The following is a 72089-nucleotide window of genomic DNA, read 5'->3' as shown; positions in this document are numbered from 1 at the left end:
GAATAATTAGAAAAATGTTCCAGATTACATATGTTCTCAATTATTTGATCTGTCTCATATATCAAGAAGAAGAGAGATAAATGAATCACATATATCAAGAAGAGAGATAAATGAATCACAATTCTGTTGGACTCTTTAGATCTGTCTATTCACTCTTTCTTTTTGACTCTCTCTATCCACTGTCTCCCACTTATTCTCCCTTTCCATCTTCCCCACTCATTCTCTCTCTACCTATTATCTCTAACGTCTCTAACTATTCTGTCACGACCCAAATCTGCCCCTATGGGTTTAGCATCGTAACCTGCCATTAATCCTTGGATTAGTAAAGGTCTCTGAATAGATTATCGTATAATAAGGGGCTGCGGAAGCTAATATAGAAACATACATAGTCCATAGAGCTGTGCAGACATATATGGGACAAATAATCTCAAAACGTTATATACAAATTTGTGACATCAAAAGAAAGTGGTCTTACGTCACATACATTACAGATATAGCCAAAAAAGAACTTAGCCCGAAATACAAATACAATAGTCGAAAGAAACTTGTTCACAGGGTCCTATATAAACAAGATTGATCACAAAAGGGAACCTCCACTGGAGGCACAACAGCTGGCTGACAAAACAGAGACTCCAGGAAGCAACTTAGATCTGGTCACGCGTTTGCTTACCTACATACATAATATAAATAGTGAACGGAAGCCCAATGAATAATAACGGAGTAAAGAATTAATGAATGATGTCCCATAACATATTTCATATCAGATACAAATTTAGATTCGCAGACTTAACCAAAAACCATAGCAATAATATGTGGAATATCTATTTAGCTATTATATTATATCAATTCTTGCATAGTCGGCACCGACGACCACATAGCTCCACATCTTGTGCACAAGTAGCCATGGTATTGTTACCCTCAGGCGACGGCCACGTGAACATAAACCTCGGTATTGTTACCTCTAGGCAAGGGCCACATGAGTATAAGTCACAACACTGTTACCTAGGATGCAATGAGGATGCTAAATCATGTTGTTCAACACTTAGCCAAATTTGCTGAAAGCAGGGGCCTCGCTCGAGCGCAACTTCCTTCGCTCAAGCGAAGGTCCAAAAATGTGAGTGGTCGCTCGAGCACAACTTACTTTGCTCGAGCGGTTTGTAAACTATGCAAAAGTACTAGTTGTTTGATTTTTCTGTTCGGCGGTCGCTCGAGCACAACTCTTGTCACTCGAGCGCAACTCTTGTCGCTCGAGCGGTCTGCAAAAATTGTGAACTACTGGTAGCATGCATTTTATGCTCGAGCTAACTTTTGGTCACGCCAGCGGAGGTGCAAAAACAAAGGTGGTCGGTTGTCACGACCCAAACCCGGCCCTATGGGTTTAGCACCGTAACCGGCCAGTAATCCGAGATTACCGAAGGCCTGCAGAACAGTAATACAGTAAAACAGAGTCCAGGGCCTGGCGGAAGCCAATACAGTAAATAAACAATGCCCAATGAGCTGTGACAGTCTGTATGCAAAAAGACTTCTCATACATTTATACATAAACAGTATAGAACAGTATACACAATATTTACAAACATTTAGACTAGGGACTCAATCCCTGCATAACAGTACAGTAAACACTCGGTCTATATAGAACAGTAAGACAGTACAGAAGGGGGAATTGTAAAACACCCCTAAGCCTTAACATGATAGGCTCGGAACCTCGCAGTGAGGCACATAGGCTGGCTTGACAAAACTGGAGTAACCCTAACGCTCCTAGCCGCGGTCTGGTGCCTGTACACCTACATATATTTATGAGCAGTGAGCTAAAGCCCAGTGAATAACATAATGCGTAAAGAGGTTGAGAATGAATGTCCTTACAGTAATGAAAACAGTTCATTTAAACAGTAGTTCAGTTGTTCAGTCAGTACAGTCATATGCGGTACATCCATTAGCATAACAGTACAGTAAACAGTAGATCTTAAAAGACCGAGCAGTAATGATGGCCATCAGTCAGTAAACAGTAGTGGTTCCACGAGGGAACCGACAGAGAATTCTGTCACAGTAACAGTAAACAGTAGGTGCTAAGGATGCCACAATACAGTTCAGAATATAGGGCATGCATTCATTCAGTTAATAGTAATCAGTTCAGTAAACAGTACAGTTCATTTGTTCAGAAGATATTCATTTATGAACATATCTTTACACAATCGTTACTCACAGAGTTTGGGCTACAGTATGCTAGAGCGTGTCTCTCCAGTCGCCAACCCTACACAATTAACAGATTGAACACACACTAAGCTACACAGTTGAGAAATATCATAACTTAATCCCTAATTTGCCTCGGTGTGTTCTACATCTATATCCTCATTAAGATGTCTTAAACTAGGCCTAATAATGCCTAGAATGGGATGAGGAGGCAAGGATGCGATCAGAAAACAGTTTCAGAATTTTCAGAAAAACAGAGTCCCGCTCGAGTGCAGGTTTCCATGCTCGAGCGGTTATGCAACAAAGGTACACGCTCGAGCGTAAACTTTCCCGCTCGAGCGTACTGTAAAAGTACTGGATGGGTGAAATTTCCGCTCGACGCCCACTCGAGCTTGAGACATGACTCCGCTCGAGCGCCCAATCCTCCACTCGAGCGGACTGTAAAACAGTGCAGAGAGATGCTGGATGCTCGGGTTCTCTGCTCAAGCGCCAAGTTACTCGCTCGAGCGGGAGTGCAAAATCTGGAAAACCCAGATTGCACCTCCAAGCTAAAACTCAAGTTAAAATGCATCAAAACCGATCCTCTTGGGCTCATTTTCTGGAAAACATTTATAAACACATAGAATAACATGGTTCAAAGCTCAATTTTAAGAAATCAAAGCCCAAGGGTGTTTAATTCAAACTCAAATTCAAACCAATTTCAAGAACATGAAGAACATGCAAACATGCATGAATTCAAAATCATTTTGAAGCTCCAATTTGATGCTCTAAGGAGCCAATTCTTTCCAAAACATGGTGAAACCATGGACTTAACATAATCATGAACATGCATGTAACCTTTTTGCCATGAATTCAACTCAAACTCCAACAACACTAACATGCATGCAAGAAATGAGCTTCAATTCACCATTAATGTACCAATTCATGACTTAGCTCTACAATTTAACATGGACCATGCAAGAATTAGTTCAAATACAAGAATGAGAAGATGAAATCCTTACCTAGAGCTTGAATTAGAAGACTAGGAGCTCAAATATGCAATCTATACTTCAATTGGCAAGCAATTCTCCAAGTTGACTAAGCCAAACCCTCAGTTCTCTCCCTCTCTCCCTCAAGGTCGGTAAGAACAAGAAATAAGGCTGAGGAAGATGTGTTTAGATTCAAGTGTAACATTGTAACAACTCTCATCACTGATCATTGATTGACCATTGATTACTGATACTGTCACTGATTACTATTAAACTGAGACTGACTGAATTCTGAAACTGATCGATCGACGGTATCTGTTTAAATGCATGTCTATCTGTTTGACTGTTGAACTATCTGTTCATGTTTTAATGTTTAAATTGCGAATTGAAGGCCTTATCGGCGGCCGAACCAGAAATCGATTAGTGTTTCATGATCATCATAATTTATGTGATTTTATAGTGTAATTATCTGAAAACTGATTAGGTATGATTAAATTAGATTAAACATTGATAAATTACAATAGTTGCCGTAATTACCATTTTGCCACACTTAGTGGGCCACTACCTCACACACTTAGAGACTTGTATATGCTTGATCAAACCATTTCCTCAGCCCATTCCCTTTGTCCTTGCCGACCAAGAGAGGAGATAGGAGAGAATTGAGCTCATTTTGTTGAATTGCTTGGAATTGAAGTGTAAATTGTCAAATTGGACTCCTAAACCTTGAATACAAGACTAAGGTAGGAAACTCATCTTCTTCTTGTGGTTATTGAGCTAGTTCTTGCATGATTCATACTTCATTGTAGAACTAAGTCATGATTTGGTTCAAGAATGTGGAATTATAGCTTCATTTCATGCATGCATGTTTGAATTGTAGATGTTTGAGTTGTTTTCATAGCAAAAGGTTACATGCATGTTCATAATTATGTTTAAGTCCATGATTTCACCATGTTTTGAAAAGAATTGGCTCCTTAGAGCATCAAATTGGAGCTTCAAAATGATTTGAATTCGTGCATGTTTGCATGTTCATATTATTGTCAAAGTGCATGATTTCATCTTGTTTGAAGAAGAATTGGCTCATTGAGCAAGTGTTTGAAGTGTTGAGGTTGATTGAATTCATGGTTATTGCATGTTCATCATGTTCTTGAACCTTGGATTGAAATCATGTTTAATTGAACTACCTTTGGGATTTGATTTCTCAAATTGATCGTTGAAACATGTTGTATTATGAGTTTTGAAGTGTCTTCCAGAAAATTAGCCCAAAAGGATCGAATTTGATGCATTGAAACTTGATTTGAGCATTGGAGTTCAAATCTGGATTTTCCAGATTTTGGTCTCTCGCTCGAGCGGGGAAAGTGGCGCTCGAGCGGGGAATTCGAGCTCCCAGCATCTTGCACTGTTTTACAGTCCGCTCGAGCGGTGTAATGTACGCTCGAGCGGAGACCTTTGTCAGCATGTCCACTCGAGCGGGACCTCTAATTTTCTGAAAATGTTTTTTTGAGCGCATCTTTGTATCCTCATCCCATTCTAGGCATTCTTAGGCCTAGTTTAAGACATCTTAATGAGGATATAGATGTAGAACACACCGAGGCATTAGGGGTTAAGTTATTATCTTTCCCAACTGTGTAGCTTAGTGTGTGTTCGATCTGTTGACTGTGTAGGGTTGACTTCCGAGGAGACGCTCTAGCTTACTATAGCCCAGAACTCTGTGAGTAACATTTGTGTAAAGATATGTTCAAACTGATTATCTTCTGAACAATTAAACTGAACTGTTTCTGAACGGTATTGTTAACTGAATGAATGAATGTATGACCTATATTCTGAACTGTATTGTGGCATCCTTAACAACTACTGTTATTGACAACTACTGTTACAGAGATCTCTGTTGGTTCCCATGTTGGAACCACTACTGTTTACTGATATGATGGCCATCATTCACTGTTTGGTCTATTAAGACCCGGTCTATTAAGACCCGGTCTATTAAGACCTACTGTACTGTTTAGCTACTGGATGTACCACATATGACTGTTATAATCTGTGAAACTTGGAGCAAAGTGCTGCACGGAACTAAGTGCTACAAAGTGAGCCACCTCTAGAATCTGTGCGAGACACCTCTTGAGTCCATAAGAACTGTACTGTTACTGTTACTGCTACTGTACTGCTACTGTACTGTTACTGTTACTGCTACTGTACTGCCACTGTACTATTACTGTTACTGTTACTGCTACTGTACTGCTACTGTACTGTTACTGTTACTGCTACTGTACTGCCACTGTACTATTACTGTTACTGTTACTATATTGTTACCGCTACTGCTACTGTACTGACACTGCTACTAGTACTGCTAACGGATGTGCCACGTACGATTACTATGATTTCTAAATGACTGTTACGACATCAATATGAGCCACAAACTGACTGGCCGATATACTGAATCAATGAACTGTTTAAGTATTGAAAAGATATTCATCCTAAACCTCTTTACGTATTATGTTATTCACTGGGCTTTAGCTCACTGCTCATATATATATGTAGGTGTTCAGGCACTGGACCGCTGCTAGGAGCGTCAGACAAGTTTTTGTTTTGTCAGCCAACCACTGTGCCTCACTGTGAGGTTCTAAGCCGTTCAAGCTTCGGCTTTGGGGTGTTTTAATATTCCCTGTCCGTCCCTGTAACTGTTTTGTTTACTGTATAGACTGTATAGACTGTTACTGTACCGTTTAATAGGGATTAGATCCCTGTTCTGAATGATTGTGCATGTATGTGTAGACTGTCACAGCTCATTGGACATTGTTCATGTACTATATTGGCTTCCGCCAGGCCCTGTACTCTGTTTTACTGGTTTACTGTTAGGCAGGCCTTCGGTAATCTCGGATTACTGGCCGGTTACGGTGCTAAACCCATAGGGCCGGGTTTGGGTCGTGACTGAGTGGTATCAGAGCGATACTTAACCACGAGTTATACTGCACACACGTGTCCAAGTGAGCTATGGGATGTCCTAGAAAAGTAATTAGGGCATTGCATGAACATGAGAAGTGTGTGGCCATGATTTGAATAAATGTGTTAATGTGTTTAAGTATGCAACTGTCTATGCTTATGATTACCGTACTGTCTATGGTGAAATGAACGCAACCTACATGCATACTTAAAGAAGTTATGTGGTATAACATGTAATGTGAATGTTAATACCGAATATGGAATCTATGTGATTATGGACGTGTGGTAGTAAAGGGTCATGTGACCGTACCTGAGTTGAATTGAAAGCATACACACGTCTGATATGAAATAAAACGTGAAGTCAGTAAGAACCTCTCCTGGATTGATAATCACCCTGTTGTGTGTAAACAAGGGAAAGGGCGAGGATTGTGAACGAAACTGAATCTTCTGATCTGAGGATTAATAGGCTAGAATGAATGATTGAAGCCTTAATCGAAAATCTGAGATAATAAAGGCAGACATATGTGCCTGAACCAACTAAATGTGAACTGATGACACTGATAGAGAAACCCAACAAACTGAAACCACCGAAATTTCTGGGAAGTACCGAACCACTGAAAACTGAGGCTTGGGTTCAGAAACTGAGAAAATAGGTGAAGTGTTCTTCGAAAAAATACTTTCCCTCAATGCATCCAAGATAGGGAGGTATCCAAGTTTGAACAACTTGAGTAAGGTGATAAGACGCTGGTCGAATACGAGGTAAAATTTACCCAGCTAATTCGATAAGCACCCCACATGTTAGATACTGTCTACAAAAGAATAGAAAAGAATTGAAGGTGGGCGTGACCTAGATGTGTTTGACTGAATTGACGTGCTAAAACCCAACAAAGCATGTAGATGTCCTGGATAGAGTATTAATGCCTGAGACAACATAGCAGCATTGAAATATCCAAATCAACATCGTCAACCGAATCAGAAAGAATGAAACGGAAGTAACAGAAAGTGAAAATGACCACTGTGAATGGAAAACCTCGGGCAATAGCCTTGACCAATGATATACCTATCTGTACCGATTGTGGGAAATAACATTGGGGCGTTGCCACCGCCTGTCGAAAACTTGCTTTAGACGTGGACAGGAAGGACACTTGTCTAAATCTTGCCCACAAACTCAATCGAACGATATTGAGTCTAAATCTAGACCCTAGTTCCAGAGAATGCTCGGAACACTGAAATGATTGACGCGGGTATTACCTTAATTAGGTGTAATTGCCTATACGAACATTTGTGTGGGAATCGTACATTCCTTAATCCGATAAAGATTGTGAACATACTGACTGAACCAACTGAATTACTGAAATTATGAACCCTATACTATGAGAATTGTTAGGACTTGTGACCAACGAGAGTTTACTGAGCTAGGTCCTTGTATCATATTACAATAACTGAATGTGAACTATTAAGCGTGACCTTTTGAACTGTGCTAGAACTGTTGAACGTGGGAACACCTTATGACTGACTGTAATTCGAGAAATCTGTACAGCTATGATTCGGACTGAACTGTTATATATTGACGGACATCATTGAATGAACGGACCTTTGAACTCGAATTATATACGTGAACTGTTTGTGTATGAGACTTCTGAAATTAAGAACCCATATTAGTTGTAAAGATGAACTACTGCGTATGAAATTGCGAACGAATGCTCACAAGATAATTGATTTTAGACTCACACCTGTACATATGTTCCCATGCTTGTAATACTATTAGGACTGTCAGGAATGGACTGTGGTCAATGAATCTTTCGAGATTTACTATTTGATGCGGACTATGTACAATACCGTAACGCCTTATGTTAACAATTACCTACACTATGAAAACTGTTTGAACTCATGTACATGTTCGCATACCCGTGCTTAAGGATGTTACTAGACTGAGTAGACTTATGACTTTCTACCTTAACTATCGTATCTGGGGAAAACTATTGTGTATTGTACATTGAACTTGTGAATCCGTATTGGGAATATTAGTAGACTCTGAAAGTGCACATATATGACTGTACCTTTGCTCGGACTGATTGGTATATAATTTGTCGATAACTTAACCATTGGGACTATGACTCCAGAATTGTATGACTGAATAAAGACCCCAACTAATAAACTCTTGACTGTGAATCGTGATTGTGGAAAATTGACATGACTGTTTGAATAGACCTGCTAGCCTATGCTCTAGTGACTGTATGACTGATTTGGAACCCTCGTAGGGTAACTCCCTATTATGTGTCTGAGAATCTCGCGTAATGTATTACTGTATGCCATATGCCTTTATGAAAGATTTAGTTGGAAGTTGCTATACTGACTGTGATGTTTACCTCTCGATGTGAATAACTGCATTGCCTGTAAACTTAATGGGAGGAACACGTTGTATGATATGTACTGCTTCGATATGAATTATAATGATACCAGACCCTGATGTAAGTTTGACAATAAATGGACTCAGACTAATTGCGAAACTATTGACTATGTACTGAAATGACTGGAGTATGAACTTCTGTACCTCATCTGGAAATGATAAGAATGAAACTGCTACCTGATCTGATCTGATATAACCGTGGGTTGATGAAACCCTTTGTGTAACTAATAGAACTTCTGTTTGATGCTTGTGCTTCGAACTCTTACTTATTATGATTGGACAGAACTTGTATCTGAAATGACCTAGTCGAACTTTCATCGACTTGAGAAAACTCTTATTGAGTGCTATTACCTGATTTGTTTCCAATATGGGGAAAACTAGGTACATGCCATGTGATTAATCACCCGGTATTACCATATAACTATGAACTTGTTTGATTAGGGAATGATTGTTTTGGCGATTACCGTACTTCAGAACTGATGGGATTTGTTGACAGCAAACTAGTCTTGATTATAAACCCTCACTATCTGGAAGTATATGAAATCAGTATGGCTGCTTCCGTATTGATATGTAGTATGATCGAATCTGTAAGAACTAAAACTGATGAATAGTATGTGAATGATTACTTCAGAACCATGCCTACTGTAATGGGAGTAATGTACAAATTCGCTTTATGTTTCCAATAACTCCTGAATGAACTAGACTGACTGTGATGGATTACCGAATTGGGGACAAATTGAACAAAGACCAGATGAATGACTCAGAAGTGAATGAATTGAATCTCTGTAACTTAATGGGGGAAATTACTTATGAAATGAGGCCAGTGCAATCTATAACCCCAATAAGTACTTGATATAAGTAGTGTGATTACTACTACAGTAAAGTCGTGTGCAACTGTATCCATGTTCTGTGTCACGAAATAAGTTTTGTTTTCTGAAATGCTATATGCTGTATACTGATTAAGTGTTCAACCTCTGATATGTACTCGTGACTCTTAATATTATGTGGTATATGTTAGCTTCCCGGTATTGGAGGTTCCTTATGGAACTTATATTTGTCTGCACTCTGTTACCCGTACCGGAGGCCTCATCACGAGGGCTCAGCTTCTGTTCTGTATATGAATCTGTTCCTGACTCTAAAACCTGACTAGGTATAAGACTCCATTATAATTCTGACCCTAATCTCTGTGTGCGAATTATGATTCTGTTTCTGTGCACTGCTAAGATTGAGATTGGATCATGAAACTGTTACGAATATGATTATGCTCCTGTTAAAGAGTGAAAGCTACTGTTATGTTAGGCATTATCTCTGTTGCCGTATGTTAATTCGAGTTTGGATGACCAAACTCTTTTTAAGGAGGGGAGAATGTAACAACTCTCATCACTGATCACTGATTGACCATTGATTACTGATATTGTCACTGATTACTGTTAAACTGAGACTGACTGAATTCTGAAACTGATCGATCGACGGCATCTGTTTAAATGCATGTCTATCTGTTTGACTGTTGAACTATCTGTTAATGTTTTAATGTTTAAATTGCGAATTGAAGGCCTTATCGGCGGCCGAACCAGAAACCGATTAGTGTTTCATGATCATCATAATTTATGTGATTTTATAGTGTAATTATCTGAAAACTAATTAGGTATGATTAAATTAGATTAAACATTGATAAATTGCAATAGTTGCCGTAATTACCATTTTGCCACACTTAGTGGGCCACTACTTCACACACTTAGAGACTTGTATATGCTTGATCAAACCATTTCCTCAGCCCATTCCCTTTGTCCTTGCCGACCAAGAGAGGAGATAGGAGAGAATTGAGCTCATTTTGTTGAATTGCTTGGAATTGAAGTGTAAATTGTCAAATTGGACTCCTAAACCTTGAATACAAGACTAAGGTAGGAAACTCATCTTCTTCTTGTGGTTATTGAGCTAGTTCTTGCATGATTCATACTTCATTGTAGAACTAAGTCATGATTTGGTTCAAGAATGTGGAATTATAGCTTCATTTCATGCATGCATGTTTGAATTGTAGATGTTTGAGTTGTTTTCATGGCAAAAGGTTACATGCATGTTCATAATTATGTTTAAGTCCATGATTTCACCATGTTTTGAAAAGAATTGGCTCCTTAGAGCATCAAATTGGAGCTTCAAAATGATTTGAATTCGTGCATGTTTGCATGTTCATATTATTGTCAAAGTGCATGATTTCATCTTGTTTGAAGAAGAATTGGCTCATTGAGCAAGTGTTTGAAGTGTTGAGGTTGATTGAATTCATGGTTATTGCATGTTCATCATGTTCTTGAACCTTGGTTTGAAATCATGTTTAATTGAACTACCTTTGGGATTTGATTTCTCAAATTGATCTTTGAAACATGTTGTATTATGAGTTTTGAAGTGTTTTCCAGAAAATTAGCCCAAAAGGATCGAATATGATGCATTGAAACTTGATTTGAGCATTGGAGTTCAAATCTGGATTTTTCAGATTTTGGTCTCTCGCTCGAGCGGGGAAAGTGGCGCTCGAGCGGGGAATTCGAGCTCCCAGCATCTTGCACTGTTTTACAGTCCGCTCGAGCGGAGTAATGTACGCTCGAGCGCAGACCTTTGTCAGCATGTCCGCTCGAGCGGGACCTCTAATTTTCTGAAAATGTTTTTTTGAGCGCATCTTTGTATCCTCATCCCATTCTAGGCATTCTTAGGCCTAGTTTAAGACATCTTAATGAGGATATAGATGTAGAACACACCGAGGCATTAGGGGTTAAGTTATTATCTTTCCCAACTGTGTAGCTTAGTGTGTGTTCGATCTGTTGACTGTGTAGGGTTGACTTCCGAGGAGACGCTCTAGCTTACTATAGCCCAGAACTCTGTGAGTAACATTTGTGTAAGGATATGTTCAAACTGATTATCTTCTGAACAATTAAACTGAACTGTTTCTGAACGGTATTGTTAACTGAATGAATGAATGTATGACCTATATTCTGAACTGTATTGTGGCATCCTTAGCAACTACTGTTATTGACAACTACTGTTACAGAGATCTCTGTCGGTTCCCATGTTGGAACCACTACTGTTTACTGATATGATGGCCATCATTCACTGTTTGGTCCATTAAGACCCGGTCTATTAAGACCTACTGTACTGTTTAGCTACTGGATGTACCACATATGACTGTTATAATCTGTGAAACTTGGAGCAAAGTGCTGCACGGAACTAAGTGCTACAAAGTGAGCCACCTCTAGAATCTGTGCGAGACACCTCTTGAGTCCATAAGAACTGTACTGTTACTGTTACTGTTACTGCTACTGTACTGCTACTGTACTGTTACTGTTACTGCTACTGTACTGCCACTGTACTATTACTGTTACTGTTACTGCTACTGTACTGCTACTGTACTGTTACTATATTATTACCGCTACTGCTACTGTACTGACACTGCTACTAGTACTGCTAACGGATGTGCCACGTACGATTACTATGATTTCTAAATGACTGTTACGGCATCAATATGAGCCACAAACTGACTGGCCGATATACTGAATCAATGAACTGTTTAAGTATTGAAAAGACATTCATCCTAAACCTCTTTACATATTATGTTATTCACTGGGCTTTAGCTCACTGCTCATATATATATGTAGGTGTTCAGGCACTGGACCGCTGCTAGGAGCGTCAGGCAAGTTTTTGTTTTGTCAGCCAACCACTGTGCCTCACTGTGAGGTTCTAAGCCGTTCAAGCTTCGGCTTTGGGGTGTTTTAATATTCCCTGTCCGTCCCTGTAACTGTTTTGTTTACTGTATAGACTGTATAGACTGTTACTGTACCGTTTAATAGGGATTAGATCCCTGTTCTGAATGATTGTGCATGTATGTGTAGACTGTCACAGCTCATTGGACATTGTTCATGTACTATATTGGCTTCCGTCAGGCCTTGTACTCTGTTTTACTGGTTTACTGTTAGGCAGGCCTTCGGTAATCTCGGATTACTGGCCGGTTACGGTGCTAAACCCATAGGGCCGGGTTTGGGTCGTGACAAACATAAGGCTCAACATGTGTGTAGACAATGGCCACTAAGTGGTCTAATCGTAATTAAGTCAAACTTCAGCAATTAATCAACATTTAATCTAATTTAATGAAACCTAATCCGTTTTCAAATAATTATACCATAAAATCACATTAATTCTGAGGATCCTAGAACACTAATCAATTTCTAATTCGGCCGCCGATAAGGCCCTCAATTAGCAGTTTAAACATATAAGCATGAACAGATAATCATACAGTCAAACAGATAGAATGCAATTTAACTAACATATACTCAATCAATTCGGTTTCCAATTTCAGTCAGTCCGTTCAGTACTTTTAATTAGTCCAATTATTAATCATGATCAGTTCAGTTATCAGTCATAATCAATTCAGTTATCGGTAATCAATGTTTAACGGTAATCAGTGGTGAGGGTTGTTACAGTCTCCCCGCCTTATAAAGAGTTTAGTCCTCTAAACTCGAGTTACCTTCGTTCTGGAAGAAAACAGGATTCAGTGGAAACAGGTCAGGATATCTTCTGGCTATGTCATCTTCCCTTTCCCAAGTGGCATACACGCCGCCATGGTTCTGCCAATCAACTTTCACTAGCGGGATCTCTTTGTTCCTCAGTTTCTTGATCCGTCTGTTAACAATCTGGATAGGCCGTTCCTCATAAGTGTAGTTATCACTCAACACTACCCGAGTAGGCTCAATTATATGGAAGGGATCCCGGAGATAATCTCTTAACATCGAAATGTGGAAAACATTATGCATGTGCTCCATTTCAGGAGGAAGCGCAACTTGATACACCACCAGATTGATTTTCTCAATAATCTCATACGGTCCGACATATCTCGGCGCTAACTTGCCTTTGACTCCAAAACGAGTCTGGCCTTTCATCGGTGTCACTTTCACAAAAACGTGATCACCCACTTCATATTCTCGGTCTCGTCTTCTAACATCTGCATAACTCTTTTGTCTGCTCTGCGCAATTTTCAGTCTCTGTTGTATCAGTTTCACTTTTTCAGTTGTTTCATACACGATCTCGGGCCTAAGCAACGGCCCGTCTCCAACTTCTGCCCAGCAAATCGGAGATCTACATTTTCTGCCATACAATGCCTCAAAAGGCGCCATACCAATACTCGAATGGTAGCTGTTATTGTAGGCGAATTCAACTAATGGCAAATGACTTTCCCAATCTCCCTGAAAATCAAGGATACACATTCTCAGTAAATCCTCCAGAGTTTGGATGGTCCTTTCTGACTGTCCATCTGTCTAAGGATGATAGGCACTACTCAGCCTCAATTCAGTACCCAATGCAGTCTGTAGACTTTGCCAAAACCTCGATGTAAACTTCGAATCCCTGTCAGAAACAATAGACACAGGCACTCCATGCAGTCTCACAATTTCATCAATATAGATAACGGCCAATTTGTCCGCATTATAGATTGTCTTGACAGGTAAGAAGTGAGCAGATTTGGTTAGTCTATCAACAATAACCCAAATTGAATCCATACCTTTTCTGGAGTGAGGTAGTCCAACGATAAAATCCATCATGATATGCTCCCATTTCCACTCTGGCATGGGTAAGGGTTGCAATAACCCGGCGGGTCGTTGATGTTCCGCTTTAACTTGTTGACAATGAAGACATTTGGACACAAAGTCGGCAATTTCTTTCTTCATTCCCGGCCACCAGAAATTCAATTTCAGATCTTGATACATTTTCGTGTTCCCTGGATGGATAGACAGTTTTGAGTTGTGGCCCTCTTGCAGAACTCTTCTTTTCAGTTCAATATCATTCGGTACACACAGTCTTTCTTGAAACTTCAGTACATTATTCTCAAGTTTGAATCCCGGTCTTGGTTTGGATTCTATTTCTTCGATGATCTTTTTCAAGAAGTCATCCAGTTGCTGTTTCTCTTTAACCTCTTCAATCAGTGCCGGTTGGGCAGAAATAGCAGCTAAGGTTCCGCCTTGTTCTCGTAAAACAATTTCAATTTCAGATTTTTCAAGGTCACAAAGCAACTCTTTCTGTCCGGTAAGCAAACATGCCAAGTTTCCAATCGATTTCCGGCTCAGTGCATCGGCAACGGTATTGGCTTTTCCCAGGTGGTACAAGATCTGTAGGTCATAGTCCTTTATCAGTTCTAGCCATCTCTACTGTCTCATGTTCAATTCTTTCTGTGTGAAGAAATACTTCAAACTCTTGTGATCGGTATATACTTCACATGTTACCCCGTACAGGTAGTGACGCCAGATTTTTAGTGCAAATACTACTGCAGCAAGTTCCAGATCATGGGTCGAGTAGTTCTTTTCATGTGGTCTCAGTTGTCGGGAAGCATAAGCAATAACTCTCCCATTCTGCATTAAAACACACCCCAAACCCTTATGAGAAGCATCACTAAATACAGTATAACCATCCGTACCTGAAGGTAAAGTCAAAACTGGTGCAGTCACAAGTCGAGTTTTCAACTCTTGGAATGCTAATTCTCTTTGGTCAGTCTAGTCAAATGATGTCCCCTTCTGAGTTAACTGAGTCAACGGTAGGGCAATTTTGGAGAAATCTTTGACAAATCTTCTGTAGTATCCAGCCAATCCCAAGAAGCTTCAGACTTCAGTCACATTTGTTGGTCTAGGCCAGTTCACTACAGCTTCAATTTTCTGCGGATCAACAGAAATTCCATCTTTGCTAACAACATGCCCCCAAAAACATAACATGGTCAAGCCAAAATTCACATTTAGACAGTTTAGCATACAGTTTCTGTTCTCTTAAGGTTTGTAGGGCAAGTCTCAGATGATGTTCATGTTGTTCTACACTTTTGGAGTAAAGCAATATGTCATCAATAAATACAACAATAAAGTCGTCAAGGTACGGTTTAAAAATTCTGTTCATGAGGTCCATAAAGGCAGCAGGGGCATTCATGACTCCAAAAGGCATAACCAAAAATTCGTAGTGTCCATACCTCATTCTAAAAGCAGTTTTATCAATGTCTTCCGGTTTAACCTTCAGTTGATGGTATCCCGATCTGAGATCAATCTTGGAAAACACTTGTGCACCCTGTAACTGATCAAATAAATCATCAATACGTGGCAATGGGTATTTATTTTTCACAGTTACCTTGTTCAATTCACGGTAATCAATGCACAGTCTCAGTGAGCCGTCTTTCTTCTTTACAAACAAAACCGGTGCACCCCACGGTGAAGTACTGGGCCTGATAAACTTCTTGTCTAACAGTTCTTGCAATTGCACTTTCAATTCCTTCAGTTCAGTTGGAGCCATTCTGTAAGGAGCTTTAGAAACTGGTTGTGTTCCAGGAATCACATCAACGGTAAATTCAATCTCCCTGTCAGTCAAATCCCCTGGCAAATTGTCTGGAAAAACGTCTAGGAATTCTCTGACTATAGGAATACAGTTCACATTAGCATTATCATCAATAGGCACAGTCAATATAGAACACAGATACCCTTTACATCCCTTTCTAATCAGTTTACCAGCTTTCACAGATGAAATCAGATACAGGGGAGGTACTACTCCAACCCCATTAAACACAAATTCAAGTAGACCAGGTGGACGGAAAACTACTTGTTTCGTTACACAGTCTATGGTGGCATGATATTTCGTTAACCAGTCCATCCCCAATATAACATCAAAATGGTCAATGTTCAATGGCAGTAAATCGATAAACAGATGTGCATCTTCAACAATAATTTCACAAGCAGGATACATGTATGCACAGGTCATAGATCCTCCTACGGGTGATGATACAGCTAACAGATAGTTCATGGGTTCCAAGGGTCTATTCAATTTCTGTGAGAAAGCATGTGATACATAAGAATGTGTAGACCCCAAATCAATCAATACATATGCATTTTGTGTACAAATAGAGAGAATACCTGACACAACGGTCTCGGTATTCTGCACATCTCCCGGTACTAGTGCGAACACTCGGCCTTGCCTCACAGGCTCTTTCCCGGTAGCTTTAGGGTTCGGTTTTGGTGGAGCGTTTGATGCTGCGCCGCTGGCTGCAGCTTTGCTATTGCCCTGAGAAGCAGAAGGACAATCTTTAACCATGTGGCCCACCTTGCCACACCTGTAACAGGCTCCAGATAATTTGTGACAAACCCATTTATGCTTGTTACCACATACAGAGCAGGGTGGAATGAACCCACTCCCTTGGCTGGGGCTAGTCGTTGATCCCGTGTTCTGTTTCTTGTTGGCCGGGTTATGCTTGCCTTTCTTAAATTTGAAACCCTGCCTTTTACCATGCCATTCAGTTGTTGGTGTTTCAGATTGTTTCACTGCTGCAATGTTCGATTCGGCCATCAATGCCCGATCGAGAACACCCACAAAAGTCGGTAGTTTCAAAACATTTATTCGGTCAAGAATTGCAACATTCAGGCCGCCTTCAAATTTTCTGGCCTTCTTATACTCAGTATCCACCATATGTGGTGCATAACGGGCAAGTTCAGTAAATTTGGTTTCATATTCGGCAACAGACGCGGTGCCCTGTTTCAGTTGTTCGAATTCAGTCACTTTCCTATCCCTGACACACTGTGGAAAGTACTTTTCAAAGAAGGACTCCTTGAACTGAGCCCAAGTCATAACAGCATTTGTATCGCGGATCAACATCCACCACCTTCTAGCCTCTTCTTGTAGGGTGAAGGTAGCTAACAATACTTTATTCGCTTCCGAGCACGGAAACACTTCAAATAATTTTTCTGTTTCAAGCACCCAAGCTTCAGCCTTTAGCGGTTCTAGTCCTCCCTGAAAGGATGGCGGTTTCATCTTGCTGAATTTATGGGTAAGAGCAATAATATCCCCATCATTCACATTCGCATTAGGCTCCGGTTGTATCGGGGGAGGAGGAGGAGGTGGGGGCTGTTGGTTCTGTTGTTGTTCCAGTCTAGCAGTTATCAGTTCTATCATTCTTTCCATTCTTTCCATTCTTGCCTCGGTAGACGAGGATTCAGGTTCATTTGCATTGTCCATCTCACTATAAGCAGTTATAACAGTTATAGCAATTGTAACATATACGGTTGCATATTTAGACAGTTATCACATCAACTTGTATTCAGTCATAACATAGCCACACACTTTTCATGTTCATGAGATGCCCTAATTACTTTCTAGGACACCCTATAGCTCATTTGGACACGTGTGTGCGGTATAACTCGTGGTTAAGTATCGCTCTGATACCACTCTGTCACGACCCAAACCCAGCCCTATGGGTTTAGCACCGTAACCGGCCAATAATCCGAGATTACCAGGGCCTGGCAGAAGCCAATACAGTAAATAAACAATGCCCAATGAGCTGTGACAGTCTGTATGCAAAAAGACTTCTCATACATTTATACATAAACAGTATAGAACAGTATACACAATATTTACAAACATTCAGACTAGGGACTCAATCCCTGCATAACAGTACAGTAAACACTCGGTCTATACAGAACAGTAAGACAGTACAGAAGGGGGAATTGTAAAACACCCCTAAGCCTTAACATGATAGGCTCAGAACCTCGCAGTGAGGCACATAGGCTGGCTTGACAAAACTGGAGTAATCCTGGCACTCCTAGCCGCGGTCTGGTGCCTGTACACCTACATATATATATGAGCAGTGAGCTAAAGCCTAGTGAATAACATAATGCGTAAAGAGGTTGAGAATGAATGTCCTTACAGTAATGAAAACAGTTCATTTAAACAGTAGTTCAGTTGTTCAGTCAGTACAGTCATATGCGGTACATCCATTAGCATAACAGTACAGTAAATAGTAGGTCTTAAAAGACCGAGCAATAATGATGGCCATAAGTCAGTAAACAGTAGTGGTTCCACGAGGGAACCGACAGAGAATTCTGTCACAGTAACAGTAAACAGTAGGTGCTAAGGATGCCACAATACAGTTCAGAATATAGGGCATGCATTCATTCAGTTAACAGTAATCAGTTCAGAAAACAGTACAGTTCATTTGTTCAGAAGATATTCATTTATGAACATATCTTTACACAATCGTTACTCACAGAGTTTGGGCTACAGTATGCTAGAGCGTGTCTCTCCAGTCGCCAACCCTACACAGTTAACATATTGAACACACACTAAGCTACACAGTTGAGAAATATCATAACTTAATCCCTAATTTGCCTCGGTGTGTTCTACATCTATATCCTCATTAAGATGTCTTAAACTAGGCCTAATAATGCCTAGAATGGGATGAGGAGGCAAGGATGCGATCAGAAAACAGTTTCAGAATTTTCAGAAAAATAGAGTCCCGCTCGAGCGCAGGTTTCCACGCTCGAGCGGTTATGCAACAAAGGTACACGCTCGAGCGTAAACTTTCCCGCTCGAGCGTACTATAAAAGTACTGGATGAGTGAAATTTCCGCTCGACGCCCGCTCGAGCTTGAGACATGACTCCGCTCGAGCACCCAATCCTCCGCTCGAGCGGACTGTAAAACAGTGCAGAGAGATGCTGGATGCTCGGGTTCTCCGCTCGAGCGCCAAGTTACCCGCTCGAGCGGGAGTGCAAAATCTGGAAAACCCAGATTGCACCTCCAAGCTAAAACTCAAGTTAAAATGCATCAAAACCGATCCTCTTGGGCTCATTTTCTGCAAAACATTTATAAACACATAGAATAACATAGTTCAAAGCTCAATTTTAAGAAATCAAAGCCCAAGGGTGTTTAATTCAAACTCAAATTCAAACCAATTTCAAGAACATGAAGAACATGCAAACATGCATGAATTCAAAATCATTTTGAAGCTCCAATTTGATGCTCTAAGGAGCCAATTCTTTCCAAAACATGGTGAAACCATGGACTTAACATAATCATGAACATGCATGTAACCTTTTTGCCATGAATTCAACTCAAACTCCAACAACACTAACATGCATGCAAGAAATGAGCTTCAATTCACCATTAATGTACCAATTCATAACTTAGCTCTACAATTTAACATGGACCATGCAAGAATTAGTTCAAATACAAGAATGAGAAGATGAAATCCTTACCTAGAGCTTGAATTAGAAGACTAGGAGCTCAAATATGCAATCTATACTTCAATTAGCAAGCAATTCTCCAAGTTGACTAAGCCAAACCCTCAGTTCTCTCCCTCTCTCCCTCAAGGTCGGTAAGAACAAGTAATAAGGCTGAGGAAGATGTGTTTAGATTCAAGTGTAACATAAGGCTCAACATGTTGTAGACAATGGCCACTAAGTGGTCTAATCGTAATTAAGTCAAACTTCAGCAATTAATCAACATTTAATCTAATTTAATCAAACCTAATCCGTTTTCAAATAATTATACCATAAAATCACATTAATTCTGAGGATCCTAGAACACTAATCAATTTCTAATTCGGCCGCCGATAAGGCCCTCAATTAGCAGTTTAAACATATAAGCATGAACAGATAATCATACAGTCAAACAGATAGAATGCAATTTAACTAACATATACTCAATCAATTCGGTTTCCAATTTCAGTCAGTCCGTTCAGTACTTTTAATCAGTCCAATTATTAATCATGATCAGTTCAGTTATCAGTCATAATCAATTCAGTTATCGGTAATCAATGTTTAACGGTAATCAGTGGTGAGGGTTGTTACATCGGTCGAGCGATGAGGTCGAATTCTAGAATTTCCAAATTCACCTCCAAACTGGAAAACCCAACTTTAACTTTTCAAAACACATCTTTTTGAGCCTAAAGTTGAGAAAACATATAGATAAACTTATAACTTCTTGAAATGAGAGCAATTTCGTAAAATCAAGGCTCAAAAGCATGTAAATTGCTTATACTCAAACTTGAAATGTTGAAAACATGCCATGCATAGCAGTTCTTGACTTCAAAGCTTCCAAATCATGAACTATTAAGATAATTTGGTTGTAAACTTCATTAATTCTTAAACCAAAGGCAAGATGAACACATGCATATTGAAATTCTTTGAAATTAAACTCAAAACTTTATGACTTATGCATACATGTAATGGTTTTTCCCAAAGTCCTTAATCTAAGTTCAATTCTCATGTTAAGCTATCTTACTATCTTGAACACTATCACATATGTCTAGAATACAAAGCTTAAAGATAATATTCTCACCTAGAGTCTTCAATTCTTTAAGGTTTGGTTATGCTCTTAAGTAATTCTCCAATCTCCTAGCAATTTCCTTTCAAAACTCAAAGTTTGATCCCAAACTCTCTTGGTCCCTTCCTCTCTCTCACATTTTAGGCTCAAAGTGATGAAGAGAAGATGTCTCAAAGTGATGTCTATGCCTTATATAGGCTAAAATAAGGAACTTAATTAAGTTTGACTTAACTTAAACAAATTTGCACTATTTTATTTTAATTATTTCGCTTCGAATCGAATTTCAATTAAACCTACCATAATGTTCTAAAAATTACAACTAACACATAATTCAAGTCAATTTCATGTTCAAATGTCGATAAGGCCTTCAATTCACAAAACAAAACAGAGACACAAACAGATATTCCTACAGCTAATAGATATAAACACAAATAATGCAATATACATGTAATTAACTCAGGATTTTATCTTGATTACTTATTAAGAATTCTTAATCATGGTTTAACGGTTAATCATGCGTTAAGATTGTTACAGTCTTCCTCCCTTAAAAGAGTTTGGTCCTCCAAACTCGAATTACCTTCGTTTTGGTAGAATATTGGATCCAAATGAAATAATTCAGGGTATCTCTTAATCATGTCTTCTTCGGTCTCCCATGCTGCATATGTCCCTCCGTGGTTCTACCAATCCACTTTCACCAATGGGATTTCTTTGTTCCTCAATTTTTTAATCTGGCGATTCACAATTTAAATTGGCCGTTCTTCATAAGTAAAATCATCTTTCAGAATCACATGAGTTGGTTCAATCACATGAAATGGATCTCCCAAATACTCTTGAAGCATAGATATGTGAAAAATATTATGCATATGCTTCTTGGATGGCGGTAAGGCTACCCGATACGTCACTGAATTGATCTTCTCTAAAATCTCATATGGCCCAACATATCTCGGTTCTAGCTTGCCCTATACACTAAATCGCGTCTGGCCTTTCATAGGAGTTCCTTTGATAAATACATGATCCCCGACTTCATATTCCGAAACTCTTCTTTGGATGTCTGCATAACTCTTTTGGTGACTTTGTGCAGTTTTCAATCTCTGCTGAATTAATTTCATATTTTCAGTTGTTTCTTGCACAAGTTCTGGTCCCAACAAGGGTCTATCGTCTACTTCGGTCCAGCAAATCGGAGAACGACACTTCCTACCAGACAAAGCTTCATAAGGAGCCATGCCGATACTCAAATGGTAGCTATTATTATACACAAATTCGGCCAATGGTAAGTAGGTTTCCTAACTACCTTGGAAATCTATGGCACACACCCGTAACAAGTCTTCCAATGTTTGAATGGTACGTTCAGATTGGCCAATGGTAAGCAGGTTACCCAACTGCCTTGGAAATCTAGGGTCTATCGCCTACTTCGGTCCAACAAATTGGAGAACAGCACTTCCTACCATACAAAGCTTCATAAGAAGCCATGCCGATACTCGAATGGTAGCTATTGTTATACACAAATTCGGCCAATGGTAAGTAAGTTTTCCAACTGCCTTGGAAATCTAGGGCATACATCCGTAACAAGTCTTCTAATGTTTGAATGGTTCGTTCAAATTAACAATCTGTCTGTGGATGATAAACACTACTTAGTCTCAATTCAGTCCCCAAAGCTTGCTGTAGACTCTGCTTTGGATCTCTGTCAGATACAATAGACACTGGCAAACCGTGTAATCTCACAATCTCATTTACATATAGGTTAGCTAGCTTAGCCGCATTATAAAAAGCTTTCACAAGTAGGAAATGAGCAGATTTAGTCAAACGATCAACTATGACCCAAATAGAATTCATACCTCGAGAAAAATGAGGCAATCCCATAATGAAGTCCATAATAATGTGCTCCCATTTCCATTTCGGTATTGGAAGTGGCTGTAGCAATCTAACAGGTCATTGATGTTCAGCTTTAATTTGTTGGCAATATAAGCATCAAGCCACAAAATCAGCAATGCTTTTCTTCATTCCCGGCCACTAGAAATTTTGTTTCAAGTCATGGTACATCTTTGTATTCCCTGGATGCATAGAAAATTTAGAGGTGTAGGCTTCAGTCATAACACGTTTTCTCAAATCCAAACAATCTGGAACACAAAGTCTATTTTGGAATTTCAGCACATTGTTCTCCAGCACAAATCCTGGCTTCGATTTTGAGTCTATTTCATCCACAATCTTCTTCAAAAATTCATTTTGCAGTTGTTTCTCTCTAATCTCTTCAGTGATTGCAGGTTGAGTAGAAATGGCGGCCAAGATCCTGCCCTATTCACGCAATACAATTTCAATCTCATTCTTTTCCAAGTCACATAATAACTCTCTTTGACCGGTGAGCAAACAAGACAAATTCCCAATTGACTTTCTATTCAACGCATCTGCAACAGTGTTTGCTTTCCCTGTATGATACAGAATTTGCAAGTCATAATCTTTGATCAATTCTAGCCATCTCCGTTGGGTGAAGAAATATTTTAAACTTTTATGGTCGGTATACACCTCGCAAGTCACACCGTACAAATAGTGTTGCCAAATTTTCAGAGCAAACATCACAACTGCTAATTCAAGATCATGTGTTGGATAATTCTTTTCATGCAGTCGGAGTTACCGAAAAGCATACACAATTAGCTTCCCATTTTGCATTAACACACACCCTAAACTTTTATAGGAAGCATCACTGTAAATTTGAAACCTATCGATTCCGTTAGGCAATGTCAAGATAAGTGCAGTTATCAATCTAGTCTTCAATTCTTGGAAGGCTGACTCTCGCTGATCAGTCCGATCAAATGGCATGTTTTTTTGTGTCAATTGTGTTAATGGCATAGCAAGTTTTGAAAAGTCTTTCACAAATCGGCGGTAGTAACCTGCAAGCCCTAGAAAACTTCTGATTTCTGACACATTGGTTGGTTTTGGCCAGTCTACAATGGCTTCAATTTTCTGTGGATCCACTGATATGCCATCTTTGTTGATCACATGTCCCAGAAATGCTACGCTGTCAAGCCAGAATTCACATTTGGAAAGTTCTTCATACAACTTCTTCTCTCTCAGAATCTGTACGGCAGTTCTTAAATGACTTTTATGTTTTTCCCTACTTTTGGAGTAAATCAATATATCATCAATAAACATAACAACAAACTGATCAAGAAATTGTTTGAACACCCTATTCATTAGGTCCATAAAAGCTGCGGGTGCATTAGTTACCCCAAACGGCATCACCAAAAACTCATAGTGTCCATATATAGTCCGGAAGGCTGTTTTCTCTATGTCTTCGGCTTTAACTTTCAATTGGTAATAATCGGATCTAAGGTCAATTTTTGAAAAGACTTGGGCTCCCTAGAGTTGGTCAAACAAATCATCTATTTGGGGAAATGGATATTTATTTTTGATAGTCACTCGATTCAATTCCTGGTAATCTATACATAACCTCAAGGACCCATCTTTCTTTTTAACAAACAATACTGGAGCACTCCAAGGTGAAGTGCTCGGTCGGATAAATTTCTTGTCTGGCAAGTCTTGGAGTTGAACTTTAATTCTTTCAATTCAAAGGTTGACATTTGGTAAGGGGTCTTACAAATTGGTTGTGTTCCAGGTACAACATCAATAGTAAACTCAATTTCCCTATCAATTAAATCCCCGAGAAAATCATTTGGGAATACATTAGAAAACTCGTTAACTACAGGGACGTCCTCAACATTAGCATTATCAGCATTCAGAATCAAAACACAACATAGGTAACCTCGACACCCTTTTTATAACAATCTATTGGCTTTCATGACAGAGATCAAATATGGTGGAAGAACTACCCTATTCCCAGCAAACACAAATTCAGGTAACCCCAGAGGTCAAAACACAACAGATTTATTCACATAATCAATAGTATCATAATGCTTCGTCAACCAATCTATACCCAGTATGCAATCAAAACAGTCAATACCCAATAGTAATAAATCAGCATACAGTGTCATATCACCAATTACTATTTCACATGCCGGATAAACATAAGTACATACTATAGAACCCCCAGATGGTGTAGATACAGACAGTAAATAATTCATGAGTTCTAAAGGTCTAGTCAATTTTCGAGAGAAGGCATGCGACACAAATGAGTGTGTAGAACTAGAATCTATCAAGACATATGCATTTTGGTTACAGATGGAAATTATACCTGACACCATAAACTTGGTGTTCTGTATATCCCCGGGTACTAGTGCGAATACTCTCCCTTGTCTTAGCGTCTCATTTCTAGTGTTACCCTTGGCAGTAGTTCTTGCATTTGACCTTGCTACTAAAGCAGACCCAACTGAACTTGTTGCAGGATGGTTAACATTGTCGAATCTCAACGGATAATCTCTAACCATGTGGCAAGTCTTGTCACACTGAAAACAAGCACCTGAGGCACGGTAATAGGTGCTTTTATGCTTTCTTTCACAATCGGGATAGTTTGGAATAGATCCACTATTCTGACTAGAGCTACTAAAGGATCATGTATTCTGCCTTTTCAAAAATGACCAATCCTTCTTGAAATTAAATTCGGATCTTTTACCCTTCCATTCAGTTGTTGAAGCTGGAGTTTGTTTCTTCGCTGCCAAAATGGCATCTGTCATCAATGCTCTATCAAGTACTTCCACATATGTAGGCAACTTTAGAACGCCTACTCAATCGAACACGTTCAAATCTAATTCTCCTTCAAATTTCTGGGCCTTTTTGTAATCTGTGTCCACCATATGAGGAGCAAATCTGGCCAACTCGGTGAACTTAGCCTCATACTCGGCTACGGACATCTTCCCTTGCTTAAGTTCTTGAAATTCAAAAACCTTTCGGTCCCGAAACCACTGAGGAAATATTTCTCATAAAAGATCACCTTAAACTAGCTCTACGTCATAGTCCCACTATTATCTCGGATAAGCATCCACTAACCTCTAGCTTCTTCTTTCAACGTATAGGTGGCCAAAAGAACTTTCTGAATTTTCGAGCACAGAAACACCTCAAATATCTTTTCAGTTTCTAGCAACCATGTTTCAGCCTTCAATGGCTCAATCCCACCAAAAAAGATTGGCGGCTTCATTTTGTTGAACTTTTGTGTCTAGTTAATTATATCATTATTATCCAACTCATTTTGTACTAGCGGAGGTAGAGGAGGCAAGGGTTGTTGTCTTTGCTGCTGTGTCATTGCTTCAGTTAGGGCTGCGAGCATTTGTTCCATTTAGCTCATACAAGCCTCTGAGGATTCCGCTATACTATCACTTATTGTATTTTTCATTTGCTATAGATAAACAGAGCACTTATAAACATAGGCAAATAGCCTTTTTCATAATTTTCAGATCATTCAATCTTAGTTCATTAATTTCAATTTCATGTGTTCATGGTCAGGTTCAATTATCATGTTTACCGAAATTAACACACACACTTACACATGTAGATGAAATGTCCCTAACTCTTACTAGGACATCCTATGGCTCATATGAACTCATGCGTGCGGTATAACTCGTGCTTTGATACCACTCTGTCACGACCAAAACCCGCCCCTATGGGTTTAATATCGTAACCAGCCAGTAATCCTTGGATTACCAAAAACCTCTAAACAGATTATCGTATAATAGAGAGCTGCGGAAGCTAATATAGAAACATACATAGTCCATAGAGCTATGCAGACATACACAGGACAGATAATCTCAAAATGTTATATGCAAATTTGTAACGTCAAAAGAAAGTGGTCTTACATCACATACATTACAGATATAGCCAAAAGGGAACTTAGCCAGAAATATAGATACAATAGTCGAAAGAAACTTGTTCACAGGGTCCTACATAAACATAACTGATCACAAAAGGGAACCTCCACTGGAGGCACAACAGCTGGATGACAAAACAGAGACTCCAGGCAGTAGTTTAGGCCTAGTCACGCGCCTAGTCACCTACATACATAATATAAATAGTGAGTTGAAGCCTAGAGAATAATAACGGAGTAAAGAATTAATGAATGATGTCCCATAATAGATTTCATATCAGATACAAATTCAGATTCGCATACTTAACCAGAAATCATAGCAGTTATATGTGGTACATCCATTTAGTTATCATATTATATCAATTCTGGCATAGTCGGTACCGACGACCACATAGGTTCACATCTTATGCACAAGTAGCCATGGTAATGTTACCCCCCAAACGAGGGCCACGTGAACATAAATCTCAGTATTGTTACCCCCGGGCAAGGGCCACATGAGTATAAGTCACAGAATTGTTACCCCTGGGTGAGGGCCATGTGAACTAAGGATGCCACAAATATATTTAAAAAAAATAGGCATTCATTCATGATTCATAAAATAGTATTTCAAAAAATAGATCGTATCATATCTGTTGGAAAATACATATAATTAAACATAGTTTTACAGAGTTATTACTCACTGGTGGCTCCAAATGCAAATAAACAGAGCAAACTAATCAAATGGCTTATAGCGCGTGACCTACATCAACATAACAGATACACATAATGAAACACACGCTTGTATCGCACATAACTTCTTTCATTTTGTTCTTAGTGTGTTTCTAGCCTTTATCCCCATTATTATGTCGTAATATTGGTCTAGGAATGCCTAGGATGCAATGAGGATGCTATAACATGCTGTTCAACACTTAACCAAATTTGCTGAAAACAAGGGTTTCACTTGAGCGCAACTTCCTTCGCTCAAGTGGAGGTCCAAAAATGTGAGTGCTCGCTCGAGTTCAACTTACTTCACTCGAGTGGTCTGTAAACTATGCAAAAGTATTGGTTTCTTGATTTTTTTACTCGACGCACGATCAACAGTTTCTTCGAGCATGAGACTGAGGTCCTCGCTCGAGCGCAACTCTTGTCTCTCGAGCGGTGTGCAAAAATTGTAAACTACTGGTAGCATGCATTTTATGCTCAAGCCAACTTTTGGTCGCCCGAGCGGAGGTGCAAAAACAAAGGTGGTCGTTCGAGCGCAAGATTTGTCGCTAGAGCAGTGAGGTTTTATTCTAGAATTTCCAGATTCACCTCCAAACCGCAAAGAGCAGTGACGTTTTATTCTAGAATTTCCAGATTCACCTCCAAACCGCAAAGCCCATTTTTAACTTTTCAAAACACATCTTTTTGAGCCCAAAGTTGAGAAAACATATAGATAAACTTATAACTTCTTGAAATGAGAGCAATTTCGTAAAATCAAGGCCCAAAAGCATGTGAATTGCTTAAACTCAAACTTGAAATATTGAAAACATGCCATACATAAAAGTTCTTGACTTCAAAGCTTCCAAATCATGAACTATTGAGATAATTTGGTTATAAACTCCATGAATTCTCAAACCAAAGGCAAGATGAACACATGCATGTTGAAATTCTTTGAAATTAAACTCCAAACTTCAAGACTTATGCATGCATGCAATGATTCTTCCCAAATTCCTTAATCTAAGTTCAATTCACATGTTAAGCCATCTTACTATCTTGAACACTATCACATGTGTCTAGAATACAAAGCTTAAAGATAAGATTCTCACCTAGAGTCTTCAATTCTTTAAGGTTTGGTTATGCTCTTAAGTAATTCTCCAATCTCCTAGCAATTTCCTTTCAAAGCTCAAAGTTTGATTCCAAACTCTCTTGGTCCCTTCCTCTCTCTCACATTGTAGGCTCAAAGTGACGAAGAAAAGATGTCTCAAAGTGATGTCTATGCCTTATATAGGCTCAAATAGGGAACTTAATTAAGTTTGACTTAACTTAAACAAATTTGCACTATTTTATTCTAATTATTTCGCTCCGAATCGAATTTCAATTAAACCTACCATAATGTTCTAAAAATTTCAGCTAACACATAATTCAAGTCAATTTTGTGATTGGATGCCAATAAGGCCTTCAATTCGCAGAACAAAATAGAGACACAAACAAATATTCCTACCGCTAACAGATATAAATACAAATAATGCAATGCACATGTAATTAACTCAGGATTTCATCTTAATTACTTATTAAGCATTATTAATCATGGTTTAACGGTTAATCATGGGTTGGAGTTGTTACATATTTTCTCTCTCCAAACCCTTTATTTCCTTTGTTCCTTCTTTCGTTAAATAGAATTTTTTTTTCTTCACTATATTTTCCCTCAAATTTGTGATTTGATTTTGTTAAATCATAGGAAATCAATGCTCATTTTAAAAATCAGCACCCATTTCCCATTAAAGAATCAAATTCATTTCATAAATCAAAACCATATCATAAATCAAATTAAAAATAAAAATTCATTTCTAAAATCAAAATCCATTTAAAAAACAAAACCTATTTTATGAAGATCCAGAAACACATATACTCATTTATTGGATAAAACTCAAAACCTAAAAAATAAAACCCAAAACCTTTTAAAATATTACCAAAACCATTACCCGAAAATATTACCAAAATCTTTAATTCAAATCTATTTTATTAAATACATTTATTATTAAAAATAACCATTACATTACATTGAGTATTAATAATATTGTTCTCTCTCAAATGAATACAACCATAATCCATGCCAATATTCACATTGAATTACACATAAATATCTCATTTACACTAAGACTTGTAAAAGAAAATAAACTCTTCAAATCCTTAATCTAGCATTCTAGACTTTGTTCCTGAAAATGGTTAAAATAAATGGGATGAATACGAAGTCCAGTAGGAATCTTCCCTGATTCTAAACAATAAGATCCCTAGATATATGCGATCATGAATGCTAACGAGTGATATATATATAATTAAGATGCTCTATCATATTCGAAAATACAATATATATCTATATAGGAATACCATTTTCATAAAGAAATCTGCAAACAACTTTTCAAAGAAAAGATTTTCTTTGGTTTCTGTATGATTCTAGTATAGTTTTCAAAAGTTCTTTATGAAAATCCCTTGTTGACATTACCAAGAAGTCTAATTATAGAAGAGAATCATTCTAATATAAGTCATAACACACCATTGCCCATTATAACCACATTAGATGAATTTACACAATCCCATATATTCAACCTTACACCATTATGATTATTTACTTCCCATTATCACAATCACACGTGTAGATCTCATTATAATTGTTTCACATAAACCAAATATAAACCGACTCCATTACTAAGCCGCATCATCGCATTACCACACTTTATCGGTCACGAGCCGAAAGGAATGTGGAACTTCACGCTTTACTGGTCACAAGTCGAAAGAAATGTAGAACCTCACGCTTTACCAGTCACAAGCCGAAAGGAACACGGAACCTTCACTTCTTATCAGCCTAGACACTTTACCGGGCGCTACTCCGGAAGGAAGATGGAACCTTTATTAAGCAAGATGTTTTGCCGGCTCAAATACGGCGGGAAACAGACCCCAAAGCAGCATCCCAATCCATCAATTCCTCAAGTCATTCCCCATTATGATTTGTGGGCAAAGCCAACACATCGTTTATTATTTCCGTTACATATTAGCTCAATTACACGTCCACCATATGATAAGGATTCATTCACATAACAAGTACATATCATGTTCCATCACATTCTCTATTATTTATTAAAATCATTCATTGTTACAATTTCAACAAAAAAAACAATAACAACATTCATTGTTTTTATCACAAAATAATCTAACAACACATCCACCAAAAATATAAAGGCTATCTTTAGAAGTATTCACACTTCTTGTGTTCCAGTTATGTCTATTTTTCCTCATTATCATCAAGTCTTCATACTCAAATTCACAATACAACAATCATCATAAATTATCCAAGATTAATTGATTTAATTACCAATCTTAATTTCTTTAACCTAACCCTTATATACAATGATCAATTAATTGTCATTATTTATACTCATCTCAACAAAACATAAACTTAATTTCATGAATCTAATGTCAATTTAAGCATTCTTCGTTTCCAAAATAAATTCTACAACTAGGGTTAAGCATAAATTAGGGCTTTTTACTATTGAACACAAAATCTTAATCCCATAACCCAAATATTCCATATTCCACTTAAATCATCAATTCAACTTCCAAAATTTAAAAACCCTAACTTCCTTTAAATGTTATTTTGAAAATCTCCTCAAAATGAGGGTTTTATGCAATAGAAATTACCGTCCATCTATCCACAAGATAATATTGAAGAGAAGCAAGGAAAATCCCTACTTTAAGCAAGAAGAGAGAGAAACCCAAAATTTCGACTTCAATGTAAACACGATCCGCTTGGATAGATAGAAGCCCTTAGCGTGCTTTTCGTTTTTATATAAGGAACATGGGGTAGAAAATGAGGGAAAAGAGATGAAAACCAAGCTTAAAAGCTTGAAACATCAACAATGGAGGAAAAATGGGAGAAAAGAGAAAGAGAGAGAGAGAGCAAGAGAGAATGAAGAAAAGTTGACCAAAAAGTGACTTTTAAACATGCCGAGTTCGGACACTTCGCTCGAGCACAACTTCCTTCGCTCGAGCGAACTTACTTCCAACACAGATACACAAAGTTCAAATGGGCGTAACTCTCTCGTCCGAACTCCATTTTAGGCCGTTCTTGTATTCAAATTGAAGCCCCGAAAACAAACTTTCCAATGGTTTCAGCCTCACATTCAAATTCAAAGTGTGGAAAGAGAAATGGGCAAAAGAGTGATGACTATTCGTAGGACAATTATCCGAATCAAAGTTTTTAGTTCAATCCTATTGTATCATTATGATACCACCTCAATCAATATCACAAAATGAACCCAAGAGGCTCCAAGTATAAAAATAAAAGTGTTCAGAGCAATCCCATTAATCCAAGAAGTATGAAGTGTCATAGAAAGAGTATAGGATTGAAACAAAAACACTGAGAGTGAGATGTGTAGAGAGAGAGAAAAGGGTTGCATTTGTTGTAGTTGCGAATGTAGGCTTCTGTGTTGTGGAGGCAGGTCTTCACCAGAGGGGAGAAAAGGGAGAGATAAAGAGAGTCGCTATACTTTCTGGGGAGAAGAGGGAAGGAGGGGAGAGAGAGAGAGAGAGAAGGCAGACGTGGATAGGTGGAGCAGAGGGGGAGAGAGAGATGAGAGAGTAGTGGAATGATAAAAGAGGATAGAAGTGGTGAGAGAAGAGAGAGAACATTTGCGCGGGAAATGAATGCATCTCCGCCATTGAATTTTGGATGGAATAATCTGAACCATTAAAACTAAATGTATCTCTGATACATTTTAGACATTTTCAAAAATCCTTCTGTCTTATTATATAGATTGTATTTTTACTTCTATTTTGACATTCAGTGACGTGGAACAAATTGTGCTGATGTTAGTTTGGGTTAATTGTGGTAAATTTACAATCTAGAATGGCTAAATAGAATGGTGCAATATGTATGGACATGCTTCTTGTTTTTGAAAAATAGCATGAAATTTAATTTTGGACAATTCAAAACATATCAAATTAATTTTATTTATTTGTTTTTATATATATATGATATGCTATAATATAAACGGTTTGATTTGAACTTCGGCCCCAGTCTTACTAAAAAAAGAAAATTATGAAGAAAAATCTTATTTTAAGATAATAATCTCAAATAATATTTAATTAATTGAAATAAAAGTTGAATGCCATTAAATTTTGTGAAATAAACTTTGTTTGGTTCTGATTTTTAGAAAACAGTTTTCAGAAAATTCAATTTTTTTATTTTTCATACTTTAATGTTTTCAATGAATTTTTTAAAATATTTTAAGCAATTTTTTAAATTTTTAGACACACATAACATAAATACACTTAAAAAATATAATATTTGTGAAAAAAATCTTTAAAAAATACACTAAATACCAAAAAATACAAACAAAAAAAAATAAAAATTCAATACATTTTTTGTATTTATTAATTTTTTAAAATATTTTTCACAAATATTTTAGTACATTTAAAAAAGTAAAAAAATTGCTAAAATTTAAGAAATATTCACTAAAAACAAAAAAAAATACGAAAAATAAAAAACTCAATTTTTAAAAAACTGAAACTAAAACGCACTGAAATTTTTTAATCTTTACAAGATAAACATTCTATTATATTTTTTCTCATTAAAACAAACATTACATTAAAATAAATAAAATCAAATCATTTTTTTTTTTTTTTGAAAACGAAAGGGTGCAAGTAGCTCGATGCACGGGCCTTGTTTGCCTAGTATAAATATAACCATAATGTCTCAAAAGATTTAAGGATCAATAATACCAAGTTGTCTTTGTCTGCCAAGACAATAAGAATGGCATCTTCAAGCAGTATTGATGAGGGAGACAAGTACAGATCTTACTTGTATGGAGAGGGAGAGAGAAACACAAAGTGGAGGTATGGTGCTCCTCCCAACTATGATGTTGTCAACAAGCTCTTTGAAGAAGGCAGAACTAAGGTATACACTTCCTCCCGGTCTGAATCATGGTTTTAAATATCAGATTCAATATATATATGATTGTATCATTGATACTGATATGTACGATATCATTAAAAGTATGCTGCGTATTCCTTGCTTGTGAAATTATATCACTATATGAACTTGTGTTGTTCTTACTAAAGTATATGAATTTTGTATACAGAATGATATGGTTTTATTTAAAACTCATCATTTTAAAACAAAGTATCCATTTAAATGACATTTAATCACATAAATGCCACTATCATATAACTCTGGTACAAATTCTGTATGAATAACCTTTTCTACATATATATCTTATCTATTAGTCTATGTATGGTAGATATGGCCACCAGGTTCAGTTGAAGAAAAAGTGCAAAACCTTGTGAAGACATGGGAAATGGAGATGTTCCACAAGACATGTTTTGATGACTACAAAACAGTTGATCCAATCAAGTATAGATTCAGCCTCAATGGTATTACACTAATTTATTTGCTTATATCATACTTCTTCTTTTCTTTTTTGTTTTCTTCTTTTTCCCCCCCACTTACATCTGTTTGGATTGGGTGATTTGGGATAAAAAGAAGAAAGAACATATTTCTCTTGATCCTAAGATGTAAATTTGTTGGTGATAAATTTGATTGTAATTCAATTCAAAGGAAGGAAAGGCATAACATTGGAAGAAAAGCGAAAGATCGGGGGAGGCTACAATTATCTGATGCAAACCTCCTTGCCAGAGAAGTTCAGAGCTTACGACCCAACTAAAGAGACTGTGGATTCAGCACACATTGCTTTCACAACTGCATTTCCACGAGGATTTGCCCTAGAGGTCCTCCAAGTTTATTCCGGGCCACCAGTGATTGTGTACAAGTTTAGGCATTGGGGGTTCATGGAGGGTCCTTTTAAAGGACATGCCCCAATTAGTGAAATGATTGAGTTTTATGGCATGGCCATTTTTGAGGTACTTTAGGCATGGAATTGATTCTAGTATTACTATTTTTTTATTTGATTAGCAAAAGAAAATTTTTATTAACTTGATTTTTTATTTTTATTTTTAAACAGTTGGATGAAAATTCAAAGATCGTGAAGGTGGAATTCTTCTATGATCGCGGAGAATTGCTTGGGGGTCTTATGAAGGGCAATAATACTGGTGATAATTCGACAACTGAGATGGCTTCAAGCTGCCCTTTCTTGAAGAACACTGGGTAGTCCTGTACCTTTTAGCTGGGGTTTAGATTTGCATTCACTCTCACCTCTAATTATGTACAATAAAAGCCAAAATGGCCTTTTTAGTTGTTCTATCTTGCACAATTTGAATGTATTTAGTAACAACTTTCATGTATAATAACTTTTGAGAGTTTGGAGTTACCATTTTCATGGACACATTATTATTACTAGAAAGGAAATGAAGTTATAAATAGAACTAGTAAAGTTCTTAGCCAAGTTGTTGGCAATTTTGCAGAGTGATACCAGATTATATAAATTTCTAGGGTAAATTACAAATACATCCCCTGAAATTTGTTTAAAATACGAATTGTCTCATATGGTTTGAAAAATTACAGATACCTTCCTGTCAGAATTTTTTATTTAACAGAATTAATTGAAAAAGTGAAAGTTCTAACTGTTCACCTATACAATAATAAAATTATCTGAATCATTAATTGAAATAAAATTTTAACATTATTAAAAACTGTTAATTAACTTGATGATTATTAATAAAATGACCTATTTGTTATGAAATTAGAAACCTTAAAGGGCATAATGTAATTTCTAGAACCACATAGAGTAATTTGTAATTTAAGTAAACCTCAGTGGGTGTGTTTGTAATTTATCCAAATTTCTATTATTAGGTACATGCAGAGAAATTTCACTGCATTTGTTTTGGAAAATGTTTCATTGTATTGTAAGCTTTGATGAACAATTTTTATTATTTTTAATCTTTTATATACATTTAGGTCAAGTTTGGCAACTCTAAAATAATCCATCTTTTTATCTTTTTATTTTTTTTCATCACATCACCTCTCTACTTTTTTACACATCTTTTCGTAAAAAGATAAAAAGTGCACTTATTTAGGTCATCCCAAACAACCCCTTAGTTTTAAAATTAGGATCTAATGTAAGGAGCCTTTGTGAAACACTGAGGTTTTTTTTTTTTTTTTGTTACAGGAAAATCCTTCCATTCTCCCGCAGGTCCAAGGCAGCGCCCCTTGAGGAGATCACCAGGGTGTCTTGTTGTCCGTTCCGAGTAAGAGACTATAACCTGGAAGCTTGTCCCGACCTCCCAAGGAAAGTTCCGCTTAAGTCAGGACTCGCACACATTGAGGTTAGTCGAGCAATAAAAACTTGAGGTGTTAAGTCCTATACTGATGCCTTGTTTGGCAAATGACTTTTTAGCTAAAAAGTCAAAAAGTCACTAAAAAAATCAAAAAGTCAGCAACTCATACCAAAGAGTTAAAGATTCTATTTTCTCTCTACTTTTTGCACATCTTTTCGTAAAAAATCAAAAAGTCATCCCAAACATACTAATTTTTTTTAACTTATATTTTAACCAAATAACTAAAAAATTACTAAATTAGTTTGTTCCCAAACGAGACATGAGTTCAACTCTCTTTAAAGTTTGCCATCCAAATTAGTACACAAGGTTAGTGGGACGAACCTTTCATATTTGTTCAAATCATATCTAATATTTAGAGCGTATTCTATGTACTTAGTTCACAACATACCACATAATTAAGTGATCATATAACATTATCAAGAGTGACCTAACCCCAAAAAAATCATTATCAAGGGTGACCTCTGAGACTTTTCTTAGAGTTTAACCCCAATGTCACCTCCTCTCTCTATGCGATTAGGCCTTTGTGAAATTACACCCATAATGGATAGGTGGCCTTACAAGTTACAATGGGTAACCAACGACCGAGTCTACTTTTGTAAATGGGTAGAGTAGCCTTACAATGGGTAACCAAGGACCAAGACCCACTTTGCAGAATATGCTTATAGGTAGCCTTGCAAGCCAGGAAATACTTAGGTTGACAAAATTCTATCAATTTGTAATTTATATTATTAATTTATCATTTTATATCTCACCTTAATTTTGTAGTCCAACAGTCCCTGACATGAGAAAGAGTTTATGGGTGTGATCTAAATTTTCTTAACCAAATATGAGTCTCAATATATTTTATTTTATTTTTGAAATTTATATTATTAATTTATCATTTTATATCTCACCTTATTTTTGTAGTCCAATAGTCCCTGACATGAGAGAGAGTTTATGGGTGTGATCTAAATTTTCTTAACCAAATATGAGTCTCAATAAATTTTATTTTATTTTTGGATTTCTTGGATAAAATGCCTTGAGTGAGGTACAAAAAAAATTATTCAGCTTGTTTGGTTTAGATTTTCAAAATTTACTTTTCAGAAGATTGAAAAAATTTATTTTTTGTATTTTTTTTAATATTCTAAGCAATTTTTTTAATTTTTAAATACACCTAATATAAATACACTTAAAAAATATAATATTTATGAAAAAAATCTTTAAAAAAATCACTAAATACCAAAAATATTTATATAAAAAAAGAGAATTCAGTATATTTTTGTATATTTATTAATTTTTTTAAATATTTTTTTACAAATATTTTATTTTTTAGATATATCTAAGTAAGATGTATCTAAAAAAGTAAAAAAAAAAAATACTTAAAATTTTAAAAATATTACTAAAAATAAAAAAATACAAAACTTAATTTAAAAAAAATTAAATTCAAAAAATTGAAACTAAACACATTGATTGATTATCCGAAAAGTATTATTATCCTTTACATTATTTTTTAAACATTTAATATAAATATTATAAGGGCACTTGGGGCAAAAGTTTAATTTTGAATTTTCATTGCTCAAAAATTCACGTTCAAAATTACTTTGTAAGTGATTCTAGTTACACCACTACTTCATCTCTTTAGACTCTCCATCTCATTACACTATTAAAAAAAAATGTGATTCTTATTACATCTATTATATTACCAAAACTACCTAAAATAAGACTCTTCAAAACATTTTCATCTTTTTACACTAATAGTTTTTTGAGGGAAAATAAGGGAACAGAAAAAGACGCAGCAAGGGGAAAAAGAAAGACGTAGGGAAGACAGTAAATGGAGCCCATAGCGAAGTGCCTCTTTGGTCACACAGTGCTAAACAATTTACATTCCTCCGGTGTTATGTTGCCAAAAAATATAGATTTCTCCGGCGTTTTGTTACTATACATTTAAAGAGCCACTTTCTTCCAAACAATGATTTTTAAATTTGTGTCGGATATGTTCGGTAATACAATACTAATGAATTTGAATTAATCCAGTGTCATATTACCAGACAAACTTTTTTTCCCAACAATATGTTGCCATTCGATTGGATGATAACAAGAAATTAATTCGGGCTACTTGTGAAGTGCATATTTGGTGATACATTATTATACAAATTAGATTACTCTAGTGTCATGTTGTCAAACTATAATAGATTTGTCTAGCCACCTGTCGTTGTATGTTAAAAGATTTTATTTTTTCCTTCAAGCATCTATTACCTGTCGTTGTATGTTGAAAGATTTTACTTTTTCCTTCAAGCATCTATTAAAAAAAAATTCATAAATCAAACACGTATCCATAAAATCATATATAAAAACTATCTATAAAAATATTCATAAAAACATCAAGTGTACGAACATCCATAAAAGCATCCATAAAATCTGTCATTGATTGCATCCATCAATCAAACATGTTATCACAATTTGTTTATATCGATAGTTTTGGTAATTACTACATCAAGGCTGACAAGCATACGGAATTGATGAATACAGGTAGTATATGCTTTCTCTCATTCACTAGTACACCGGTGATGAAAACAAATCCAATTATTTGCTATCGGAGGTACTGGATGACCAGGTTGTAGATAGACCTATAACAAAGATATCAATAAGTAGAATTACAAAATAAGACATGGTAATAATTTGAGTGAGTTTTCATTTACAAAATAAGTAGAATTACAAAATAAGACATCAATAAACCTATACCTGCACGAAATGGTTTTCATTTACAAATCCTATGCAGATATCTCTTCGATCAGGTGTTGCAATCAGTACTGATTTAAGAGGTAGAAATGTCAAGTATTGTTGCATAGATAAATGATAAAGAACAACTCGGTAGTATGATGCTATCAAATGGCCTATGTCGGGCATAGTCATCCAATGATTAAATCCAAGGCTAGGTTCGAATGCAGTGCAAGTATAAGTCTTGGTTTTCTATCATTACCTTCTGCATCTAATGTCTTTATAACAATGACAAATCTAATATTCTTCCCAACATCAGAAGCCCATTTAATAAATGCTTGACGACTACTAAAAATCTAAAGATAATAAATACATTTATACGTCAAATTATTAATAAAACTCAATACAAATTAAAAATAAGAAAAAATCATATTCATAAAAAAAACTTAACAGACCTCATCTATAATAAATACATGACTGGAGTCCACTAATAATGCAGTACTTGTATTGTTGCAATGAGTAGAAGCATAATCATTCCAAGCAATAAAATATAAAATATAAAAAAATGAAACTGGAAATACACGGTGATGAGTAGCCGAACAAATTTAAAAAATTCGGCATTGGGTTACTAGAAATGTATCTTTTATTCGGGCAGTTGGTTACTAGACATACATTTTTTATTTAGAAATGTGATGCTAGACTATATTATTTTGTTTGATTTTGAAATACCGAACAAAAGTCGAAGAACAGTCCACAAAATGAAACAAAAACCTACCAAACAAATAAAAAAAAACTCACAATTTCACTTTTTTGATAGTTCTTCACCACCATTTCTTCATCTATGATCAAAACATTATGATTCTCACGTTTTGAAAAGAGATGGATAAGAGAGAAGAAAAATTGAGTAAGGAAGAAGATGAGTAGGGATTGAAAACTAAGGGATGTAAGGAGATAATAAAAAAATATTTAATTTTAGTGTTTTGTCTTAAAGATAATTTCACACATTGGTAAAATTGGGGGGGAAAAACAAATCTCATATGGAGGGTGTAAAGAGGTAAAAGTAATGGTATAAATGGGAAATTCTATTTCCACACACCAAATTATCTCTATGTACATATTTTCTCAATTCACACATTTAGTAATTTGATTTTTACTTTTTTGTCTCAGTCCACACACTTCACATTCCAAATATACCCTCACCTACTTTATGCACATCCTCTCATTCAATTCTTTCTCACTCCAAAAACCTTAACCATAACTGCACCAGTTACCGTCGATGGCGATGACATCAACCACCGCCCCTTCCCAGCCTCTCAACTATTCTCACACAGCCCCTCACGCTGAAGTTCCAAAGGTTTTACATTTACTACTAACAATTGACAAAGAAAGTGACCACTCTCCTTTTCCAGATCTCTCATTTTTTTTTGGGTACCTCTCTCTCTCTCTCTCTCTCTCTCTCTCTCTATATATATATATATATATGTATATATTTATGCATCCATATTGTAATCAACATTGAAGATTTGCACATTTGATTGAAGACTTACAAGCTCAATTTTTTAATTGATCTGAAATTTCTCATTTTTATTTTCTTTCTACATATATATATATATATATATATATATGTGGAATCATGAGGTTCAGATTCCAATTTGCCGTCAAGATCTGGAATTTCCTCAATCAATTGATGTTGTAGTGTGGTTGTGGATCTAGGGCATTTTGTGTCCCAATCTCAAATTCTCAACCTGCTATGACGGTGGCCGGCAGTGAGCTGGTGGTAGGTGAGATGTGTATGGAGAAATTGTGAGATATGTGAATGAGATGGTGGTGAGTGACATGGTGATTTTGTTAAAAGATAAAATTGTGATTCTGAAAAAATTCATTAAGTGTGTGGAGTAAGAAAACTTGATGTGTGGAAATAGAATTTCCCGGTATAAATAGAATCACTCTTGTTTTGTCCAACATACTTTAACACAATGACAAAACTACCCTGCATATATATATTGTTTCCAAATCAAACTCTAGTCAAACCGTCTCAAATCAGGGCCTCTCTCTCTCTCAAGAATCTCTTTCTGTCTCCCTTACTGCCGCTCCACCATCGCCTCCATCACCCCACACCTCCGTCACCATCTTCGACCTCCGATCTAAGTTCAGCCACCACGACTCCACCACTACCACCGTCTCTCTCTCATCTGCAGACTGTTGATGCGACGAATGTGGCGGAATCTCTCTCTCCATGTTGTCCAAAGCCACCATCACAAGCAGGGCCGACCCCAAGTTGATAAGGGCCTAAGGCAAATTTTTAAATTGGGCCCTTCATATATCATTATCCAAAAAAAAAAAAAATTTGTTTGGATAAAACAAAAAGGATAAAAATTTATTTCTATTGCATTACAATTTAACAAAATTTAGATAAGAAATATATATATATATATAATAGTTGAACTTCAATTAATTGAATCAAATATTTATTTTTTAGCTTATCAATGCTATAATAACTAAAATTAATTGGGGGGTAAGGATGAAAATTTTCGACACAACTTAAGCAATATATAAAATTAGCAAGTTAGGGTTGACTATTTTTCAACATATATCTAAGTATAACACGACTCAATAATATGAATTATTAGTTATATATTTTAATGTTCATTAAGGGATGTCATGATATTTTTTAATATTTTATTTAACTCCATCTAACTGAATAAAAAAGTATGTAAAATAATAATTAAGGTTAATATCTTTTTCATTTAAGATGTGTATTTTATTTTTTTTTTACCTATTTTAGAGTCAATCAAGTAAAAAGTATACAGTAATAAGGTTCAATTTTTTTAATTAGAAAAATGCAATTGAATTAAAATCATTATATGAATAATTTCATTTAGTAGAAATAAATTTTATAAAATTCAACTTATGGAAAAATTTTAATCTCTCCATACATTTGCTAAGTTATTTTTAACTAAAAATGAAAATTTTCACATTAAATATCAATCGGACACAAATCAAAATAATACCATCCAACAACATAAAAATAAACATATTGAGTTAATATTAAAATAATTATGAAATAACACTACTACATGATACACTCCTAATTGGAGCCCTAAATTTTGTTCGAACAAAATTGGGGCCTGAGGCGATCGTCTTAGTCGCCTCCCCTCAAGACCGGCCCTAAGTCACAGACCAACGGCGACCCAAATCGGGACCACCAATCCCTAATGCCTTCAGATCATCATCCTCCAACTTCAGATCTGAGCACATCTCTCTTCTTCTCTTTGGTCTTCTTCCCTTTGATTTCAACAGATAATGAAAAGAAGAGAAATCGGATGGGCCGTTCAACACAACGATAAGTACAAGGTCCATCCGGTCTACAACTCTAGAGGATCAATGAAACCGCTGCCGCCGGACGATCTCCCTCACTTGGTCTTCGGTCAGTCCGTTGAAAGCTTCTTCAAATTTCTTGAGAGTGAAAGTCTTCTTTTGCTGGTTGACTGAGAAGATTGCCATGATGAAGATGAAGGGGTTGAAATGGGTCTCTGAGCGCTACTGTTACTGTTGGGGAATATGTAAAATATTAATCAAGTCTTTGGTTGTTGAGAAAGTGAAAAACAAAACAGTGGTTACAAATTCGAACAAAGCCAAAGACATTGTTTAGTTAATTTTTAACAAACTCAAGCCTTGAAGCTTTATTTTTTGCAATAATATTTTCTTGTCATTTATTGTCTAGATTAACCTACATATGGAAACATTGCAATTCAACTTCGATTTCATAAAATAAAATTGCTATTTTAAAGGTTCCAGTTTTTTTTTTTTTTGTCTAATTTGGACTGAGTTATTGCTAATATGATCTTTTTGTTGCACATGTTGTTTGCATATTTATTGGTTCTTGTATGTTGAGATTTGGCTGCTTTTTAATGGATTTGCAGTTGGAGAAAGTTCCAGGTTTGGTTGAAAGGATAGCTTCACTAATGTGTGTTGATATTGATTTGAATTTGGATGCAGACGATTGGTGGAGTCTCAGATAGGAATGTTACCAAATTGAATGTGCTGGAATTGTGGAGAGTGAAATTCGTAAAGCAAAAGAGAAAGGAGATGACACTATAAGATGGTTGGAGCTTGAGGACTGACCTTGACATGGAAATCTTCAAAGAACTGAGAATAGATAGGGTGAAATCTTCAAAGCACTGGAACAAATAACAAATAGAATTTTATTTGGACAAAATATTTAAATAGATAAAGAAAATTTAAATTGAAAACATAAAAAAATTAGACAGTTAGGATAAAAAAAAATTGAATAGATAGGAAAAAATTGAATAGATAGGGAAAATTTTTTAATAGAGAAATTTTTTTGAACAAATAGGTAAAAATTTTGGAGGAAAAAAATTTAAACAAATAGTCAATGAAAATCAACAGATACTTCAAAACAATCAAAAGGACTTCTTACTAAACTATTTCTATTTTCCAAAGGGTGAATCTCTCACAAATAAAAAATATGCACTAAACCTAATGGCTTACAACCTCCTTAGATTGCATATATCACCAATTTACTCATATTATAAATGTTACTGTCTAAATCAACTAAAATTGAAAAAAGGTATCCCCGTAACAATACTCTCTGCTCGTTGAGTATGGACAATTTTGTTTGCAATTTCTCCAATGCTTAGGAATGATCGTTATGACAGTTACATTTTGTCATATCACATCCAAAATCCCCATACTTCCAAAATAGTTGGAGATATAAAACCTGCCCAATCACCTCATCTTATATTCATTAAAATCGCCAAAAACACAAGCTCGAACAAATGTAAAATAAATAATTCAACCAAAAACAAAGGACCACTCGATCTCATGTTCTTCAACAACAATTCATGACCTTAACATCTTGATCCATCAAACCATGGCTGAATCTGATGCAGACATGTCCACAATAAGGTTTGTGCACACAGTCTCCGAGGCAGGCCGGCTTCTCCCTTCAGCCAGCAGATGGAACTCCATAGAAATCAACTTCAATCTCCTCCCTCAATCCTCTGCCCCGGGGTTCGATTCTCTCCCTTCCCGCTTCTCTAAAGCTTTTGATTTCAATCTTGTTATTACTGACAGAAAGTACTTCAAGCGTTTCGTCATCATCGTGGTCGCCATAGTTCTTGCTGTCACTTTACTTGTTCTTCTGTTGAATTTCTTGCCACACAAACATAACCATCATGCCTATTCCAAGAACCTTACGCTTGCTCTCAACCAAGCTCTTGTGTTCTTCGACGCTCAGAAGTGTAAATATATTTTCCTCTTCATTTTACATTAATTTGATTCAAGTATATGCGCTCTGTTTATTTTGATATGCACACGATATTTCAATTATGTCAATGTAGTCCGAACATATTTAATTTGTGTTTCAATTAATGCCCAATGTTTTGGACAAAAATGCCCCTATTTTGAATTCTTGTCCCAAAACATTTACAACTACTGGATCATTAAAAATTTCAATGCACAATAATCTAAATACACGATGTAATGGATGTAATGCTTTGGGATAGAGATCCAGGAAAATGTGGGAAAAGAGGATCCAAGCTAAATATTGAGGATTAAAATGATATAGAACACATAATTTAAGAACTAACAATATATTTAAAAAAATAAAATAAAATAAAATTTGAAATCATAATTTTTACAGACACAGAAGTGACCACATAAAATAATGGCAACCATACACATAAGATAGTGGTGCCTACCACTACACACAGTACTGCTCTACTTGCATTGCTCCACACATATTTATTGATTTTATGTGATTGATTATGTGTTCGTAGAACTATTTGTTTTTGGAATTAATGATGTTGTAATATTCATGTGAAGCTTTTGTTTTTGTGCAGCTGGGTATTTACCAAAGAACAACTCCGTAAAATTTCGTGGAGATTCAGGTTTGCATGACGGGAACACAAGCAGTATGGAGACTGATCTTATTGGCGGTTTTTATGATTCTGGGAACAATATAAAGTTTAGTTTCCCAACAGCTTACACAATTACACTATTGAGTTGGACAGTGATTGAGTATCATCAAAAGTATGAAGATATAGGTGAGCTTGAACATGTCAAGGACATTATCAAATGGGGCGCTGACTACTTGCTCAAAGCCTTTGCTCCTCCAAATATTACTTCTGGTCTTCCCCCCACTTTGTATTCCCAGGCAAGTTATTAATGTTTTGTGTGATTTTGTTTTGTTTTGTTTTGTTTTTCATTTGGTTGGGTAGATAATATTTTTTTTCGAAATGATCTTCATATTTTTTGAACCACCACGACCACAGAACTACCGCTGCTGCTAACGTCAAAATCTTTATAATTTATTCACCCAAAAATTTATATAATTTTATTTAGTCCCTCTCAAACTTTACAAAATCCCCCCATTAGCCTATATAATTTAAGTATTTACAAATTTAAAAAAATTCATTTGACCCTCCAAAATCCATATAAATCTTAGTTTGACCCTAAGAAATCTAATAATTTTACTTTGGCCTCTCCTTTGTACAGTTTCTAGGCTTGCCACTAGTCGATGCTACAACCACTACACAACCATGATTACCCCCCACAACCACCACCACTAGAACTGTTGGATATCTCATATCTCAACCCATGTGAGGAGCTCCAATGGAGAACCCACTTCCTCCATTAGCTTGAAGGTGGTTCTTCCACTCCACCTACCCCACTAGCTAGTGGAAGGGATAGGTGGTGACCAATTAGAATATCCCTCTTAATGTGTATAAATAGAGGTTGAGGGGAGGGTTGAAAATAGAGAGCAAACCGAGCAAACCAAAGAGAGTGAGAGATGTGAGGCGGAGAGACCGTCTCTCTCGGTGTAAGGGATGGAGATGGGAGAGTGGCTGAGTGAGGAGAGTGTGAGCTCCTCCTCTATTGTAATCTCTCCATTGTTATAGTGATAAACGGTTACTCTCCCGTGAACGTAGGCATTATTGCCGAACCACGTTAAATATGGTGTCACCTTGTGTGTGGATGTGTTTTTCTGCTAGGTATGATTTCTACAAGGTCTTGGGCGGGATCCTTGATCCCCTACAAGAACACCACCATTTGCACATCAATTTCAAGGTCGCAAGCAAACACATGGAAACATTTTTTGCAGAAGACATTTTTTAATAACATTTTCTCTAGGAAAAATATTTTTGCCAAAATAAACGGAGTTTTAGTTTACAAATGAAAATTTCTTAAACTTATTAATGATTTTCAGGTTGGAAGTACTAGTAATGATACCAAGATTGAAAATGACATAAACTGCTGGCAAAGACCAGAGGACATGGCCTATCCAAGACCAGTCTCGCTTTGTGGCAGCACAGCTTCAGACCTAGCAGGCGAAATCGTTGCAGCTTTATCAGCAGCATCACTAGTATTCAAAGAAGACACTGATTATTCAACGAAACTAATCAAATCAGCAGAGGAATTGTTTGAGATTGCAATAGGGGTAGATCAGAAACAAAAAGGAATGTACACCGCAATTCTGGACTGTGGAGGACAAGCAACACAATTTTATAACTCAACAAGCTATCAAGATGAACTGGTTTGGGGAGGAACTTGGCTGTTCTTTGCTACTGGGAACACTAGTTATCTTGGATATGCTACTGAAAATTTTTTCTTGGCTGAGAAAGAGGAATTATTTTCTGAGAAAGGGATTTTCTATTGGAACAACAAGCTCACTGCTAACGCAGTAATTCTAATTTTAATTAATTTTTGGGTAGATTAGACTTTGCACCTAAACACTTTACATCAAATTTCACTTTGATTTCTCGTTTTTTAATGTAGCATTTCCATTAGTTTGGTGTTAAATTACTTAAAAGAAATTTTGATGCATCCTTCACACGAGATATCTTTGAGGGGAAGAAAAAACAAAGTAATTTTCTTTCTCCTTTCTACTTCTTTTCTATTTGTCCATAACATTTTCTCTTCTTACTGTATTTTCTAAATCTACTTTCATCAACCACCCCTTCCCTGCTATTTCCCCATCCTTTTCTCGAAGGCGCTCATCCCTTCCTTACTACTCATAGTCACTGCCAAATCGTTGGGGGCCGGGTAGACAGGGGATGGGTGTGACAGAGATGAGGGCCACAAGCAAAAAAGGTGGGAAAATAGCAGTGAAGGGGTGGACGGTGGTAGTGGATTTAAAAAATATAATAGAGAGAAAATACGATGAAAAAATAAAGAAAATTATTTTGTACCCTTGAAAATGCCTAATGAGAAGGTCAGGTGATAAATTACCTTAGGAATTATATGCCACAACTAGCGAAACACTGAAAGTGCAAGGGTTTGATTGTTACAATTGAAAAATGAAAGACTAAAGTAGAATTTGATGTGAAGTGCAAATATACTACATGTAATTTACCCTTCTTTGAATAGGAATTGCCAATGTTTTGAATGAATTTAGAGTTTTATGCCAAAACTAACAAAACTCCGAGAGTGTAAGGGTTTGATTGTTACAATTAAAAAATGAGTGACTAATGTAGAATTTGATGTAAGGTGCAGATGAACATGTTGTAATTTACCCTTAATGTTTTGTATAGTAAATGCTAATGTTTTGAATGAATTTAAAGTTTTGTATTTTGTTTTGTTTTTATAACAGGTTTTGCTAACGAGGCTTAGGTTTTTCCGTGATCTTGGGTACCCATATGAGGATGCTTTCACAGAATCATCAAACAGAACTGACTTGCTAATGTGTTCATATCTTTTTGATCTAGCGTTCAAGAAGACAGAGGGTACAATAAACTAAATTTCTCTCGAAATGAATCCATATATGTACCATGAATGCCATGCATAATGATCCGTTCATTCAATGTCATTTACAAATTTTCTTCAAATATGAATATATATAGGTGGATTGATCCTGTTGAAGCCTGACTATGGTGCACCGTTACAGTATGCTGTGACAGCATCTTTTCTTAGCAAATTGTACAGCGACTACCTTGAGCTTCTGCATAGATCCGGCAGCAGTTGCAGTCCTACATATTCTTCTGCCTTCTCCCGTGACACGTTGCGGAGGTTTTCGAAATCGCAGGTATTCTGTTTCCGGTTCTGTGATTGGTTTCCGTGTTTCTGGCAGAACTAGTATCCATTATATACGGAACTGTCTTAAACTTCAACAGGGTAACCATGAATTCTTATACTTTGTCAATTTCTTCCTTCCTTTATTTTTTTTTTATTCAAATTGGGGGCAAAAAGAATCAAATCTAGTATATTACACTAAATATATTATTAGCATGAATTCTAATACTTTGTCAATGTATACAGAGCATTTTAAGAAACACATGCATACTCTGACTCCGTTTGTCGTTACAAAATATGTTCCATTTAGTTTCTAGCATTTGATATAATAAAAAAACAAAAGCCAATTTTCCGTATTTAATGAAAAATAAGTTTATTGGGGGAGAAAAAAAAAATTTAGTTTTAAAATGTGAAAAATATTTTCCGGAATAAAATTTTACCGTCAAGTACCTTCACCCCTACCCTACTGCCACCACCGCTGTCGTCACCATCCTACCACTGCGACCATGTCAACACTACCACCCATCACGTCACTACAACGCCACCATGACCACCCCCACCACTATCACAACCAACAAGTCAGTTTCGAGGTGCAATCAAAAACATCGCAACGTTTTACATGGAAAGCATGTTTCCAAATAAATGGAAATAGTATCTAATTTTTTTCATTTTTTCTCTCTTCTTCTTCTTCTTTTTTTTTTTTTTTTTTTTTCAGGTGGATTACATACTAGGGGATAATCCCATGAAAACAAGCTACGTAGTAGGATTTGGAGCCAGTTATCCAAACCAAGTTCATCACAGGGCTGCATCAATACCATGGGATGGTCAAGCCCATTCCTGTGCAGAAGGAGACAAATGGCTAAACTCAAAAGAAGCAAATCCAAATGAGCTATTGGGAGCCATGGTTGGAGGACCGGATCAAAACGACATTTTCTTAGACGAGAGGGAAAAGCCGTGGTTCACAGAGCCGAGCATATCGAGCAATGCTGGCTTGGTGGCTGCGCTGATCGCACTTCATGAACCTCCTCGCAAACTGTTGGATTCTAGTGACAGCAAATTAGGCATAGACCAGATGGGTATGTTTGGAAATATTAAGCTAATTCCTTGAGGTCTTTTGGAATTTCACCATCTGTGACTCTTGAGTTATTCAGAAGAATGAATGAAGGAAGAAAACAAGAAACTAGAATATGGAACTCAGATTGCTTATATTATCTGTTTTAACTAATAAGTTGTAAAGTTTGGAGGAGTTGTATACTGAAGAATAAGTCTAGATGTTAATTATTTTTCCGCCTAATCTGATCATCTCTTCTTGGTAGCTGGAGAGATTTAACTAATTATGTCACAAGGAGACTATTCCCCAAAATTGGAACACATAATTAGTCTGTTTTTAGGGATTGACGACTCATTCAGTGACTTTAGCATCGGACCCTCCCCAAATAAGTATTATTGAGTGGGGTGAATTCAATAATAGACACGTGTTGGCATTTCAGTCTTCCTGCTTGTTTTGGGACTTTCCGGAAGAGAATCCAATACTTCTTGATCGTGAATATCTGAACTGGTTATTCGTTGAAAAGTGCAAAAAATAGAGAAGAGTGTGAGCCCCACAGTTTTATGTGAATGCAGCAAAGCACTTAGGCCATGTTTGTTTGGGTGGACATGAGCTTGGGATTGGACTAATAATCCAATAAAATTATTAATCCGATGTTTGGTTAAACAATTGAAGTACGGATTAATTATTTTACACTTGACTATTAGTTAAGATAGGATACATAATCCAATGGATTAGTTATCCTAGGACTATTAGTCATGGGAATGCTAATCCAGTCCGCCCAAACAAACATGGCCTTAGGGTATAAGTAATAGGTGGTGGCAGGGCCATTACAAGCTCATGCAAGGTGTCTATGGAGTTGTTTGTGACCACATTGAGTTCATGTTATAAATTTCCACCAATATCGATCATGGAGTAATAAACACAACATGAACATAGCAGAATATATACATGTACTTGTATCACATTAGAGAAAAATATATGGGTTTGTAAAAGCTTTATACACTAAAAAAACCTTTCTGCATTTCTTTGGTTTTCTTTTTTTTTTGTTTTTTGATCCGCAACAAAAGATAGTTTTGTAAAAAGTAAAAGAGAAAATAGAAGAGGACGGGGACAAGAAGTCCACTAAAAAAGAAAAGAAACAAGAAGTAAATCTAAAGAAAAAAAATTCTCAAAAAATCTCATATTCTACATACAATTCTCTAACCCCTTGAAATTAAAAATAAAAATAAAAATGGTACCCTTTGAAAAAGGGGAGCTACCGAAATCCAAAAGGAAGCTAAAATACAAATCTTCTTTTCCACTTTTTCTTTGAAAATTCAAGCATTCCTTCTATTCATAAGACCCAAAGAACTGCCCACACCACACAATTTCAAAGATTCCAAGCCTTGATATAGATTATGAGGGTATATATAGCACGAAAAATCAAACTTAATTCTTAATTAGACACGAATTTGAGGTTATTGTAAAAGAGTGAAGGAATCAGATTTTTCTTAATACTGTGTTTGGTTGGAAGATTTGGGAAGGGATTTAAAAAAAAGAAAAAAAGGTAGGTGAAATGCGAATAAATTATACTTATATTTTATTTAGTTTCACACACTTTTTTTTTTTCTTCTTTCCGTTTCCAAATTTCTTTTCAAATCTCTTAACCAAACATAGCGTTAATCTAACACATTATTTTCGACTGGATTGAGAAATGGGGAATTACATTCATGTTTCAACTTCATTCAAATTGTGGAATTATGGAATTCAAAATCACATCTTATTCACCCTCAAGAATCCTATTATCAAAGCTGAGAAATAATGTAAAAAGTGTTAATCGGTAGCTGGCCCCTACATGCCAAAAACAATGTAAACCATTCATATATTTAATGGCTTAATTTGTCATTAATATAATTGTTTATAATAATCGAATAACGACAAGAGCTATGAAACCAATTGTTTAACTGGATAAGCTTAAAAGTACTTATCAAGGGTTTGTGCCTAAATGATTAATGTTGTAATGTACATCATGATTCCCAGATTGCCACAAAAGCAATGGCTTAACTAGATAAGCTTAGGGGTACTTTTCAAATAAAAATGATTTGCCAAAAGAAATCTGAAAATGAAGGGGGTTTAATCTTGACCTAAATGAATGTTATGAGGTACTACAACAGCAATGGTTTAACTATACAGTCTCGGGTCGAAGTTAAATTATTTGATTTTTTATTTTAATAAGTTCACAAATCATTTTATCATTTGTTTAAAGTGGACTAATTTCAATTTTATCCCTTACATTATTGTCTTTTTCTTCTTCTTCTATTTCACCATAAATTATCAATTTCATCTATTTAGTTCTCAAAGTTTTTGAATTTAATTGGTATGGTTCAATTGAAGACAATTCATCCAAATCAGTAATGCTGAGAACCTAACATAATGGGGAAAAAAATAATTTTACATTTTGATATATTAGATAATTTACTCCTAGCAACCAAGTATCCATTTTTTCTTCTTCCACCCCTCATTTAAAAAAATGTGAGTGCTTTTTTTTTTTTTATCAAAAGAAATTTCCATTAATGTAGTCAAACGGCACATACAAAAAGGAATCCATCCAAGAGATAAACTTACACCAAGCAAAGAAAAGATGAAAACAAAAAATACACAGGAGTAAATCTATGAAATTATCCAGCCACACAACTTATGCTTGTGCTTGTGCTCGTACTGCAAAGCAGAAGCCAAATAACTGGCTATAGAGCATGCTGAATATAAATCATAAGTTATAACCACAGAATGGGTAAAAGCTACATCAAGCACTGATGGAATCCATGCTCAAACCAAACCAAAACACAAACAAAACAAAAAAGAAAACCAGAAAACTGGAGTAGATCCACGCCGGCAGAATAGAGGAGGAGAACCCAACACACTTCCACCATGGGGGGAAGAAAGCACCTCACATGAAGGGAGAGATTGGAAAGAACGGCTCCCAAACTTATTTGGCAAAAACTGGAGGGAAAAGGGGGAGAGAGGGAGAGGAGAGAAGTGGCCAAAGGCCGAAGCTCCCTCCCCCTAACCAAGTAGGACAGCACTGAGAAAAGCTAAAAGAAAGAGTAGAGAGAGAAGCTCTCGGTTAGAGAGAGAGAGAGAATAGTTTAAATTGTTTAAATTTTGAAATGACTTTTTTGATTATCAAATTAGGCTTTAACAGTTATTGATTTGAATAACCGTCTCCAATTGAATCACATTAGCATAGAAACGTTAGAGGTTAAAAAGATAAAATTAATATTTTAAGAATAAAATAGAAAAAAAATGCAAAAATTTAAAAGATGAAGGATAAAAGTGAAATTAATCCTCTTCAAATTTGGCTCAATTTATCTTATAAGTTTAAGCTAAAAAGCCTTTAGAGGTACTTGTCAAAAAAAAAGAAAAAGGTGAAATAAGAAGGTGGGGTAGGACCTCAATGAATGTGTAGTGTACATGATAAACGCATATTGCTTGCATGTGGGAAGTTCCATCAAAATGTATGTCTCAGTAAATAGTTTGCTTGCATTTTTGGCCATCAAAGTCTGATTGGGTGGGTAGTCTAAACTATCTGTGGGTCTAACATGGTCTCATATCACATGACTAAAAGCAATGTATCTGTCAATAAAATCAAGCATTGACATCTCTTTTTCGCTTTACTGAAAGCTATGTATAGGGGAATAGTGGTCCTTTTGCTTTTCCAATAATTGTATGTTACATGTTGTTCATGACAACCAAGATGATTTTGTCAACACCATATAACCTTTTTTTTTTTTTCCCCCCCCTATGATTTTATTGTCAGCCTATAGCTTAGCTTCCCCACATACAATACAACCCAAAAGGATTTGGATTTTATCTGCTTGTCTGTTTGCTTGGGCCCTTGTTTGGAGCTCCATACTGTTACTAATGGACTCAAGTCTACGTAGGTGTTTGAGAAATGAGTTTTTTTGTATGTTTTTTTAATTGTAGAATATTATTGGAGAAAATTTTTTTTGTATCTAGGAAGATAGTTGGGTTTTTTTGTGGTTGAATGTGATGTTTGTGAGAAAAAAAGCGAAATGATTATGGGGTTTGATGTGATATTTTGCTTGGATTTGTTTTTTTTAGTTTTGTAACCAATTTATCTTTTAGTGAAAAAAAATCAAAAAACAAACTTCCCAAACACCGCCATGTATTCTGAATTTTGAATTTCACCATTGATTTGTGGAGAAAAATGAAAATGTGAGAAAAATGTTCAAAAAAGATTAATAAAAAAAATTTATATTTTATTTACATTTCTCTCTCATTTCTATTCCCACCACAAATTTCTATCTAAATCTAAATTCCAAACAAAAATATTGTAGTGCTTCTAATTCTTTTCTCTATCCTTTCGTATCCAACGCACTCCTATTTGTGGTCGTGCCTCAAGATTTTCATATTTCAAAATTCTTACCATATTGTATGGTTAAGAGTGTATTGGGTATAGGTGAAAAGGGGTTTTAGACACTGAGTATCTAAAAATTATGCATGTTTAAAATGAATAAATATTTAGTAGTTTTGGAATACCAACTCTGTATGTTGACATAATATTCAACAAGAATGATAGTTACTAATTGAGTAGAGCCGCCATGACTCACCTTACTCAACTGAGTAAGAGAACATGTCGGTCCAAAACTACTCAATAATTTTCATTTTAGAATTTAAGCTATTATCAACAAATCTTCTTTTGATTATTTTGTTTTTTTGTGTATACCACTAGATTTTAAGCTTCTTGGGGATGAAATATTGCATTATCATTATCTATCCAACTGAACTTTGCAAACCTCAATTTTTATTCCAGTTCTGAAATAAACAAAACACTATGCATTGGCTTCATTAAGAAGTCATAAAGAGTACAATTTAAAGTCACCAAATACTAATTTACAATCAAAATATATATATGTATACTAAATTACAACACCAATCTACACAAATTATTTTGTTACTTGCAAAAAAATCAATTAATTCAAACACAACAACAATTTGAACTAACTATGCCAAATGGGAAGGTGATCTGATCAAGGGTTCAGATGATCTGGAAAAACTTGAACAGTGAACAGCTGGTTTTGGCTTTTCACACTCCCCATTCTCATGCTTGATCTCTTTGAGCATGGCTGTGACATCTTTCATGGTGGGTCGCTCCTTTGGGCAAGGATTCACGCAGAGCAGAGCGACACCGAGCACTTGCAGCATCTCTTGGGCTTGTGTGCCAGACCGTTGAAGCAGTGTTGGATCAAGAATTGTTGTGAATTCTGTGTGTTTTTCGCGAAGTTCTTGATTGATCCAGCTGACAATGTGGGCACCATTGGGAATTCGGTGATCGGTTGGTTCCATCCCAGTTAGGACCTCTAGGAGGACAATGCCATAGCTGTAGACATCACTCTTCTCTGTTATTCTCAAGCTGTATCCATATTCTGCAATTTGTAACCAATTATTGTTAGTCCTGTCCTGTGAATTATTTCCCTATGCTATTGCTGCAGTGGTTTTAAATATTGGTATCAAGAAACATATTAGTATCAGTGGGTGTAACAGTATCAAGAGTATCAAGCAACACATATTGGGAATCAAATGTCACACTCGTGATTTCAGTTTTGCCATATTAATACATGAATCAACTTTCTCAGTAGTAGAACTTAATGGATATTTTATTTTGAAAATTAGGACTTTATTTGAGAGAGATATATATATTTATTAAAATCATCAGTCGTAAAATAAGGTTTTATAACACTTGAACCAGACATTTAAAAAAAAAGTAGTACTTATCTGAGATATATATACATATATATTTTTTAAAATCATTAATCGCAAAATAGGGTTTTATAACAATTGAACCAGTCGTATTAGTTGTGAACCGACTGTATGGGTTGGGCTATAAACCAAAACATATCAGGAATTGGCCAATACACTTGTGCTTTCCATTCTAACCGGTATAGTGAGGTCTATTGGTAATAGAAACACAAAAATCCGATATGTATTAGCTCATATTGCTTCAGTATTCATTTTTGAATCAATGGATTCTCTCTTCACGCTACCAGTGACAACAGAAGACATTGCATTGTATCTAAAAAATATTCCAAAAACATTGGATTATATCTAGAAAATGATTAGTCTTATACTGAATCCAAAAATCTACTACCAAATTTAACAATTATTCTATGTAGTTTTTGCTAACTTAAAGCCAAAAATGCTTACCAGGAGCTATGTACCCATAAGACCCTGCAACCGTGTTGGAAACTTTGGAACAATCCGAAGAGCTAACAAGCTTTGCCAATCCAAAATCCGCAAGAAAAGCTTCAAATTGTGATCCGACCAATATATTGTTAGCCTTGACATCGCGATGAACAATGGGAGGAATACAATCATGATGAAGATAAGCCAAACCATGAGCAGCTCCGAGTATGATCTTAAACCGCGCATCCCAATCCAAAAACACCTTCTCCTCGTGAAGCGCCGCAGTCAAACTCCCATGACAAATGTAATCGAATAATAACAATTTTGTTTTTCCATTATTGCAACATCCCAAAAGCCTCACTATGTTCTTATGCCTAATTGATCCGAGCGCTGTGACTTCCGCAGAAAACAAGTCCCGTTCTGGACGCTCGCCTTTCTTCATTGGCCACAGCTTTTTCACTGCAATGACTTGTCCCAATGGAGTTTCTACACGATAAACCACTCCTGAGCAGCCCTTTCCGACAATGTTACTATCCGAGAGGTTTGACACGATGTCGTGTACTGAGAAATTTAGCTTCTGGAAGGGGGTGATTTCCCAATCCAAACCGCGTTCTTCGTTGTTGCTGTCATTGTTACTGCTTTGTGTTTTGATGAGTGAAATTACTCCAATAGTCACAATGATTGTCGTCACTGTTATGCTGAGAACAACCAAGAGGATGAGATTTTTAGCGGATTGTATGCCGTGTAGATTTGAAGAAGTACTAATCTTGCAGTTAGTTCGGTTAATGCAGAGTTCAGGATTTCCAACGAAAACAGCATCAGGGAGGTCCTGGAAGATCTTGGTGTCAGGAAGAAAACCCGAGAAATTATTGTACGACACGTTGAGCGAAGCGAGACTGTCAAGATTGGCCAACACCGTTAGGCTTCCCATTAACATGTTGTGAGAAAGATCCAAGTTTGCGAGTTTCGAAAATTTTGAAAAACCTTCCGGGATTGGACCTGTCAAGAAATTCCAACTCATGTTCAACAGAATATCTAGTCCTTGCAACTGGCCAATCTCATCGGGGATCGAGCCGCCGATTCTGTTGCTGCTGATATCCAGCAGCTGCAAATCCTTACAGAGACCTAGCGATTTAGGAATCACACCGGTAATGTAGTTTTTGCTTAACACGAGCTTGTTCAAAGATTTCAATTCTCCGAAATTCTTGGGAATGATGCCTGATATTCTGTTCTTGGAAAGGTCTAGAACATTGAGCTCAACAAGGGATACAAAGGAGCTTGGAATCCCACCTTGGAGATTGTTATCATGCAAATCCACCATTTCTAGCTCAGTGCAATGGCCTATCTCGGGTGGGATTTCTCCAGTGAATCGATTTTCGGACAATTCGAGAAAACTCAAGCTTTGTAACAGCCCGATTTGGGGTGGAATTTGACCGGATAACATGTTTGAGCCTAATCGTAGGCGTGTCAACCGAGTGCAATTGCCTATACTGGTTGGAACTGTTCCGGAAAGTTGATTCGATAGCAACAACAATTTAGTTAAGTTCTTGAGGGTGAAAAGGGAATTTGGAACTGACCCGGTGAGAAAATTGTGTGAGAGGTCTATTGCTTGGAGTTTCCTGCATTTGGCGAGCTCCGGTGGAATGTTTCCGCGAAGCTGATTTTGCCAAGCGAAAAAAAGCAAAAGCTCCTTTAATTCCCCCAGGGCGGGTGGAATTTTCCCGGAAAATCTGTTGTTGTCCAACTCAAGTTGCTTCAAATTGGAAAAATTGCCAAGAAAAGGTGGGATTTCCCCGGAAATGTTGTTTTCGGATAAAAGAAGCTCCTCCAACGTGGCTAAATTCACGAGAGACGGAGGAATCTCACCAGAGAGAGAATTTAGCGAGAAATCGATAACCATCAAGCTCAAACAGTTTCCAAGAGATCCAGGAATGGTACCGGTGAGCTTGTTTTGCCATAGTAAAACTCTCTTGAGATTTTTCAACATGCTTAGTTGGCTTGGAATTCGTCCAGAAATATAATTTCCATACGCGAAAAGATTCTCCAAAGCCGAGCAATTACCAATTTCAAGAGGAATTTCACCAGTGAGATTCGCAGTGTATATGGAAAGCGTCTTTAGATTCTTCAACTCTCCTAAAGTATACGGAATATGCCCCGAAATCCCAGTTTCCGCAAGTCCCAAGAAAATTAGTCCTTTGCATTGCGATATCTGCATTGGGATTTCCCCGCCAATTCCCGGGTTTCCACCAGCACGAAATACTTTGAGCATAGACAACATTCCTATTTCTGCAGGAATTCTTCCAGAAAGCCGGTTATCGAACAGCTCAAGCTGTTGGAGCATCGAGCAATTTCCAATTTCAGCAGGAATTCCATCCTCCAACGAATTAGAACTCAGCGAAAGTCGTTGAAGCTCGGACAATTTTCCAATTTCAGGCGGTATTCGCCCTGTTAGAGCATTAAAACTTAAGTCTAACTTGGTCACTGACGACAAGTTTCCAATTGAAGATGGAATTTCACCGGTGAGGTTCGTGTAGGAAAGCACGAGCGTGGTGAGGGAATTCAAAGAGAGGAATTGGGTAGGAAAAGCAGTGCCTAGATTGATGGAGCTAATAGTGATTTCTGAAACAAAACCATTGTTGTTGCATTTGATGTAGTCCCATTGACATGGGTTTTGGTTTGTTTCATTCCAAGAAGAGAAAAAAGTGGAAGAAGAAGAAGAAGAAGATGAAGATGAACTGAAAGTTGAAAGCCACGACAGGAGAGAAAGGCCTTCTTGGTTCAAAGAAGAGATTGTTGGGAAGAAAGAGATGTTGAGGAACAAGAGAAGTATTGTTGTGATGATGGCATTGCTTGACATGTTTCTACTCTGCTCTCTTCTCTCTATGCTAATTCATAGCAAAAGTGAGTCACTCAAAAAAAAAAAAAAAAAACTGTTTTTCTAAAATGTTATCATGGACATTGTGATATGCTAAAAATGCCCTTTGGTTTTGAGTGAAAATTACATATGAAAAGATGTGAATTTTGGAACACTTTTTTCATGGTGGAGATTAGTGTTTTTGGACAACAATTTGTGAAATATTTAAAGATTGTATGTTTTTGTTTTGGAGCTGAAGGCACAAACATCCAAACAAATGAAAAGTACAAATCTGCACCAAAAAGAGAGGTAGACTCCACAACCTTTTTCTTTGCATTATTATTGTTGTAATGTCTTCGAATAAGATCCAAATGATAAAGTTGTCTAATCTCTGGAGAAATAATGCTAATTACCTTCCAATGTGATTGTGATCCATTCATTCCCTCAAAAAAAGATAATCACTATGCATGAACCTTCCAACAAACAAACCCTATAAAAAGCCAGAAATCTTTTGATTTTTATAATATAGTTCCCAAGTTTTTATCCTCTTGTTTGTTGCAATTTTGGATTATTATTCAAAAAATACTATGTACTTAGAAAATTTGCTCTAATTTTGAATCTACAGTGTAAATTTAAATTTCTTGTTGTAGGATCACATGGAAAATGAAACTGGTCCATTTTGATTATTTAAACATTAGAAAAAGGTTGGGAGAGAGGCATTTATAGAAATCACCTTCACCCTTCCTCTTTTTTTATTCTTGATATGAGTTTCTACAATTTTTTATATCACTTTTACATAGTCTCTCATTAATTTCTTTTTTATATTAAATTGAAAAACCAACAAAATCGAAGGATTTAATTTAGTTCTAAATTTTTTCTTAACCCTAATCAACCGAACCATACCACTTAATGGGGTCACATACAAAATGAATTAGACCAATTTTTCCGGGTACATAACATTTTTGTTGTTATTTTCCAACACCACAAAATTTTGTAAGAAATACCCCAAAATGGAAGTTGATTTTCTTGCTTAAACAACAATTTACAACTCAAATTATTGACCTATGATGCACATGTCAAGAAGGTATGATGAAAGAGCATGGAAAGAAAATGAACTCTCACCTGAAAGAGTACTACAAAACAAGGTGTTGAGTTGAGTGATTACAAGATGGAAGCAAGTTGGGGTAAAAGTTAAGGTAAGGTTTAAGTTCACAAAAAAAAATGTGGTAGGAGTTAGTTATGGAAGGTGGGGGCAATGTGATATGCCCAGACCATGAGTAGTGGCAGCTTACTCCAATTTTTTTTTTTTTTTTTTTTTTGCAATTATCTCATTTGGATTGTTGTTTTGATACCAACCCATCATTCTCACCAACAATGTACTAACAATGACAATAGATATGACAACTCCCTCCCTTTCCCTCTCTCCATTTTGCAATATCTCATATTTGAAATATGAGGCCACACTTTTTACAATTTTTGTTTTTATTTACTTATTTTTTTATGGATGTCTTTAGCCAACAAAAGTAACCAAAACAAGCAGCTTCAGCCCAAACAGAATAGGGGAGGTATGAAAAAATATTCTGGGCTTGTTTGGTTTGTTTTTTAGAAAAGATTTTGGAAAAAATTCTCTACAAATAAATTTTCAAGAGTAATCAAACCAAACAAAGTTTTTCAAAAAAAATCTCAAAATTTTGTTTAGTTACCTAATTTCCAAAATCACTCTCTTTCATACACATTAAATCAATCACTTTTTTTAAAACTCTCTCCCCAAAACAATTTTCTAAAACCATTTCTGAAAAAAGACAAACCAAACAAGTTTTCGTACTTTTTATTTCAAAAATTACTCTACAAACACAAACAAAAAATACTCTATGTGTCTAAGAATGCAGAAAGGGTGTCATGGCGAGGCACAGACAGTAAAGCAAGGATTTCAATGTTGGGACTCTGAAGAAGGGTTTGGGTGGCTCATGCTAGGTGGAGTTGAGTTTTTATGGTTTAAATAAGGGACAATTACTTAACACAGCGATTTGGGAAAAAATTTCACTACAGGAAAACATAGCAAAAAACACGGAGTTTTAGCGACGCCGCGCCCCCCGTCGCAAAAAACAGTTTTTTGCGACGGTAACTGCACCTGTCGCAAATAATAGCCTTTAGCGACGGTACTGACCCGTCGGTAATGAAACCAAGCGGAGGGGTCGGAAATGCGGAAGTATTAGCGACGGTAAATAAAACCGTCGCAAAAAACCTTTTTTTTGAGACGGCATATATCATTTGCGACGGAAATTTGCCGTCGCAAAAAAGGATTAATTCAAACGGCGCCGTTTTGCCTTCTATTTGCGACGGTCTACATCATACCGTCACAAAAAGTCAAAAAAAAAAACCCTTCTTTTTCCTGTTGGCTGCCGCTCGATCCTCCTCCCCAAATCCCTAACTTCACCCCCAAATTCCCCAAACGGCCTACGAGGAAGACAGCGGTGGTGCGGCGGCGACGGCTCCGGCGACAAGAGTGGTGCTCTGGCGACGACTCTCTCTCCCTCTGCGTATGCTCTCTCTCTCTCTCTCTCTCTCTCTCTCTCTCTCTCTCGGTCTGTGTATATATATATAAATCTGTCTATATATATATATATATATATATATATGCAATGTATATAAATCTATATATATATATAAATCTGAAATCTGTCTATATATATATAAATCTGTTTATCTGAAATCTATATATATAAATCTGTCTATATATATATATATATAAATCTGTCTATATATATGTATATAAATCTGTTTATTAAGAACATACTTTAATTAAGAACATACTTTAATTAATAAATCTGTCTATATATATGTATATAAATTTGAAATCTGTCTATATATAACAGATTTGTCTCATGGTTATTAATAAATCTGTCTATATATGTATATATATATATATATATATATAAATCTGTTTATTTTTTAATTATTATCAACATTTATCAATTATTATCAATTAGTGTTTTTAATTTTTTTAATTATTTTTATGGTTGTTTTCATTTATATCTCTTCAACTATTATCATTTTTTTTTTCTATTTCATCCATAAATTATCAATTTTACCATTCAATCCTTCAAGTTTTTTATTTTTTTATTTTTTCCAAATCATATGCTCTAATCAGAAATAGTTTGTCAAAATCAGTAACAGTAGCAACCTAACATAATGTGAAAAATTTTAATCTTATAATTTAGACAACCACATCATCCGGCCAAACAACTATTTTCTTATTCATATTATATTAGAGCATCTCTATCAAAATAGTTATTTTTATTTTTTTAATTAAAACAGTGATTAAATCACTAAATTTCAACTCCATTGAACTAATAACTATCAAGTTAGCTATTTTAGTTTTCGTAGTTTTGGCTCAGTAAATGCAGTTAGTAGTTTCAGCTAGTCAAACATTAAAAATATATTATTTTTGGTATTTTTTAGTTACTTGTGTTGAGTTTACGAACTTAAGAACGAAATAAATTAAACTAATACTTTAATTGTTTAAATCGTCTCAAATTATATTGGTGTTTAGGAAGATTCAATTACAAATAACCATGAGACAAACTCAATTATAAAGTTTTAATAATAATATAAACTCAATTATAAAGTCATGAAGTTTTATCTTTAACTAATGGGGGTGTTTTTAACCACGGAAAGTCAGTGGAGGTCTGAAAAAACTTTACTAACGAAATAAAATTTTAACAATGGGGGTTTGATATCATACACATGTAATGGTTCGATTACAAATTTAAATTGCAAATGTTTAAATAAGTCATAAAAATATTTAAGAGAAAATAAAAAAAATACAAAAAAAAAAAAAACAGGATTTTAACCCTTATAATAAAATAAATCTTAAATTTTTAATTTAATTAATTTAAACCTTAAATAGGAATTTTAGACATTTCGTTAATTTGCCAAATAGGATGTCGAGTGAATATTTATGTGTAGGTATTATATTTAGAGTTACTTTGGTGAGATATTCTTGTGGATGTGTACAGATGATGGATAAGAGTTGGATTGATTTGCCAAATAGGATGTCGAGTGAATACATTAATAGGATTGATGAATTCCTTGTGTTTGCCTACACCAATAGGGTTGAAGGTTCGATGATCAGTTGTCCGTGTAGGAAGTGTGAGAATCGATACTATTTTGTACGAGATGGTGTACGGGAGCATCTGATTTTGAATGGTTTTTTTAAAAAATACAAACATTGGATTAATCATAGGAAATCTTACATATCTCTGCATAGTAATCGAGAGAATGAAACATTAGCTAATTTAGACATTGGAGATGATATGATTGGAATGATACAAGGGGCTATGGGAAATCCACATGCCGGTACAAGTGTTGAGGGTGATGAACCACAGGGGCCTGATCCCCGTGCATCTGAACCCCAGCTCGGTCCAAATGCAAAGACTGCAAAGTATTTCAAACTTCTTCAAGATGCACAAAGTGAATTGTATCCGGATTGTCAGAAGTTCACATCTTTGTCATTCATTGTTCGACTTCTACATTTGAAGGTGCTTAATCAGTGGACGGACAAGTCTGTTGACATGTTGCTTGAGTTATTGAATGAGGCGTTTCCGTTGGGTGTGAAACTCCCAGACTCATATTATAAAGCTCAAAAGGTCACAACAGATTTGGGCTTCACGTATGAGACGTGGGATGCATGTCCCAACAGTTGCATGTTGTTTCGAAACGAGGACGCCAATTTTGATAAATGTGTCATATGCAACAGTTCTAGATGGAAATCAAATGGTGATGGTGGTTCAAATGGTCCTAACACAGGTGGCAAACAAGTAGCTGCAAAACAGATGACGTATTTTCCTTTAAAGTCAAGGTTGCAGAGGTTGTTTATGTCATCCAAGACAGCCAAGTTAATGAGATGGCATGCAAAGGAACGAACTGATGATGGTGTCTTCAGGCATCCTGCTGACTCCCTTGCATGGAAAGATTTTGACCGTCGGAATATTGACTTTAGTAATGATTGCCGAAGGGTAAGGCTTGGCTTAGCATCTGATGGTTTTAACCCATTCAGGACGATGAACATAGTTCATAGCACTTGGCCTGTTGTGCTCATTCCATATAACTTGCCGCCATGGATGTGCATGAAGCAACCATTTCTAATTTTATCTGTGCTTATTGACGGCCCGAAAGGACCTGGTGACAAGATTGATGTTTATATGCAACCGTTGATTGAGGAGTTGAAAGAACTATGGAATGAGGGTGTGTCAACATTTGATGCATCAACAAATCAAATGTTTCAAATGCATGCAGCTTTACTGTGGACAATTAGTGATTTTCCTGCATACGCAAACTTGTCAGGATGGAGCACTAAAGGAGAATATGCATGTCCTTGTTGCAATAAGGAAACTACATCGTATTGGTTGAAGCATAGTAGGAAACAATCATACTTGGGTCATCGCAGATTTTTACCTACTAGCCATAAATTCCGGAAGGATAAAGTATCATTTGATGGTAGTCGGGAAGTCAGACTCAAACCAAAATTGTTGTCTGGAACTGAGATGTTGCTACAATTAGAATCTGAGGGTATTTTAACCCAATACAATAGGGATGACTTTAAGGAGAGGCATAGGAGACAGGTAGAGAAGGAGAAAGCTGGACATCACACCCATAGTTGGAAGAAAAAGAGTATCTTTTATGAATTGCCATATTGGGAGCACAATCTAATAAGACACAACCTCGATGTGATGCATATAGAGAAGAATGTTTGTGACAATGTGTTGTGGACAATATTAGGGGTTGCAGGAAAATCACCAAACGGCGTCGGTTTAGCACGAAACTTGGCACACACGACCGCCTAGGCACGAGAGACTTGTGGGAGAAGACGGGGCTCGAATCGGGTTCCCGGTTTGGGAGTTAGAGTCGGATTTCACTTTAGGCAAACTACTTCTTTAAGAAACTTCTTTTCGAGGCGTTAACGCCCCAAAATCACCAAACGGCGTCGGTTTAGCACGAAACTTGGCACACACGACCGCCTAGGCACGAGAGACTTGTGGGAGAAGACGGGGCTCGAATCGGGTTCCCGGTTTGGGAGTTAGAGCCGGATTTCACTTTAGGCAAATTACTTCCTTAAGAAACTTGAATTTGAGGAGTTAACGCCCCAAAATCACCAAACGGCGTCGGTTTAGCACGAAACTTGGCACACACGACCGCCTAGGCACGAGAGACTTGTGCGAGAAGACGGGGCTCGAATCGGGTTCCCGGTTTGGGAGTTAGAGTCGGATTTCACTTTAGGCAAACTACTTCTTTAAGAAACTTCTTTTCGAGGCGTTAACGCCCCAAAATCACCAAACGGCGTCGGTTTAGCACGAAACTTGGCACACACGACCGCCTAGCCACGAGAGACTTGTGGGAGAAGACGGGGCTCGAATCGGGTTCCCGGTTTGGGAGTTAGAGCCGGATTTCACTTTAGGCAAATTACTTCCTTAAGAAACTTGAATTTGAGGAGTTAACGCCCCAAAATTACCAAACGGCGTCGGTTTATCACGAAACTTGGCACACACGACCGCCTAGGCACGAGAGACTTGTGGGAGAAGACGGGGCTCGAATCGGGTTCCCAGTTTGGGAGTTAGAGTCGGATTTCACTTTAGGCAAACTACTTCTTTAAGAAACTTGAATTCGAGGCGTTAACACCCCAAAATCACCAAACGGCGTCGGTTTAGCACGAAACTTGGCACACACGACCGCCTAGGCACGAGAGACTTGTGGGAGAAGACGGAGCTCGAATCGGGTTCCCGGTTTGGGAGTTAGAGTCGGATTTCACTTTAGGCAAACTACTTCTTTAAGAAACTTCTTTTCGAGGCGTTAACGCCCCAAAATCACCAAACGGCGTCGGTTTAGCACGAAACTTGGCACACACGACCGCCTAGGCACGAGAGACTTGTGGGAGAAGACGGGGCTTGAATCGGGTTCCCGGTTTGGGAGTTAGAGTCGGATTTCACTTTAAGCAAACTACTTCTTTAAGAAACTTCTTTTCGAGGCGTTAACGCCCCAAAATCACCAAACGGCGTCGGTTTAGCACGAAACTTGGCACACACGACCGCCTAGCCACGAGAGACTTGTGGGAGAAGACGGGGCTCGAATCGGGTTCCCGGTTTGGGAGTTAGAGCCGGATTTCACTTTAGGCAAATTACTTCCTTAAGAAACTTGAATTTGAGGAGTTAACGCCCCAAAATTACCAAACGGCGTCGGTTTATCACGAAACTTGGCACACACGACCGCCTAGGCACGAAAGACTTGTGGGAGAAGACGGGGCTCGAATCGGGTTCCCGGTTTGGGAGTTAGAGTCGGATTTCACTTTAGGCAAACTACTTCTTTAAGAAACTTGAATTCGAGGCGTTAACGCCCCAAAATCACCAAACGGCGTCGGTTTAGCACGAAACTTGGCACACACGACCGCCTAGGCACGAGAGACTTGTGGGAGAAGACGGGGCTCGAATCGGGTTCCCGGTTTGGGAGTTAGAGTCGGATTTCACTTTAGGCAAACTATTTCTTTAAGAAACTTCTTTTCGAGGCGTTAACGCCCCAAAATCACCAAACGGCGTCGGTTTAGCACGAAACTTGGCACACACGACCGCCTAGGCACGAGAGACTTGTGGGAGAAGACGGGGCTCGAATCGGGTTCCCGGTTTGGGAGTTAGAGCCGGATTTCACTTTAGGCAAATTACTTCCTTAAGAAACTTGAATTTGAGGAGTTAACGCCCCAAAATCACCAAACGGCGTCGGTTTAGCACAAAACTTGGCACACACGACCGCCTAGGCACGAGAGACTTGTGGGAGAAGACGGGGCTCGAATCGGGTTCCCGGTTTGGGAGTTAGAGTCGGATTTCACTTTAGGCAAACTACTTCTTTAAGAAACTTGAATTCGAGGCGTTAACGCCCCAAAATCACCAAACGGCGTCGGTTTAGCACGAAACTTGGCACACACGACCGCCTAGGCACGAGAGACTTGTGGGAGAAGACGGGGCTCGAATCGGGTTCCCGGTTTGGGAGTTAGAGCCGGATTTCGATCCAGTCAAAATTATTTACTAAACTATCTTTCTAATTATATAGTAGTCAATTTTTTTATATATTTTTCTATAATTAAAATATTAACACATTATATGGTTTTTAATTATTTTTATCTTGTTTTTTTCAGATATTTCCTGAGTAGCAGTTGGCTTTTTCTGGAATGCGGGCGTATCAAGATTATGACTAATTTTTGTTTTTGTAACCCACGAACGAATGAAGACGAAAACTTTTGATTTTGATTTTGATTTATGTTATTTAAATTTGGGAGCAACATTATGTATGTATTATGCGACGTTATGTAGTGGCATAATTTTTATTGTTATGAATTTTTATTTATGTATTGCTATGAATGGAACAATATTATTAATTTTCATTATTTGTCAATTTTTGTTTATGTACGTATTTATATTATTCTGTAATTTTTCAATTTTTTATACTTATTTTTTATCTAATACAGGTTATTTTAATTTTTTTAATAATTTATCAGCAGGGTTTTTTTTTTTTTAAATTTTTTGAGACGGGAGAAGAACCCGTCGCAAAAACCATTAATAGGCTTTTGCGACGGTACCAACACAGTCGCAAAAGCTGTCTTATTGAATGTACAGGACACCTTTAGCGACGGTAAACCGTGCCGTCGCCAATACTTATAAGATGCCAGAGCCTTTAACGACGGTAATGTTCCCGTCTCAAAAACTCACTTTTAGCGACGGGAATTACGTGCCGTCGCGAAAAGTGATTTTTTCCCCATTATTTGCGACGGGAAAAATGCCGTCGCAAAAAACACACCTTACCGTCGCAGAAACTAATGGCGACGGTACTTACCGTCGCGAAAGGTCTTTTGCAACCCCATCTGTCGCGACCCCCCCTTACCGTCGCAAAAAGCCACATTACCGTCGCAAAGGCATTAGCGACGGCTTCCGGGAGCATTTGCGACGGCCGTTTACCGTCGCAAAAAACAAATTTTTTTGTAGTGTTTCACAAATCAGTGAAGAATATTTCAAAATTACATCAACATTGACAAGTGTAAAAATAATTACCAATACTAATCACTTTGTTTGGATTTAGTTTTTTGAAAATATTTTTCAAAAAATTTTAGTTTCTTATTTTTAGTATTTTTTTTGTTTTTACTGAATTTTTTTAATATTTTAAGTAATTTTTAAAATTTTTAAACACACTTAACATAAATAAACTTTAAAAGTATAATTTTTGTGAAAAAATCTTTAAAAAATTTATTAAATATCAAAAATATAAAAAAAAATATGAAAATTCAATATATTTTCCTTATTTTTGTATATTTATTAATTTTTTAAAATATTTTTTCACAAATATTTTACTTTTTAGATAGATCTAAGTAAGATATATCTAAAAAATAAAAAATATATATTTAAAATTTTAAAAATATTCAATAAAAATAAAAATAAAAAATAAAAAACTCAATTTTTAAAAAACTTAATTCATAAAATTAAAATTAAATACACTGATTTTTTTTCTGTCTTTTTCTCAGTCTCTTTTTTCTCTCCCTGACGCCATTCACTCTCTTTTTTTTTTACTGTCAACTAGGGATGTAATCGGTTCGGTACAGTCGGTATTTAGGTAAAAAATTATACCGAACTTGAGAGGCTAATTTGTAAGCAAATTGGGCCGAGTTAGGAAAGTCTTCTTTGGAAGTTGGGCCGCGCAATGGGCCGAGATAAGGGCTGGTGTAGCTCGGTCTTAGGCCAAGAAGACATCTGATATTACGGATTTGGGTCGAACTATGCGCCGAGGTGTTTGGGCTTCGTAAGTTGGACCTCGTCCTTGTTAGTTCGGTCGGAGACTGCTGCAGTTAGCTCGGTCTAAACAGACAAAATCGAGGTATCAGTGGGAGGAGAACCGAGCTAAAAGATAGCTCTGCAAGGCGTCATCTCAAAGTCAAGACTGACAGTGGTACTTAAAGTATCACCGAGCCGAAATAACCTGGTTGACCACAATGTCATCTCAAAGTCAAGACTGACAGTGGTACTTAAAGTATCACCGAGCCGAAATAACCTGGTTGACCACAATGTCAGCCGAGGTAAAGATGTCAGCCGAGGTAAAGGACGTAACATCAATGGTGAGGGCCGAGCTGTGTATAGCTCAGCAAGGTGGCATTCGATAGATTGGCTTTCGATCACACGACCCGAATGGCAGGAGACCGAGATAAGGCAGTTCGGTCAGAAATGTATAACCGAGGTAAAGGGTTCAACCATCTCACTTGGCTTGCAGTGATGAGACTCCTAATAAGATTCTGCTAAGGAGAGTTAGAGTCCTACTGGGATTGTGCAAACCATCTCACTTGGTTGGTAGTGAGTAGGAGTATGACTCTTAAGAGGACTCTGCTAAGGAGAGTAGAATCCTACTAGAATTGTGCAAAACCATCTCACTTGATTGGTAGTGAGTAGGGTGTGTAATTCCTAGGAGGACTCTCATAAGGAGAGTTGGAATCCTACTAAGATTGTGTCAAAGTAAAGTCTATAAAAGCTCATGACCAGACCTTTGTACAGGTATCCCAATTCTTACTCTAGAATACACAGAGCTTATTATTTATTATCTAGTTGCTGACTTAGGTATCGGAGGGGTTTCCGGCACACACCCACCGGTTAGCTCACGTTTGTGTTTTTAGATGGCAAAACAACGTTGTTTAGAGGAGTGCAAACTTGATCAACAGGATCATATGAGAAGAATTATTTCGTGCTCATACAGAACTGATAATGTCGGTTTTATTATTTTGAACACCGATACAGACCATTTCTCCCATCAAACTGCACCAAACCAAACCGATTGAAACGGTTCGGTTTGGTGCGGTTTAATCGGTTTAAAATTTTTCAAACTTGAGCCACTTTTAAATATAATCATTAATCTATATAAAAACATTCATAGTTTGAGAAGTTGGTTTTGGTGGGTTAGCGGCTCAAATAGCCACAAAAAACAAAATAGGCTATTTTAGCCACAAAAAACAAAACATCAAATCCAACTCATAATCATTATACTCATCTCTCATAAAAAAAGTCAAAAAAGCCAAAAAGTCCTTCCCAAATCAGGCTTTTTAGCCCCAGACTAAAATAGTCAAAAAGTCAAAAAGTCAACCCACTTCCCAAACGGAGACTGAATTAGTTATTTGTCTACCATTTCAAACATATCTAATCCATCCATTCAATACATACTTTTTAATTCCTAAATAAACAAAAACCAAAAAAACAAAAAACAAAAAAATTTTAAAATACTAAGGTTTCAAGAATAATGAGTTAGAGTTAAGATTATATATAATAAGAGTTTACAAACTTAGATTATAAAGATGATAAGGTTAATTAATTAAGGTTAATAATTTATTATACTTATTAATATCATTATATTATTAGATTATATATATTATAAATACAATATATGTTGAAGCGGTCGGTTTCGGTTTAGATCGGTTCATAAGGTACTTAAACAGATACCGAATCGAAAACCGAAAAAAATCAAATTTAAAAACCGCACAGACCTATTCTTATTAAAAAACAGACCAAATATAGCTGGTTTCGTCTGGTTTAATCAGTTTGATCGATTTTTTCGATTTTTCTTACATCTCTACTGTCAACTGTCACTCTCTCACCTGACAGCCCCTCTCTCTCTAGGCATGCATGCATACATACATACATACGGAAAAATTATTGATTGGCTTGTGACACTACATGACTACGCCTCTAACTGATTACAAACTATCACATGTCTAATATTTTTTAATTATTCAATATGAAATTATGAATTTTATCCTATCAATCATAATATAAGTGAACATAATATAAGTAAAACATCACATAATGCTATTTCTAGACCAACAAATAACTTTTCACATACGTACACATAACTGTCGTTTATTATGTGAGTTTTTTAGTTGATTTTTTAGCTATTTTAATTTGTTTTAAGAAGAAGTTAAAAACTAATTTTTCGAATTTTTTTTAAAAAAAAATAGATAAGTGATGTGATCTATAAAAGTCAAAAAATTGACTTTTTACCAAGTTCTAAAAATAAGCTTATAGCTCTCACTAAGCTTCATTTGACATTGGCTAATATAACCAACTTTTTTGTGTTGGAACTTTTTTAGCCTCCTTTGATTTGGATTTTTTTGATTTTTTAAATTTTTGTGAGAAAAAAAATGTAATGATTATAGTTGGATGTGATATTTGTCTTATTAGCTTATTTAGCTTATTTTGTCATTTTGTATTTTTTAGTCCCAAAATAATAGGCAAACTAGGGCTTAATTTTTTTTACTTTTATGAGAAAAAAATGAAATAATTACCATTTAGATGTAATATTTTATTTTATTAACTATTTAACCTATTTGTTTTTTTTTTAAACTAATTTAATCCAAAAAACCAATCTGAAACAAAGTCATGATAAACACATCACAAGTCACATCCACGCCGCATCTCATTTTTAATTAAAAAAATTATTTTACTTTATTGTATAAATACAATATATATGATTTTTAATATTTATAAATTTGATTTTTATAAAATTAATACATTTCCAAAATATATCACTAAAATCTTTAGAATTAGACTGATATTTAGCATATTTAATAAAAAAAATTCAATTAATAATTTAAAAATTAAATAAATATACATAATTAAAATAATTTATATGATTTGAGTTACTATAAATAATGTATATTTTTAAAAGTACTTTTTAAACAAGTTATATATTTTTTATTTATTTTTTATTTTTCTAAAAGAAGACGTAAAGACTAATAAAAATATTAACTCAAATTATAAAATTAAAATAAAAAATAATATTCAAATATACAAATATTAAAAAAATATTTTCGTTCAAAAAAAAAAAAAAGAATCGTATGAAAATGAAAGTGAAAATGGTTTTTTTTTTTTAACCAAAGTAGACAAAATTTAAAAATTCAACCAAATATTTTATACTCAACTTTTAAAACAATTACAAAAATTATTTCAAAAAATTAATCATAGTATATTTTAACTTCATATATAAGTATAAAAATAGCAAAAATTAATCACAAAAAAAAAAAGAAGAATTCACATAATATATTTCAGCTTTCAAAATATTTGAGCAGGGTGCAAATCCAATATTTATAGGATGCAAGTCCTCTCTGTGTAAGGTGCAAATTTTGTTGTGCAATTTGAATCTATGTAGAGGTGCAAGTTCAATCTGTGAGTTAATATTTCTATGGTTTGAATATATATTTTTTATTTGTATGATTTGAATTAATATTTGTATGGATGAAATATTAACCCCATATCATTTTTATTATTTGAAGTTTCATTAAAATAGATAAACATATCAACTTGCACCTTACATAGATTTGACTTGCATCTTACACAACCTAAAATTGCACTCCGTACATATTCGACTTACACTCCACACAGACTAGACTTATACCCCACACATAGAGACTAAACTTGCACCTCACATAAATTGGACTTGCACCCTATATATAGGACTTGCATCCCACACAAATTGGACTTAACTTGCACCCCGCTCAAATATTTTTAAAGTTAAAATATATTATGTGAATTATTCTTTTTGTGATTAATTTTTTCTATTTTATAACTATTTATAAAATTGAAATATACTATGTGACTAATGTTTTAAAATTATTTTTTATAACTATTTTTAAAGTTGAAATGTAAAATACTTTGTTGAATTTTAAAATTTTGTCTACTTTGGTAAAATATATATATATATATATATATATCATTTTCATTTTCATATGAATCTATCTTTTTTAAATAATTTTTTTTAATATTTGTATGTTTGAATATTATTTTTTATTTTAATTGTATAATTTGAATTAATATTTTTATTAGTTTCTATTTTTTCTTTTAAGAAATAAAAAATATATTTTATTTAGGGATTTTTTTTTTTAAGGTCTCTAGTGTTAAGATTTTATAGCATAAACGACATTTAATATTTTAATAATGTCTAAGGTCCTTCAAGTTGATCCAGAGAAAATTCACATCACAGAGAAAATTGATCCAGAGAAAATTTCTCTAACCTTCCCTAATCTTCTCACTGTAAATTTCTCTGCCCTCCCCCTCTTCAAATTTCTCTGCCTTCCATATACTTCCCACTCTCCCAGAGAAATTTCTCTGCCTTTCCACAAAATTACATCTCCAGAGAAATTTTAAATTTCTCTGCCCTCCTTCCCTCTCCTGGACTCAACACTGAAAATTTCTCTGACTTCACCAACCTTCAATTGATCAAAATGAATCCAGAGAAATTTGAAAACTAAGAGAAAATTTGGTTCATTGTTTTCATGAACCAATTGTTTTACATGAATGATAACAGAGTTACCAATATCAGTCATCCAAATGCATTACATGACCCTAACTACAACTAGTTTTGCAGCTCTACCATTTAGAGGGAACACAATCAACATATGGACACTATTCACAGTACTTGTTCACGTTTACGTCATGAAGAATTGCAACAATAACTCCTGCAAGTTTGCATATTGAAGAGACTTCTCTTATAAAATCTCATCTAAAAAAACAAACACTATATGATGCAGAAAGATAACGAGTTATAGAAACAAATATAAAAAAATAAAAATGAACTCACAAAAGACTGAAAAGAACAAGAGAAGAAAAACTTACCAGATAATTTCTCTCAAAACCAGAGAAATTTCCCTCTCCACCCAGAGAAATTCACAAAAACCCAGAGAAAATTTCCTCTAACTCAGAAAAATTCACAAAAACCCAGAGAAAATTCCCTCTAACTCAAAAAATTCACAAAAATCCAAAGAAAATTCCCCTCCAACCCAGTGAAATTCACAAAAACCCAGAGAAAATTCCCAAAGAAACCAAAGAAATATTTTTTTCCAGCTTTGTTTTTTTGTTGTTTGTTTAGTCTTTTCAAGTTTTGTTAT

The 72089-nt window shown here is 36.1% G+C and overlaps 3 protein-coding genes across 4 annotated transcripts; 2 read left to right on the top strand and 1 right to left on the bottom strand.

Annotated features, from left to right (window-relative positions):
• The first annotated feature begins 32764 nt into the window (after positions 1–32764).
• LOC114270200 (pathogen-related protein) lies at positions 32765–34426 on the top strand. The gene is made up of 4 exons (XM_028211650.2): positions 32765–32982; positions 33326–33458; positions 33643–33944; positions 34046–34426. The coding sequence occupies exons 1-4, from the start codon at positions 32839–32841 to the stop codon at positions 34190–34192; spliced, it is 726 nt and encodes a 241-aa protein (XP_028067451.2). The 5' UTR covers positions 32765–32838; the 3' UTR covers positions 34193–34426.
• A 7313-nt stretch (positions 34427–41739) lies between these two features.
• Positions 41740–48342, top strand: LOC114270197 (endoglucanase 25). 2 transcript variants are annotated; one of them, XM_028211647.2, is made up of 6 exons: positions 41740–43279; positions 43880–44193; positions 45247–45720; positions 46630–46762; positions 46880–47061; positions 47764–48342. In XM_028211647.2, the coding sequence occupies exons 1-6, from the start codon at positions 42910–42912 to the stop codon at positions 48154–48156; spliced, it is 1866 nt and encodes a 621-aa protein (XP_028067448.2). In that variant the 5' UTR covers positions 41740–42909; the 3' UTR covers positions 48157–48342. The 2 variants fall into 2 exon arrangements, with proteins under 2 accessions (XP_028067448.2, XP_028067447.2); XM_028211646.2 differs by having other exon boundaries at positions 45247–45747.
• A 4544-nt stretch (positions 48343–52886) lies between these two features.
• On the bottom strand, positions 52887–57447 carry LOC114270198 (uncharacterized). The gene is made up of 2 exons (XM_028211648.2): positions 54304–57447; positions 52887–53525 (listed from the first exon to the last, which is right to left on the bottom strand). The coding sequence occupies exons 1-2, from the start codon at positions 57137–57139 to the stop codon at positions 53104–53106; spliced, it is 3258 nt and encodes a 1085-aa protein (XP_028067449.2). The 5' UTR covers positions 57140–57447; the 3' UTR covers positions 52887–53103.
• Between the last annotated feature and the right edge of the window lie 14642 nt (positions 57448–72089).

This window comes from Camellia sinensis, chromosome 6 (genome assembly GCF_055761805.1).
Source record: "Camellia sinensis isolate YWXY chromosome 6, ASM5576180v1, whole genome shotgun sequence".
In the NCBI taxonomy this organism is placed as follows: Eukaryota; Viridiplantae; Streptophyta; class Magnoliopsida; order Ericales; family Theaceae; genus Camellia; species Camellia sinensis.
The sequence above is the reverse complement of the archived record's forward strand: the minus strand, read 5'-3'. Positions and strand labels throughout refer to the sequence as shown.

Bases quoted from the DNA above. Each gene is read 5' to 3' on its own strand.
- LOC114270198 (XM_028211648.2), bottom strand. From the start codon at position 57,139: ATGTCAAGCAATGCCATCATCACAACAATACTTCTCTTGTTCCTCAAC. The intron at 53,526-54,303 runs GTAAGCATTTTT...TACAAATTGCAG, and splicing joins TTATGGGTACATAGCTCCTG to AATATGGATACAGCTTGAGA.
- LOC114270197 (XM_028211646.2), top strand. From the start codon at position 42,910: ATGGCTGAATCTGATGCAGACATGTCCACAATAAGGTTTGTGCACACA. The intron at 43,280-43,879 runs GTAAATATATTT...GTTTTTGTGCAG, and splicing joins GTTCTTCGACGCTCAGAAGT to CTGGGTATTTACCAAAGAAC. The intron at 46,763-46,879 runs GTACAATAAACT...GAATATATATAG, and splicing joins AGCGTTCAAGAAGACAGAGG to GTGGATTGATCCTGTTGAAG.
- LOC114270200 (XM_028211650.2), top strand. From the start codon at position 32,839: ATGGCATCTTCAAGCAGTATTGATGAGGGAGACAAGTACAGATCTTAC. The intron at 32,983-33,325 runs GTATACACTTCC...TATGTATGGTAG, and splicing joins TTGAAGAAGGCAGAACTAAG to ATATGGCCACCAGGTTCAGT. The intron at 33,459-33,642 runs GTATTACACTAA...TTCAATTCAAAG, and splicing joins GTATAGATTCAGCCTCAATG to GAAGGAAAGGCATAACATTG.